The sequence below is a fragment of the Mytilus galloprovincialis genome, chromosome 6 (assembly GCF_965363235.1).
Source record: "Mytilus galloprovincialis chromosome 6, xbMytGall1.hap1.1, whole genome shotgun sequence".
In the NCBI taxonomy this organism is placed as follows: Eukaryota; Metazoa; Mollusca; class Bivalvia; order Mytilida; family Mytilidae; genus Mytilus; species Mytilus galloprovincialis.
In genome coordinates, this window is record NC_134843.1 from 75,578,136 (window position 1) to 75,645,826 (window position 67,691).

A 67,691-nucleotide genomic window follows, 5' to 3' on the forward strand; every position below is an offset into this window, starting at 1 on the left:
AACCGAAACTATACCGACTACGTCGGAAAAAAACTGTTTATTATAGTTCAGGATAAACATTGAAATACAGTACAAGATAGAAACAATTTGAATTTTAAAAGGCCTGTTAGCTAATGCCCACTCATTACACATTTTTTTCTTGTTACCACTATTTTACTAACAAAAGTATACTTCAAACATTAAAAAAAATACACTTCAAATTGAATTTGATTGAAATCAAACAAGTCAAATGGTTGAGCTCTATGATTTATGATCAAATGATGGAATTCAATAAAGTTTTATGGCTACAATAAAGATGGTTTATGGAAACAAAAAAGATAGAATAAGATCTTTCATGGTTGCCCCAACGATGGTTCGAGGAAAATCAATATAAATCAAAACAATTTTCTGGTTGCTTCAACGGTGTTCTAAGGAAAACGAATCGACAATAAACAAGATCTATTGTTGCTGTAACTATGGTGTAAGGAAAACAATTGTAATCAGACAAATATGGTGGCTACAGCTTTCATAAAAATTTAGGAATAGATCATTTTAGCTGTATAAGAAATAACCTTTCGGAATAGCAGTTCATCGATGCTCTTCAATTTCGTTTTTTTTTGGGGGGGGGGGGGGGCGTTTTTAACTTTTTTTATTCTGAGACAACATATGGTTTCAATGACAAACGAAACATGTATTTTATATTCTAGCTCGGTTAATGTCAACTCTTCTTCTCAAAATGGACGCAATTATGGTCATCCAATCTCTATGATGTTTCTATTAATGACCTGCAATTTTTCAAAAGCCGTTCGGTATTCATTACATTCGCACGAATCATTATTCACTACCCTTTCCACAAACTTCATTCTCCGTACAACTTATGTTTGGAAACCACTATTAGAAACTCTTATTCAGACCAAAAAAAACTAACAGCTATCATTTCTAACATTGCAGTCACGTTTCACTCCAATTCACATTTGTAAAGGAAAAATAGGTCCTTCATTAATCTTTCCTTTGTCAACAAAGGTCTCACATCATCTAGGGCAAATGTTCTTCTATAACAATCGATTTACTCGAAAAATACATTTCTATTTTTAAGATCAGTCTGTATCATTTCATATAACTTTATCAAACCAATAGCAACTACAATTTTCAATTAAAAAAAATGTTGCTCGATCTCAATATTGACAATCTCAAATTGAAAACTACTTGAACGCACTTGTGCTAGTTTCACATTTATATATAATCAGACTAGTCATGTTTTACTGGTGACCTTAACGTTATCGATAACATCAGCGAAATGTGCTATACATGAAGGTCCAAAATATTGTGATCCTCAATTCATCAATTGATACAAAACATCCAAATACTGATGGATTCAGTTGATGATTATACCAAGCAATTGTTTAAAAGCTAGAAATAAGACACGAAAACTCCTTCCGGGTGGATTAAGCATATGAGGTCGTTAAAACAAAATAAGAATCAAAAATTAAACTAGGCTAAGTATGTCACATATCTATCCTTACATGCAAGATTGCCAATGAGACCCGGTTGATAATATAAGGGGTGATTTCAGCTTCCAAATTGATAACTTTCCACTTTTATGTAGCAACATTTCAAGAACGCCTGTATACTGAGTATATATCATCAGTTGAGTCGATATGTCAGGGCTTGGTTTTAACAACAAGACTTTTAATCCAAGATTCCGAAGTGGTTAATTAAAAATCAACCTTTCAAAAATTGACCGCACGCCATCACGAGTCGTTTACTCAGTAACCGTAACGAAATATCTGTTTCCATATGACGACGGATATATCCAAATCGTTGTCACCACAATCCCGTCTTCCTTTTTCCCCGAATGTGACAAACTAAATTAGACTTATTAACGAGTTTGTACTAACATGATCATAACGATAATTGTCACATGCAGATCAAGGTATGCGTACCATTACAGAGCACATGAGATCATTCTCGATTATTGGTGAGTTTCGCGTTGCTCAATAATTAGTTTTTACGTGAGTTTTGTATACTTTTGTTGTTGTTTGTCTTTATGCCTTTTTCTTTTTGCCATGGCATTGTCAGATTATTTTTCGACTTTGGATATCCTTCTGATATTTCACATTTATCGTACGGAATGTATCTCCATATGGTTAAGCGGTCATTTCTTGTCAGGATTTTGCTTTACTTCTGGTCCTTTTTGATTTTTATCAGTTGTACAATGTCTGTATATTGTTTTTGAACATTTTTGAAACGATCATAACTAAAGAGGCTTTAATAATTAAAATGCGAATTGGATGCAATAAAAATAGTTATTAACCAACTAAGTACATTATTGCCAAAAATGACTGGTTATTAAAAATAACATATTTTCTGTAATGGCCCTGTTTTTCTGTAATGACCCTGTTTTTTTCTGTAATGGCCCTGTTTTTCTGTAATGGCCTTGTTTTTCTGTAATGGCCCTGTTTTTTTCTGTAATGGCCCTGTTTTTCTGTAATGGCCCTGTATTAATGCCCGGTTTGTCTGTATAAAGCACAGTTAGGGTTTTTAATAAAGTTAACAAAATTAAGTTGTAAAGAGTATAATACTTTTTTGTATTTTATTCAATTTAGTAACCAGCAACTAACATTAAAGAACCATATATAGGGTTCACTGTTCCTCCTGTTTTTCAACACATAACTTCTGTCAACTTAATATCTTGGATATTTGGTATATTAACACATACACTTTTATTCAGTTGGTTAATAAATGTATTAAGAAATGGGTGTTTTTATAATGTTTCTGTTATATGTCCTCGGTCAGTAATAATGGCCTCGGATGTCTGTAATGACCCTCGGCGTCGCCTCGGGCCATTACAGACTTCCTCGACCATTATAACAGACCTTGGACATATAACAGGGCCATTATAAAAACACCCATTCATTAATACTATACTATCTTTAATATTATAACTATCATTCACAGGTCTCAAAATATCTGTTATCGTCATTCTGCCAGTTTTACGAATTCATGTGAGTAATTAAAATGACCTTGCTTACTAAGAAGTTAGTCTCAGTGATTTTAAGAGTAATGTGTCCCTTAACTGAGATCTTCTGCTTTAAAAGACTACGATCGCATTCGGATTTTTTTATTATTTTTTTGGTTTTTCCGGTTATATCTGTAATAAGTTATTGACATCGGTATGCTACTTTTGTATTTTGAATTTTTCTCGGAATTTGGTACTTCTTTTTTTACGGATTTTTTGCGTAATTTGTAGCAATGTGAAGTAGATATGCATGAAGTATGACTTGTTTATTTAAGAAGTTTTGAAGCACTTTCCAAGTTGGATAAGTGTTAAATTCATTTGGTGTATTTTGTTTTGCCTTTTTATGATCGAACTTTGAGATGAATGTTCACTCGATTTAACAAGTGTTTGTAAATATTTGATTGTTCTATCATATTCTTAACTATTTTGGATGCTGCAAATGAGTGTATGGTTTTCATCCACCCACATGTATTTATATAGACTTTCTTTCTGTTTTTGTTTTATTAACTCTTTATTTTTTTAAAAATAATCATTCTATGTCTTATTCAGCCTATTAAAGTTGTATTTTATCGTTAATCATATTTGTGATACCCGATGTAAGCCTATCAATAAAGAAAGTAAACATAAAACGTGATTTTTTTTTCATAAATCGAAATAAATGTAATCCAATCAGCACAATTTTCATATATTGTGTAAAGGTTCTCCAATTTTTGAAATTGCTAAGAATAACTTATACTACTGTTACCTATAGTTGTGACAAATGCAGTGTATTACTAGTATATCTTACTCCAGACGTTCTAGAGTGGAAAATGAAAATGTGGCTTCAAACAGATTATCCATTCAAATTTTTTTCACACTTAATTCATTCAATTATACTGAAACGTTTTCACCATGGACATTTTTCTCTCCAACAAAGTAAACTAAACCGTTTGTGTTTCCAACTATCTGGGATTGTGTTCACCCACAACGTTCAGCAATTAACCCCCGTCTTAGACTAATTCTATCAATTACATCTTTATTTATTCATCCAATACGTGCAAATTATGTAATCATTTTCTATACACGAAAATTAGAAACACTAATTACACAAAGGTAAGAAAAGAGAGCATTTACATTTCCGCTTACAACAAAATACATACTATCTTGTATTATAACTGTCAAAATATTTTAAAAGCAAAAATCTATCACATTATACAAAATACATAAAATCATCCGAAGGCAACACCACTACTTGATCCACATGTGTTGGAGGAAAACTGACAAGTTCCGGTTATGGAATCAAACATTAAATTGTTCGGACATGATCTAATGTACACTAACGTATCTGAGCAAGTAGCGAAATAACGACAATCACCACATGTGTTATAGTCTCCATTACCAAATATGTTACAGTCCGATTGTGAGCTCACGCACTTTCCTGAAATAAGCAATTATAGTGTAATAATTACTCTTACAGTAAAGAAAAGTTGTGGCATAAACTTGCAATTGCCTACTTCTATGTCCGTTGGTCTCTGTTTGAGATTTGTCTAATGATCAATCATACCATATCTTCTTTTCTTTATACCAATTTAAGTGTAATACATACTTTAAATATTTTTTTAAGACAAATACGATTAGTCTCAAGCATTGAGAAGACAATAAATAGTGTTACTTTAGTACTTTAGCAACAAGACCCATTATAAATCATGGTTCTAGTTACTTCATGGGATCCTTACTAAATGCGTTTCCGAATCCATTGAGGCTTTTTATGTGTTCTTTTGTTTCGCTGCACACAGTCAAAAAGGAAGGCTTGCTTCAAAAGTCTTGTAAAAATGTATAATTCTACAATGGTTCGACGATGACCCTGAAAAGCCATACAATGCATGCAATAGTAATTAAATGTCATAAACATAAATCAGTTATACTTACTATTGTTAGAAGGCTTTGCTGTTACAAGTTGGTTACGGGCTGCTGTAAATAAAAACAAATTAAAAGTATACATTAGTCTGTGTTTTGATCATTGTTGACGACTGTACAGTGACACATGTTACTAACTTCTGTATCATTTTGTCTCTTGTTCCATTGGCAATCATACCACATCTTCTTATTTTTTATATTATAAGTCAGTCAAAAGTAGGGAAAGTATATAACCAATTCCATTATGAAGCACTCAATTTAAAAATATAATGTTAATCTTAATTTAAAATCAAGTGCCAATTATCGCTCTTCATAGCAATTGGACAAAAATTGCTGTATTTTCACCTTAATAAACTACTCTGAGTAAACAGAATAACAAATGTAGTTGGAAAGGTTCTGATGTTTTGCATTCACTAGTACATAAAAGTTAAATGTATTTTGTGTTTCAGAAACATAAAATCTATTTTTGATTTTGATAGAATTTGTTTCGTTCCTGTTGTTGATATAAGAATAAACAAGCACCTGAATTGCATTTGATACTGTCCACTCAGCTACACCCTTAAACTCACCTATAGGTGTGTAGATATCTTGTTTCTGTCTATTGTCAATGGGAATCAAGAAAAATCCATACAATACATTACAGTTGTTACCTGATCAGGAGCATTCCAAAGATGTATCCAAATTTAGTTTTTTTACACCTTCTGCAGAAACGAAAAAAATGCCCCTCAAAAATAAAAAAAAATAAAAAAATCTAAAACACAAAATACAATTCACTTTTTTTATAGTTGGTGGATGCTACTCCTAAACCATTTCCAACTAGACATGTTAGTCTGTACTCAGATTAGTGTTTGAGGTGTAAATTCAGCCATGTTTGTCCATTTGGTATGATGACCACTAAAAGCTACTCTACAAGCATGTTGTAGGTGTGTTTGATTTGTCCATTTAATTTCAATCAATTACCTCTGTTCATTCGACAGGTTCCATGAGACATCAGGGTAGTGGGATGACGATGTATATATACTGTTGTTACTTTAAGACTGTAGGGGTATGTGAAAGAATACCTTTCATTAGGATCTCGTTTAACAAAACTATTGCAGATAAATTGGTACTGTTTATTTTAATAAGGTAAGATGGTGTTTGATACTTTTATGCATTACACTTGTTTAAATTATGTATCGCAAACATTTTGTTATAGACGGTTTATATTTACATGTTTACATGTGGACCTCATGTATCATAAGTTCTTTGTACTTTTATATATAGTCAAGTACTTTCAAGTGTTTACGTATAAACACTTGATGGAAAGGAAATTCTGTCCCTCTGGTATCATTCGTCCCTCTTTGATGAAAAGGAAATCCTAAACATGCAGACACATCCACGGTTTTTCCGAATGATTAAGATTATAAATGAAGCTTGAAACAAACAAAAGTTTGTTTGTCTGATATTTATCATACGTGTGATCATCTGACTTCTTATCTCATTTATAGGTAAGTACAGGTATACATTTAAGATTTCTGAGTTGACATCCGTATTGTAAGTAGTTCGAGTCGGTTAACTTATATTGCTTTTCCTTGATAACTGACATATTACGTTAGCACCAACATTTCATAAATAAAATTCTTTCGAACGAAGTGTAGTTTTAGGTTTGGCTGTTCCTGGTAATTTCTTTTTATTTAAAGACGGGGCATCACGTCTTCTTTTTTTTTCTATAATGCTTAAAGCGTCATAACATGCACAAATTAGTAAACTATCCAAAAGTTGTATTTCATTTTTACAGAATGCAACATCTATGACTTGGACAGCTCTCCGTGACTATAACAGTACATGATTCAAACAAATTCTAGCGTGTGTCACTAGCTATTAAAGGGTTTATTTTTTTTTCTTGATAAGTAAGGTTATGGAGATGTTTACAAAGCAAAAGGAAACCATCGGTTTACAAAATTGATTTTAATTTAAATAATTTTATGATATCTGCAATAATGACCATACCAATGAATGAAAAATAACAAGGTACCAACTAAAAATTTTTTGCATATTTTTATTTGATTTCCTGTATTTTCAGGTAAAGATGGCATCTCATGCTGAAAGGAACGCACCTTTTATATTTTGGTGCGTTAAGAAAATTTGGGGAGATCAATCCAGTTATCAAGTAAATACACCAGATGATATCAATAAAACCCCAAATAACAAGAGCGGAATGTACATATTTTACCTAGACTCGGGTGTAACTCAATATCCTATTTATGTCGGTATAACTGGTCGTAACTTCCGACAACGATTTAAGGAACACCACGATAACCAAACAGGTGTTATTTACAAATGTAACAACGGAGAGTTCCCGAGGAATCAACCTCCAGTGACATTACCATTGATAGCACTTGTAGTTCCAATTCCCTATCCAATGCAGTCAAAACTGATGGAATCTGTTTTCTTAGAAGCATTCGACTTTTGTTTAAATACTGAAGAAAATGGCAATATCCGACTAATCGTTGATACAGACCAACAGTTCAAGCCACAAGATTCAAAGCATAACTTTGATATTACGTTTGGGAATGTAATGAAAGAGATTCAGGCCGTGTACAATCAATACGATAAAAGATCATAGAAAATGTAACAGAATCTGTATTTTAATCCTCTAATATTTAATGCGTTTCCCTCAGTTTTAGTTTGTCCATAGATTTATGAGTTTTGAACAGCGATATACTACTGTTGCCTTTATTTTTACAATAAAGTCGTAAAAACAAAAAAATAAGCACGTGTACAAGATAGGTATTTTTGTATGTATTTGGGCATGCATATGTGGTAACATGGAAGCTTGCTCGCACTGCATTGGTTAGGTGTGCCATATACAAGACTTTTAATTTGCATTTTCTTATCCCCACCCACGTACCATGAAAGGAGTAAGTGCAGTTTAGACTTGTTGGCTCGGAATAAAATTATCAAGTTCGAGTACGGTGACAAGCCTTCTTCAGAATGTTGAATTAAAATATGCCTTGACATGTTGGTCTACCACAAACCAAGGTATATTCATATCTAATTTAAAAAATATAGTTATCATCCTGAATATGAATGTAAAATATGTTTCTTGACATAAAGCAAACTTAATTTTAAAATGATTTGGCAAATATAAACAAAATATATGTACGAAAATAGTTCCCCTTCTTGACTGTTTGTGTTGTATAATTAAAAGCAACTATTTATAATAGCAATATCACAAAATGAATATGAAAATATAATACGAAATTAAATTAGCACCAGGTAACTTAAAATCTCCTTCCATGTCCCCTCATCATAAGGTAAGCGTGTCTCTTCAAGGTCATGTCGTGCTAATTTCGCAGTATTCATTGGTCTTATTACATTGTTAACTTCCAAATGGTTGAAACTAAATAATTTTTCACATTTGGTTTACATGTGAATTGTATTTAAAAAGTGGGTATTGCCTTATTTACTAACAAAATCGAGTGTTTATATGAACCCTCAAAGTACTTACGTATACATGCAGGGAAGTTTTTCCCATTACTCCACGTTCCTGTTCGTAATTGACATGTCAGCCGTATAAGTGATTGAGTTGTAGTAAACTGAAAACCATCATTACATATTGCTGTACAAGACCTAAACAGGTTATGAATTTGAAAGAAAAACATGTTTCGTTATCAATCATACTGGTATATATGTTGTTGTATAACTGTAAAATATATAAACACGTGGAGATGGGTATTGTTGTCAATATCCACCAGATAAAAAAAAAGAAGTGGTAGTGAGCAATACCTATTCATGCACACATTCATGATTTTTTATGACTAAGTTATACTAGTTGAACTGTAGTCAATTGGCGAAAACGAGGACATCAAATAATCGGGTTTTATTGTGACGTTATAACATAAAAATTGTAACTGAGGAAAAGGGGAAAGTGCACGAAATTCTGAAGTCGTCTTTTCGGGAATATTGCTATTGATGTTGTTATGAGATTCGGTTAGTGTAATTTTGATGATAGATCTTGAATTAATTCTCAATTTAAAAAAAAACTTACAAACTCAAAATAAATATGGTATAGACACCTTTGAATTGTGGAATACTGTATGTTGCCCTCTACATGTCTTTTAGATTTTTTTGTCGTTGGGATTATCTATCTATTAGATATATAATCTAACTATATCTTATTGTATAACAATACGTAGAGGTTTTAATTTTAGAAGATTTCATATCAACAAATTGCAGATTAGAAAAAATAACATATGTGAACAAAGTAAAATGCATAAATCGTATTGTGTAAAAATTTCAAACGGTTCTCCTGTACATACAAATAAATTGCTTATGTGTCGTTTAAAACCATTAAAAAGTTATGTAACGTAGTAGAAGATATATTTTACATACAGTTCCGCTGTAGTCTTTTGACAGTTTACAACACCATTTGGTGGAGGTAGAACGGGGGAACATTGCTGTTGAGGTAGAGTTGTCTTTCCTGTAGCACCTGTGTAAAGGTAAAAATTACGTCAGACAACATTTCCAAAGTATAATTATAATAACATATTTATGTATCATGTATATGCAGTATATAGAACAAAAATGGGATTTGAGGGTGCTGATTTTATCTTTATATGGTCATGCTCTGATTTATTGACTGTTAGACTGGTTCTAAAAGATGACTGGATTGACGGGCTGCAAATTTGGACTGCCGTTGAAAATAGAACACTGGGGTAGGAAGCAGAAATTTTGGCCTTGCAACACTATACATTCGAGCACCTCAAAGAGTTGCAGTAATGTTTCAAACATACAGTGAGAATAGCACACTTCCTTCACGAGACATCAGTTTTAGTTTCTACATTTCAACCAGACTTGCATTGACTGCGGATTTATATTTTCCGAACATCAAAACGGACTCACCCCCCCCCCTTAAACAAGGGTTTTAACTTGTAGAACAGGATACGTCTAGGGATAACCATATGTTCATATCCCAATCAAACCAAGGTTCACATATTCACAAGTTTTCAAATACAGTAGAGACTTCAAAGAAATAAGTTCAATTACAAGGCAAGACATTTACCCTAGCTGGATTTGGCAAAACTTTTAGGAATTTTGGTCCTCATTGCTCTTCAGCTTCGTACTTTATTTGGCCTTTTTAACTTTTTTGGATTCGAGCGTCACTGATGAGTCTTTTGTAGACGATATGCGCGTCTGGCGTATATACAAAATTTAGTCCTGGTATCTATGATGAGTTTATTTACTTTTACCTGAGGTTATAGTATTACCTGTGGCTGGCTGAGGAGTACTTTGAGTGGATATTGTTGTCACACGTTGTGGTTGTGTTTGTGGTTGTAGGGTTGTCTTTGGTAATGCTTAAATTGTCAAAATAAGTTAATAATAATTTAAAACATAGATGAAATGATAAGTGGTCACTTGTATACCTCTGAAAATGCATTTTACTTCAAATTATACATCATAATAGTCACCAGTCAAGCATTGCAAAAATTATCTGATTCTATAATGCAACTTTTGTTTATTCTTGTAGATGGTAGTAAAACTGATTATTTTTTAATGAAGCTGAGTATAAGATTCGATGCAGAGAATGGTAAATATTTCAAATCTTCTCGGTATATTTTAAAGCAAAATATGTGCGTAACAAGTTTATTGATGGGATAAAAAAAGTTTATATAAATTGTCCTGATATAATGTATGCTCCTCTGTCTTACCGTTTATATTTATCATTCAATACTCGTTCATTACGTATTATCGATTTAAGTTCTTTTCATCTATTATTTGAATTACAATTAAAACGTCAACTTCTGTACATGCATGTATTTTAATAAATTGAATATTCTTACAATCGATGTCACATCCAAGTAGGTCAAATCTTAATCCAATCCCATCATGCCATTCTAAAGGATTTATTCGGATGTACTGGGCTTCGAAAGGACAGCTAAATACCTGCATTTTTGGTGAATATCCATCTGTGTTTCCAGAAAAGAACTGTAATAAAGAACAACATTACAAAACAGCCGCTGTTTTGTTTTTTTTCTCATATAAAACAAATTTTACCAATTATGATGTGCCACATGTACATTTTGACACATAATTAGGAGTCAGTGGCAATTTTTTTTAGTAATCCTAAACACACGATGAGTTCAAATTGTTAATCATAAGAAAGGGAGGTTACAGCATCTTACCTTGTCTGTGACATTTGCGTCACTATAGGGGGTGAATATTTTTCCATCCATACTGTGTAAAATCCGAAACCGTGTGACGTAAAGTTCAGATGGTCCCACCGAGAGACCTTTGGTTGTAATTCCAAGTAAACGTCCTGCTCTTTGTAAGTTAATCTGTAAAGATGTAGTATCATGTATTGGAGGTCTAAGATGAAAATATAAAAAAAATTCACAAAATTGCTTTAAAAGCATAACAAAGTTTCTTGTTTCATAGAACGGAATATCTTATACATATTATGTATGAGGTTTACAGCGGATTCCATTGAGTGTGTAGCGAAAGGTTATATCTTTGGTGAGTTTGCTTGTTAGCTGAACCGTGAAGTCATTATTAAGTCAGGTATACTACCCTCCTTTCGGAGTAGCATAGTCCAACAGACATATCGATTGGTTTTCTGTCGGACTAGTCTATTCTTAAAATAGGGTAGTTTATCTTACTTAACAATGACTTCACGGTTCAGCTAACAAGCAAAGTTAACCAAAGATATTACTTTGGCTACACACTTAATGGAATCCGCTGTAAAAACAACACTCTATAAATTTTGTTTACAATATTCAGATTTATAAGTTTTATGTTTTAAGTTAACAGAGAAAGAGAATCGGAATTTACAATGTATTTAGACTGGCACTAAAAGTCTTCAGCGAGTGTGATTAAAAAATATTTTATATGTTTCATGTACAACATATCATTGATAGATTATTGCTTGGGATTTTCAATGCCAAAACCGCCCGCTTAGCTGTAAAAGTGTCGAAAAAAATCGATAAATCAGTTGGACGAAACTATACAGATAAAAAATAAATCAAAGTTATATAACAATTGACAAAACTAATCAGTCATAAAATGGAATTACTTCACCTAAAAGAGACAAACGACTAAGCTGGGTTTTAATGCAAAGCAAAGCCTTCTTTAAGAACGATTTTCACTTTTGGTTTGAAACATTTATACCTTTCGTTATTATATCATTGTGTTTATTTTAGTTTATGGGAAATTAAGCATTGGAAAATTGGTTCATTGGTTCTTACAAACAAAGGATGACCATGATTTGCTTTTATACATAATAATTGCATCAAAACCAATTATTGTGCTCTAATATGTTATATTTCGAATTACCTTTTAGACCATAGATTATACTATAATGTATTACGGAAGCGTATTAGGGACATAGAAAAAATAAAATTGGCAGTGAACTTTTTTTTCAAAATAAAAATTTTGACTTTCAAAAATCTTGAAATTTCGACTTTTTTTTTTAATTCGAAAATTGACTTTATGAAAAGTCGAAATTTCGACTTTAAACTAAAAATTTTGACTTTTTTAAAACTCGAAATTTCAACTTTTTCTAAACTTAAAATTTCGAATTCTTTTAAACTCAAAATTTCCACCTTTTAAAACTGAAAATTTCGACTTTTCCTCAGTATTTATACTGCGTTTTGCGTTTATCACATTCACAATCATTTATATAAGCAAGCGGAGAGCCATATATACACCATAAGCTTGATAAGCATATTTTAATAAACTAAACCATTTAAAAGAGGTTGTTTTAGATAGAAAATCTTGTTTTTACCGAAAAATAAATAAAATATGTTTCACGTTCAAATACCTATTTCAAGTCTGGACTTCAGATATGTGTATCAAGACAACCCCGTTATTCCGACACACATATATTACGACATACTTTTATTCAACAGTCTAATATATAAAGACAAGGGTTAATAGTTGTGTCATAAGAATGTCAACTTGTAGAGTTAAATCAATGTTCCAGAAAAAAGAACCATTATTTCAAAATTCCAAAACTAGAAAACCGAGCAGCTCATTTGTCGTCCTAAATATGCATGGCATTTTTGGCTACTTGATTTACCATTGTTTAAACAAGAAAAAGTCTGTGACTTGCTATTGGGAAACCAAACAGGCCTTTGAAACTGCGATGCTAATGTTCTCAGATCTGACGATCCTATGACAGTGTCGTGGGAACAAAAACATGGAATATGGGAAAACATTTTTTTTTCTGTCAACATGCATGTTCTTTCCGAATGAAACTCTTCAATAGTAAATGCTTATCCATATCTTAATTTAAGAACAAAACCAATTTCTGAATATAAATGGCCAAAATGTGTGGATGACGCTTTTAAATTTGCGTCCATGTCTACTCCTTCTAAAATTGTAATAACTGTGTTTGAATACTAACATCAAAGTTTTAAAAGTACTTAGAAAAAGTCAAAATTTCGAAATTTAAACAGTCGAAATTTTGAGATCGAAGTCGAAATTTCGATACTAAAAAAAAATCGAAATTTTGAGTTTAAAATAAGTTGAAATTTCGAGTTTAAAATAAGTCGAAATTTCGAGTTTTAAAAAAGTTGAAATTTTGAGTTTAAAATAAGTTGAAATTTCGAGTTTTAAATAAGTCGAAATTTTGAGTTTTAAAAAATTCGAAATTTCGAGTTAAAAGTGGAAATTTCGACTTTTTACAAGTCGAAATTTCCAGTTTCAAAAAAAGACAAAATTTCGACTTTTCAAAAAGTCGAAATTTTAAAATTTTAGAAAGTTAAAATTTCAAGTTTAAGTCAAAATTTCAAGTTAAAGTCAAAATTTCGAGATTTAAAAAGTCAAAATTTCGACTTTGAAAAAAAGTCAACTGCCAATTTTATTTTTTCTATGTCCCTAATACGCCCCCGATGCATATATATTTTCACGGGTGAAGATGAAACCTTCCGAAACGCCGGAACACCATGTCTTACCTGTACGAACTGGTTTAGATCTGATCGTGATGGCCTCCATCCACATTCGTTAACACAAAATAGGTCCGATTTTCTTGGCGAATATGTTTTCTGGTTCTCAGAGAGGATAGAAGACGTTGTGAAGTCAGAATCAGTTATATTTGTATTTCCTGATATCAGATACTGAGTACTACAACTAGCTAAATGAAAAAAAAATATTTACAAAAATTCATAAACAAACAACATTAAATATATCCCCAGTTACAAGTTCTTTTACGAAAAATTAAATTAATGTTCGACATTGCTTATTTTCTATTTCTTTTTCAAGAATGCTGTTCAAGTGGCGGGAGATTGAGACAAGAGAATTTTCAATACTGTCAAAGATGGATGAAACCTATTTTCAATCACATTGAAAAAGTTGTGCAAATAAAAGCAAGGGTCACGACTTTTTCATAATTAGCTTCCTTTGAAAACAAATTTTCAGCCACCGTGGTCTTCATTTGTCAGAAGACTACGTAGGATTTTCTCTGAATGTTTCTTGGTATTTAAAGCTTTTCTCCTTAAGATCCTTAACAGAGTGGATTAAAACAAGTGGGAAAAAATGGGGTTTTTTATGTTAGGGTGAAGGTTGGTGCCTGTTTAAACGCTTTAAATGCATGTGTTTGCATCTATCCTAAGATGGGAACAAATTTAATGGTACAAGTTTGTGGATGTGGTTCATACGTGTGTCTCATTTCTGTTAACACTAGTCTTTTAAGAGCCTTGTATACCTTGCTGTTCGGTCTGAGCCAGTGCTCTGTGTTGAAGGTCGTACTTTGACCTATGATTGTTTACTTTTTACACATTGTGACTTGAATGTAGTGCTGTCTCATTGACGCTATCATGATACCACATTTTTTTATTTCTATTCTGTTCTTATAATGAGCTTCATCTGCATGTGTTATGACCCGTCGAACAAACCCAGTGACAGAGGTGAAAAAAAATGATGACAATGATTTGAATTCGTAAGTTCAATATAGAATAATAAACTATATAAGTGGTGGACATAATCTGTCATCCTATATTTCTAGATATTTAGTAACGTGTATATTGTAAATTTTCGGCTAATTTTGGGCGCGATGATTGGCAAAGACAATATTTGTGGTAGGTGTTGTTGAATGTTTGCCAACAAATAGAAATAATTTCGGAAACTCATTTCTTGTCCGATTACGAGCAATTTCTATTTTAAAAAATCCGGGGCATAAATCAACTTTACTAGTCACGAAAAATACAGTTGTGTCTTTGTTTATTTTTACCTTTGCAGTCAGGTATCTGGTCGGTGGATTGCCAGCCGACAGATGCATTGCAAACTCTCTTAAGTGCTGCTTGTCCTGTAGGAAATACATGTTGTCTGTCACACTCAGCTATACATACCCTAATGATAAGAATTTGATTCGTTATTTGATGTCTTGATAAATAATATATTCTATTTTGCAGATTTATTTTCAAATTATTAACGCAGTGCAGGTTATCGTATAAGTACGGTTTAATATATATAAGTATATGGTAATAATTCATAACAAAAAATTTGTAGACAATTTGCAAATGGTATAACATGTCGATTAAACGATTTTGTTTATCCTTTTTAATCTTACAGTACTTTTATGAATAAAATTTGTCAGCAATCACGTTTTATTAAGTGACGTAAAATAAGATTTTAGCCACATAAATGTCTAACGGTTTGATATGTTGAAACATTTATTTCCTTTATCGTAATCGCATTTTTCTATAATCTTTACATTTTATAAATATTTACGTGACTTGCAGTTGACACAGTTATTACAATACAATGTGTAACTCTCGGTTTCGTTTTCATTAAACTTTATTTTAACAATGTCTGGTTTTGCTTAACAGAATCATGATTTACTTTTAAATCTTATTTGCCCCTTTGGATTTTTATCTCATTAACAGGGCTTATATTAAAAAACAATTGCATGAACAACCATGGGGTTAAAATAACATATTCATTCGTGACTTTTAAAATTATATTTGCCGTTATAGTACAAGAATTTGTAAAAGATGTTACATATTATATACTATAATTGATCTTTATATTTCAATCAAATTATTTATCTTTTACTCTTTTATTGAAATAAATTTATACGTGCTTTACTTTTCGTTGAAATAAATTACAAAGTAAAAACCCGAAGTCTTAATCGGAGAGGAAATAAATGTCATTTTTTTTTCAAGAAAGGGTATGCCAATGCAAATTTACATCTTCAAACTTCCTCATATGCACAATTTTTTCCCATTTACTGCTGTTACAACCTGAAACAAACTTAATTTCTTTCCTTTTTCCGTTTTTGTACTGCTTACTATTAATGGTGTTCTGCAGATTGGTTTACTTATATAGAGGCGTAGAAAATTTATTTATTGTAAATTGTATTTTATTTCAATTTTTTTATTTTATTATGTCTGTGCATTTTAATAGTATCTTATAATTCTGTATAGAATGGCTCTTATTTTATTTAGCGTTATTTTACAATGTATAAAGCTGAGGGGCCTGATGGGTTATTTTCGTTCTTCGCGATCGGCTCATTGTCGCTATCGTGATCCGTTTTTCTACAGATTTATTTTTAGTGATTCGTGATCAAAAGCATTGTTCCTGAATTGTTTTCATTGGAGTTTCATGTTCGTTCTTCGTGACTGAGACACATATTTCGTTCTCGTGATTTTTTTTTTTTTTTTTTTTTCATAGACCGACAACTAAATGGACCAGATGGAACCACATCATCGAAAACTTTGAAGTCTGTAGACATGATCCATAGTGAACTGGGGCATTTGCAATGTCAGATAACGTTAGTTAACTCAACAATTCCCATAAACATGTTGTCATATCTCACCGTATGCATTGAAAAATTGCATGCTTTTGGAAACTTCAAATGCCAATTACCAACAATGTTAGAACATGCCCGAAACTTAAGCAATACGGTGTATGAGGGGAATAAAAAGGAGTGTACTGTGGGCTGACTACTACTTTACGCATCCCTCTTCTTATTACCCTATTCCTGGAAATGACATGTCATTGTCATCCCCGTGTGCTATGGAGCACTTGAAACAAAAAGCCCTGCTGTCAAAAGACTAGGAAAGAGAAATGCGTGAGTGAGTCCAGGACTTTGGAAAGTGTGTTCGACAAAGATCAGTACGACAGCAAACGACAATGTACAACACTGGCACATTACCACTTAATATGGACAAAAATACAACTTACATTGCCACAAGTGAACAAATCACATTTCCTTCAATATCTGAAGAAGGTAAAAAGGACTACGATCAAGTCTGAATATGATTCAGAATCAGATGTGGACGACACTGAAGAAACGGACAATGATATTGACACCCCAGAATGAATTAGTTTTCTTCAAGGGACAACCAGCAGGAGTAGGAGAACAGGCTCAGCAGTAAATTTTATTGACAAAATAAATATATATACTATTTAGTCTCTGAGTTTAGTCTCAAGATAAAACACAAAGGTAGTTCCGTGGTATTTTACGCCAGTAAAACACTTCTATGAAATATTATATGATACAATACAAGAAGTCAGAATGTGACTGTCTTTAACGATTTAATTTAGAACCTGGGAGAATTCAACACGTACACAAGTAATGAACCAGTAATGTATTTGATTGTAGCTTAATTGAACCAAACTACAACACAAACAACCAGCTTCTGAATCTCTATTATCGAGATTGATAAGGGATACTCTTTTTATATTTTCGTGATCCGTGATCATGGAAATTTATTTTCTGTGAATCGTGATTGACCAAAAAATCAACTCGTGAATCGTGATGAGACCCCCTCCCCCCCCCCCCCCCAAATCAGGCCCCTCAAAGATTGATTGTACTTGTTGAGAGATGAGACTTTAAAGCATGAACTGAATTATAAAGTGTAAAAAAGAGTAAGTAATTTTCGAAGAAATTCTTTTGTTCGAAGTTGTCGAACCTATATTTATTTATAAAATAAAATAAAGTCGGTTTGGGAATAGTCCATTATGAAACAAGAAAATTACATATCATAGTGAAAAAAGAACGGAAAATTTCTTTATATTTCTATTTTTACATACAGCTGAGTGTTGACTGACTCGCATCTAACAACTCCATTCTTTGGTGGCGACAATGACCGACATCTTGAACCAGAATCTGTCAAATTACAAAGACATAATATATGATCTATAAATCAATTAAGCTCATGTAAAATTAAAATATTTTTACACTGTAATGAAAGAAAGGTTAAAGATACCAAAAATCATTCAAAATCAAACTCTGAGCACAATTTAACGAAACATTTTATGAAATAGATTATAACTTATTAGTGACATCACTTGAATTAAAAAATCAAACTCAAAAAGGTGCCACTGATATATATTTAGATGTCATTCACGTTTTTGTACTTCCTTCCATGAGTATCATCAGTATATATAGTGTATTTAACCTTGTTTTGTCACTGGGTCGATGTCCCCCGTTCAGTATGGTCAATGGCTCGGCATAGGCGAGAGGTTTACATGTTTATAAAAATTAGGTGATGTGGTATGATTACCAATGAGACAAATACCCATCAAAGTGCAAATAAAATGGATGTAATCAATATTATGCACTAGTTGTTATATTTTTCGTTCAGTCTGAGTGACGGAAACAAATATGTAAAAAGGATATAAATCTTTAATTTAAACAATTGGTTGTTCTGTGTTCATACATTTATATTATGATATTTTGAAATATTTTGTACTGGTCAAAGTTCAGGGTCCGAAAATTGACATCTTTGATAACTGTATCATACCTCAATCATTAACAATTGTATTAAAATTTATATAAATAATTGTATGTTTCATTAACATACCTATACAATCAGGGAAGGTATTTCCACTAGGCCAGGACCCATCTACCTGATTACAGGTACGAAACTCTACCGACGTAGTCTGAAAGGTGAATCCGCCATTACATGTTGCATAACATTTCCTGGTGATAAAAAGGAAAAGAATATGTCACACAAATATGATTCATGGTAATCCAATCACAAGCACAATAACTCAAAGACAATTACCGCCAACTCTGTGCTTCCCTGAGAAACTTTCTCAACCATACACAAGCTATACTTTCGAATTCACATGGTCAACATCAATTCTTAAAATTTTAAACAATAATTTTAATATGTTTAAAATAATTATTTTGATTTCTAAATTCGTGATGAACAAAAAGCAGGTTAAACCTGCCTTACTGTCTTGAAATATTAAGCGTGATTATTTTACTCAAACTCGCAAATTAACCAATTCAAATACTGGATTTTGTTTTTCAAACTAATTAAAGTTTTATGAACAATGGTCATTTTTATTATGCGTGTACGGGTTCATGTTAATGTTCTCAATCTTGTTTTTTTCTGTATAGTATTTTCATGGACCTGTATCTTTTTGTCAAGATGCTTAGTTATCATTTGTTATTAACTATGTTCCAATGTACCCATGATGTCTGCTTTCTTGTTACCATAAACTTCAGTGTAGTGTTAAACCTCAGTGTAAATAGGGTTTTTGTTATGTTTTGAAGAATTATAGTTCTGCAAAATAATCCTTCTAGTCTGAATAAGTCAATCCGAAATTGGAACATGAAAGTTTGCCAAAATAGGCATACAGAAACTATGATAATAAATTCAATTTGATTTAGTAAAATAGAAAAACAAAAACCAACATTGATAATTTAATCATAGATGCATGATTTTTTTATTAGTTGTTATTGTCTTTGAACAAGCTGTCAGTAACGATCTGTACTTTTGTTGTTGGGGTGTACAAGTACCCGTCCACGTCCACTCTGTGAATTTGTTATGTGTATTTGTTTTGGATCTATGCGATGAGTTGAGCCTTTACAAGTGATTCTTATAGTTCGTTCTTTTGTTGTACTGTTACACAACTGTCCCAGGTTATGGGAGGGTTAAGATCGCGCTTATATGTTTAAACCAGCCATAATATGTATGCATGTGTCAGGAGTCTGTTATTCAAAGATTGTCGGTTGTTGCTGTGTTACACATTTGTATTTCATTATTTATTTTTTTGGTACATTAGTTTGGTCGTTTATTTTCTCGTTTGACTTGTTTTATATTTGTGATTTCGGAGCCTTTTGTAGCTGACTATGTGATATGAGTTTTGCTTATTGTTGAAGGCCGTACGGTGACTTATAGCTGTTAATGACTTTATGTGAAAGTCATTTGGTCTCTTGTGGAGAGTTGTCACATTGGCAATCATATCACATTTTCTTTTTCTAATATTTGAAATAATGGATAACATAAGTGAATTGGGAGTGTGTCCAACTATTCAAAAAACAAATACTAATTTACACCCTTCAAACATCATGCGATCATCAATCGATATATTTGAAATCATATTTATGACCGACTGTTTTTTTATATATTAAATGTTCAAATAGGGAATAAAGCGTTAAATACTGGCAGGAAGCAAGCTTCAAAAATATGATATCGAGTTACTCCGCTTTGTCAACCTGCATCAAGCTGATTTGTTTAAAAGAAAGTTTTTTTTTACTCATATGAATCAAACTAGATGTGGATTAAACACAGAAGAAAGCAAACAAACAGCCCTTCTTCAGCAAAATTTCCAAGACCTTGGCGGTTGGACAGCTAAAATCGTTCAAAAAAATGTATGGTAAGCAATGTAAGTACGAGGGGAATTAAAAAAAAGTATAAAGCATAGTTTGGTGCCTAAACAACTCGATCAACTAGGAGTAGGAGACGACAAACAAAATGGCTTACTCTAATAGATTCGGTCAAAATAAAGACAATTCAGTCAAACAGTAAAACCATCAACTATTATGTTGCAAGGTACAGCCTGTAACAGAGTAGTGATCGAATTCGCGTTTCTTTACCGTCCGAATAAGTTACGTTATCGACAAACTTATTTCAGAAGTGACATAATTTAATTTTCTTCATCGACAAAATATTTCATGTCCAACGTGTAAGTTTTCATTGTTTAAGTCGGAAGTTTTTTTAACACAGTAAAACATTTTTTATAATCAACCTCTGTCATTGGCATTTTCATTTTAACGGTAAAGGATCAAATACGGGATCCCCGAAATTTCTATCATTTGTTACGAGGAAATCATTATTCAATCGAACATATGTCTTTGTTCATGACACATATTATGAAATACTTTCGAACTGACGGAAACAAAAATACATAATACAGAATGTGTGTTCTGTCATAAACAATTTCTTCGTCGTGCGAATCGACGAGATCATGATACATGTAACTGATCTTAGCTGTAGAAACAGTTGGTGCGACCTCGATAAAATCTTTATCAATTTAATATAAGCGATAAATGTTCATGACTACAATGATAATGAATTTATTGGAGTCACATCCACTGTTTCTACTGTAAACATGAACTCTTCGGTTAGTGCAATGAAGACACTTTTAAAGATTGAGATTGTTGGTTTATTCTTTACACCTTCGAGGTATTAAAATTATTTCAGTGTTTATTTAAAGTTAAATTTATTTTCAAATCTCTTCTGTTTAAAATTGTCGAAACTTCCGTTTAAGATTTCTGTGGTAAGCTATCTATTCTATAGTTAGGACCATTTTATAATAAATACCCTTTTGTACAAGAAGTATGGAACGCCATCACTGCCTTATAAGAAGAAACTACTATGACCTGATGCAAATGTTGCTTACATGATGTGAATTCTCCTTTATATGATGTGAATTCTTCATTACATGATGTGCATTCTTCTTTACATGATGTGAACTCTTCTTTACATGATGTGAACTCTTCATTACATGATGTGAATTCTTCTTTACATGATGTGAATTCTTCTTTACATGATGTGAATTCTTCATTAAATGATGTGAATTCTTCATTACATGATGTGAATTCTTCTTTACATGATGTGAACTCTTCATTACATGATGTGAATTCTTCATTACATGATGTGAACTCTTCATTACATGATGTGAAAACTTCATTTCATTACATGATGTGAAAACTTCATTACATTATGTGAAAATTCATTATATGATGTGAAAACGTCTTTACGTGATGTGGTTGTTTCATTACATGATGCGAAACTTTCTTTATATGCTGTTAAAATAAAAACCCTTGTACATGATGCGAATACTTTAGTGTATGATGTGAATATTGCAGTACGTGATGCTAGAACTGCATTACCTGATGTGAACGTCACCTTATAATTATACTTCATGTAAAATGTTTAAAGAGACCATTTAAGGGTTCAAAACTTGATAGAAGCATGCTTTGTGTTTTTTTATTATTAGGTTTGGCCGTTTTCGGTATTCTGGTGCTCCATAACTCCTTAACTCAAATCTGTGCCCTATATTCACTATAAACGTGTTGTTGCACAGTCCATAGGCTTGTTAAGATATAAAGGATTTAATTGAATTTAGGCCATTCAAGGGTTTAAAACTTTATAGAAACGTTCTTGGTGGTGTATTTTTATGGTAGTGCTATTGTAACGGAGGGGATCGGTGACGACACCTCCCGGGACGTGTAGTTGCCAGTATTGTGTCCCTATTCGACCTTAGGTACACCTGATATCAGATTATGGCTGAACATCAGACAATTAATCAAATGAAACTATGTTTATTCACAAATGTACAATAATTGCGGACAAACGAGAGTCAAAAATCTTTCTTAATTGAAGTTCAAAAATAGAGTAATTTCAAATGTAAAATGAAAAATAAAGTGTTCCCAGAGTTAGTCTTTAGTAAAGTAAATTGGCTTCGCGTTGTGTTTTAGGTAGTATAATTGCACCAAGAAGAGGTGACTAACTCTAGCGAACTGCACCGAAGTGGTGACTTACTCTAAAATCAAGTGGACTGATACAGTCCGGCGAGTACTTGGAGGACTGTACAAGGCCGACTCCGACTGAAAAACATTTAAAATCCTTATATTTTCATTAAACCGGATAACTTTAACAGAAAGAACTGAAGACAAATTGAATAAACTAATATTCATAAAACATTACAGAAACATCAAAAGTTATATACTAAAACAGTTAAATTAACAATCCTTACTTTTATCTCACTATGGAGTTTAAATCAAATTAAACTTAAAATAAACATTTAATCAACAAATAATTAATATATCCAAAATTAAGGGGAATTAACTAGGCACATCTATTACACTATTATAGGGTTTATATTTTAGGAAACCTCAGTATTATATACTTACCTTTTATGAGTCCCTTACCAACGAAGTTGAAGGGGACTTTAGGTTTGCACTTTGTCCGTCTGTCAGAATGTCCGTCCGGAAAATTAGCCTACCGCATTTTTTACTTTTAAACATATTTATGTATAGTGGATTGGGAAACAAGTTTTGCAACTTATATAAACCCCTTTCCACTTTGCGAATGCGAGTGCTGCCTTGTAGCGGCATTAGCCTACTCGTATTCTAAACCTACAAGGATGTCTTTTACGTGCAAGATATATGGCACTGTTGTTGGCCATGCTTGAAGATATTGATTTGATATTTAGTATATAGTATAACCATGACAAGTTACAGATCAAGTTCTAATTTTGTTCTGGTTTGATGATTTTTTGCAGAGTTATGGCCCTTGGACTTAAAAAATTCACTCAGATAATTGGTTTCCACATTTTAATTTTTAATGATATTGACTTAAAAATTGGCATATAGTAAAACCATGACAAGTTACAGATCAAGTGCGAATTGTGTTCCGGTTTGATGATTTTTTGCAGAGTTATGGCCCTTGGACTTAGTAAATCCACTCAGATAATTGGTTTCCACATTTTAATTTTTAATGATATTGACTTAAAAATTGGCATATAGTAAAACCATGACAAGTTACAGATCAGTATGTGTTCCGGTTTGATGATTGTTTGCAAAGTTATGGTCCTCGAACTTAGAAAAATCATACAAGCAATAAATTTTCCACTATTTTTATGTCATTAACTTACAGATTTAGATTTGAAATTTGGTTTATAGTTTTACCATTACAAGTTACAGATCAAGTTTAAATTTAGTTTTGATTTGATGATATATTGCAAATTTATATGATCCTTAGACCAAGAAAAATCACACAATTAATCAATGTTCTGCTGTCTGCACATGTTTTAGTCACGGTCATGCTTGTCTAACTACCGTTATATTGATTTGATATTTGGTTTCTATACTTTTAACATTACAATTTACACATCAATTTCAAATTTTCTGTTTGAGAATAATAAATTTTAACTAGTAGGGGACTATGTATTGCCATGCAATACTCTCAGAATGCTGGATACTACCCATGCTAGTCTTTGTCCACACTTTTTACGTTTGTGTATCACTTCTTAGCAATTTTTTATAAATTTATTTTTTTAAGTTTAGATAAATTAATAGATTAATTAATTTGAAAGTGAGATATGTGACAAAGTAACGTAAGTGAGTCAATTGTTTATTTTTGAGATATTTCAGTTTTAAAGAATGGCGGGAAAAGGCTGACTTGGACTTTTACCTTACATTTGCATTGGTATTAATTGGATCTCAAAATTAGCTATTGAAGTTTTTTATGAAAATAAAAATCGGTGTTGTGGGGCAAAATATTTTACCCTATAGCTTTGGAAAAAATCCAAGGAGTGAAAATCTGACACATATTTCCAAAACCTCACCGAAGTACTTCCTTAAATACCACAATAAGCCATTAATATATGATTTCTAATAGCATATTTAATAAAATATGTAGAACATACCATTACCTTAAATCAATATTCATCAAGCCACAATGACTTTTTATATAGAATTTCATAAAAAAAAAAGAAGGGTCATTTGATTTCTATATAAAATCTAGCAAAATTATGACCTATATTTTAAGCTCATCACATTCATCGTATACCCATTTAAAGGAATTTAAGTTATAAACGCCATGCGTAATAACGTCCAAGAGGTCCCGTGTTCTTAATTAGATATTTTGACATAATGAAGTGTTCACATAACGCCATATGTAGTTCTTACCTCGTAATACCCATTTGACAGTACGATGTATATATTTTGGCATAATGTAATAGAAAAACGACATAAAGATTTTTTAACATAACGTAAAGAAATTCTCGCATCATGTAATAAAATTTTCAGATTAGGTAATGAAACAACCACATCATGTAATGAAGTTTTCACATCATGTAAAGCGGAAACCACATCATGTAATGAAGTTTTCACATCATGTAAAGAAGATTTTACATCATGTAAAGAAGAATTCACATCATGTAATGAAAAATTCACATCATGTAAAGTAGAATTCACATCATGTAAAGAAAAATTCACATCATGTAATGAAGAATTCACATCATATAAAGGAGAATTCACATCATGTAAGCAACATTTGCATCATGTCATAGTAGTTTCTTTTTATAAGGCAGTGATGGCGTTCCATAAAGAATACTTTCTTTATAGAAGTATAGATCTACTGGCATGACTGGTTATAGATTTTTTTTATAACTTTCATTATTGTGACGACGCGCTATGAAATTCAGATTAATTTATAAATGAAGTTGTATATAAATTTTTGGTCATAGACACAAATCTTTTAAACAGTTCGACGAGTGCGTCAATGTTACAGTAGTCTGTTTACTGTAAGTTACTAAGCTTGGCCCGATTCATCTGTCATTTATGGAAACTAATTCACCCCTTTCTGTGACATTCATTTTTATTTCACCATCAGACATGGAGCTACATGCATTTGTAACTAAAGGAAAACTCTCATATTAAAGAAATTTGACATGATATACTGAAACTTTCTTATAATCAATTAAACGACTGCTTTTCTTAGATATGTGATTTTTCATGGTCAATCTTTTTCATTGTAAACAGACATTTTGAGATTTTTTATTGCAAAAAAAATTGTGTTTTTTAAAGAAATCAACATTCAAAATTTAGAACTTCATGAACATGTACAGGAAGCTGAATTATTGCACATCTATGTACTACTTAAAATTGTACTTCGATCTGTTGCGTCCTTAAAATGTTCTGACCGTCCTAAGATTTAATGACACACAAAAAGAGCAACCAGAATCTCTTGATGACCAAACGTATGTACACGTTGGAGCGATTTAGAGCTTTTCAGAAGGAGTGAGATTCCACCCTTGTTGAAAGCCTTGTGGAGACCTCTAGATTTTTAAATTCCCTCCGTTTTTCTCATGGATGGAGTGTGGTCTCTCTGTAAATTACCCTATATCTTTTCATTTTCCTATTTACCGAAGGTTCCATGTGAAAATTTTCATTGGATCATATCTGTTAAACTAAATGTACAAAAAAGGCTCAAAAAAAGGCGAAATTTCTTTTTCAAACCCGAACTAGAAATCCATTTTTTTCTAATAGAGCACCTTACATTATCGTCAATGAGTTCAGGCATGTGAAAAATTATATAATCATACACAAGAAAGAAACTCTGAACAGGCTTTCAGTAATAATTTTTACCTATTTAATATTAAGTAAATATTAACATGTACATGTATTTGATAAAGTACAGATATAACAAAGAAACTGTCCGGTATCCGACGTAAGAGTATACTTTTTACTGCACGCGTAGTCGGGTGCGTTCACTACTATCAAACACCTTTTTAATTGTTTACCAGTATATTTCTTTTAGTTTTGGGTAACATTGTAAAGGAAATAAAGCTATCAAGACGTCCTTCCATATATCTTTTTTTTCTGTTCTGACTTCGAAGAAATGACTACTTTTCGCCCAATCGAAATGGTGCATGGACATATTTTGTTTCATATTATTAGAATTATTTTCAACATTATCGGTATTAAACTTGATTATCGACACATGAAAGTTTGTCAGCATTGTCAATCTTTTTAACGTTAAAGTACCAATAGTTCGGTCACTACTCAATTAAGTTTGTCGATAACGTAGCTAATTTTGACGGTAAAGAAGCATCAATTCGATCACTTCTCTGTTACGGGCTGTATATTTTCCAAAGATTGCAACTACTACACCCTTAAAAACATCAATTCCAAGATAGAATAAAGTTGCATATAAAGCCGACATACGTGCAGAGGAGAATGACAGAATTGAAATGATAAAATCCCCGAAAAATTATACATGTATATGATAGAATGCGATCATAACTTTTGCAAAAAAAAAAATCGGAGATGATTTCGTTGGATTTCTATACATCCAAGAAGGCATACATGTAAATATGCATTCAAATTTATCTTGTACTTCTAACTTACAATATTCCACTATCGTTGACACAGAACACTTGCCCATTAATAGGTTGATTTGGTTTTTTGCAGAGACTGGATTGACACTCATTTCCAGTCGTAAAATATCCTGAAATCGTCGCAATGAATAATTTAGTCAATTATGATTAAGGCAAAATGTATGTTCTGTTGCAAAATAAATAAATTATTTTTTATATAGCATAGTGATTTCGTGATACGTTGTTTAGTGTAACTAAGATTTCATAAATCTCGCGTGTTCATTAATGTTTGATCAGGTTATAATTGTTTATATGCATGCGTAATGTCTGAACAATAATATACAGTGGATGTTCGATAGTCTAAACATATCTTATTGTCTAAGTAAACAATAGAATTTGATACAAGTTATACAAATGTAACAACTTAACATAATCCTCTCCAGATAAATACACTTTACAAAAATTTAAGATAACAGCAATTGTATCATTTAGTACAAAATGGAATATATATATTCTTATGTTTAAACAATAGCAGCTGAATACGAGTACATGTTTCTGAAAAGTATTGTGTTTTGTTCAAAACTAACTTAGTCTGTTCCAAATAAAATATGTTCTATGAAAATAACAACTATAAAGTATTGAATATTTATAACAAGATAATAAATAAAATGTATGTACAGTGGACATATAAGAAAAAAATGAATCGCATCTTCCCAATGGACAACCACAAGCACATTTTGGTCATTTACTGAATTAACTCTGTATGAATCAGCTTTGAGGGGACTAAATATGTGTCGTAATTTTGTGTGCAGTATGTTTTACCTCCTATTTCCAGTAAAACAATAATGAGGTAAAAAAAAACTGGAATTTCATTTCTCCGGATAGTATTTTTGAAATATGGTGATGATTAAATAGATCAAACGGCAATAAATACATGCACTAATCGGAATCAGGCACAATTATTTAAAAAGAAAAGATGTCCAATCGACATCCCGGCTGTTTTCAATGTTTATTTTTTATAATTTTGTTGTAATAAATATTATCGTCGTTATATGTATTGTCATCATTTTAATCAGATACTTTGTTGAAGTGTTATATTCCAATAAAAACACAGTATCATATAACTCAAGCTTCATTGGAACCTTTTTTTTTTTCTCACATTTCACAACATTTTTTCTATCAAGAATTGTTTGGTTGATAGCATATTATTCTTTCCTAAGTGAGAAAAAAAACCAGATGAATCTGAAAATGTTAACGGGATTTCCGTTTAATGAATAACTTTCTTTCAACTGTATCCACCAAGGTTCCTATAACCTTAGGCACAGTTGACCTTAAAAGGACTTTGCATTTATTCAGGGTTAGAAAAGCGAAGCTTTGGGCGCATATTAAAATTTATGAATTTTCATTTATTTTTTCCAATATCTGTTTGGTTTCTTTTATAATTTTTCTCGCTTGTTTATTTATCGTTGCTACAGTTGTTCGAAAGTTTTATCTTGCTCTCACTTGTATTTAACCTAAAATTATCAACAAGCGGGCAGACGTGAGGCGGTTTCCCATAATCATGTATGTATAAGTGATAAATTGTCAAAACTTTATTTCAAGTTGCAAACCTTAAATGTTAACAGTCTTTGATGATGAAAACTTACCTAAAATAAGTAAAGAAATAATCAGGGCGGTGTCCATTTTGATTCTGAAAACATATCCATTAACCAAGGCGTTCCTATATATCGACCATGGAATCCGCAGATAGATTTTTATTGTTTATTTTATCTATTTATTAACACGTATCAGACAAGCATAGTTTTGATTTGAATACATTAAATGCCATAATTTATTTACAGTAGTTGACAGTGTTTCAGTAAGGTAACGGTAAGTTTACACAAAAACGTGGAGACTAAGAAATGTCAATATTGGATCAAAATACTACTAAATATTACTATAAGATACGGAAGATCTTTGTCATAAAGTAAATCTGCATATTTGAAAGCGAGACAGTTGTCACGTGTCAGAAAGATACGGAAGTAGATAGGAGCGTTTGGATGGAATTAAAAATTACAGAATGGGAAATGATAGGGAAAAAGTACAGAATAAGTCATAGAAACAAAAATAAAAAAGAAACACAGGATACAAGGAAAGAATAGGGGATAGGTTGAAAAAATAGAAAAATCAGCAAAATAATTAAAGAATGCAGAAATGAAGCACCCCTCCATTCACACCTATTAATGGAATGTGCTGTATCATCTCATTATCTTTATATAGGAATTACTAGTAAATACTAAACAATTACATTACTAGTATATTCTAAACAAATAACGTTTTTTTTTAGTATCGTGTATTTGGTCAACGTCAACTTTCAAATGATAGAAAATAGTAAAAATAATAGTAATATATGTTTAAGCAATGTTGGATTATTTCAAAGAATGCTATATGGTTTCCCACTTGGTTCACAAATTTTAAAAAATAAGTACAATAAGTTTATATCGTAATACTTTGAGTTTTAATTGTTTTATTTTTTTCAGGATTTTAACTTGAAATATATGTTGATTAAATTATATTTTATATACAAAGAGACAAGTATAAACATTATATTATTATTTTTACTTGCAAGACAATGGTTGCCACATGTGCAGTAGGAACTACTTTCCCTTCCGAGGCACAAGAGTTCAACCCTGTCTGTCTGTGATGAGGTTCGTGTTGCTCGGTCTTTAGTTTTATATTCTGATGTTTTGTTACACTTGTTTGTTCAATTGTCTTTGTAATTTTGGTCATGGTATTGAATGTGTTTACTGGAGTTTAATAATATCATTATCTGGTTCAAACAAATAAACAAATGATCTTAACAACAGTCACAGTGAAATATCTAAACCGGTGATTATTGGGATATCTGTATCCTTGCTTGTTAAGTAGGTGATATACCAATGGGTCAAAACAATCATGTCTCTGATAAAACATCGCATTCATAAGTTGAAAAACTATGCGAATGGTCCGTTTTAGAGACTGTGAAATGTCTTCATTTCTTCATGATATGTATGTTGTTGTTCTTGCGGACAAAGCTTCAAATAATATCGTCTTCGTATTTAAATCGTACCGCTATGCGTGTCTTGTAAAAGAATTAAGATTAAATGAGCACTAAGGTAATCCCACATATAAAAACATATATCATTTGACAAAGATTTTGGCGAATCCCAAGTCCTTCATGACTTCAATGAACATTGCATTCAAAAACAAATTAGAGGACTTAACTTGTTTGTTTCGGATACATAAGCTTCACAAAATTCCATACAAACAACGGTACATTACCGGCTCATCAGCATGTTTGACTAAACTATTGTCTTTTTGTTTAGATTGACAAAAATTCTGTCCGCAGTGAAAGAAGGTCTTCAGAAATACTGTGAAACTGTTTTCTCACGTAGTGGTATTAACCTTATTTGGATTATAAAAACACTGTAAAGAACTTCTGGATAATTTTAAATCTCGATCTTTTTCTGATTAATAAATTAGCCCTATCAAACCTTCTGATTGTTTAACCCTGTATACTTCCTTTCCCCATGTGAAATTGAAAAATCGTCTTAAAGAAATAATCCACGTTGCTTCTCAACATAAAAATTGTAACATACGCTAAATATTTATTACTTTGAGTTACCATACAGCATATATTGTCAATAGTGAACAAAAAGGTAAAACATACTACACAGAGGAACAAGTGATCAGTTTCATAGAGTTTCTTATTGACAAAATATATGTTGAATTTAAAGGTAGACTTTTTAAACAAATTGTCGGCATTCCTTTGGGAATGAACTGTGTGTCTCTTCTTGCTGACCTCTTCTTATTTTATACGAATCGGAGTTCCTAGACACGTAAAAACAAGATCACCAAAGAAGACAGATATTAATGATGATCTCTCCATTCCACCTAACCTTTTCTGATTGGATTCCATTAATATATCCCCCAGAACTAGAAGTTAAAGAAACAACAGACACGGCTTCCTGCGCCTCATGTTGAGACTGATACCTCAAATTTGACATACACGGTCAACTCAGTACCATATTTTATGACAAACGAGACAATTTCAATTTCCCCCCACATTTATAGCAATATACCAACTTTACCTGCATATGGGATATACATTCATAGCTTATTCATTTAAAGAGCTTGCAGCTGTTACTTGGACTTTGAAAAACGTCACCGGTTTATTAGCAGAAAGTTGAAGAACCACGGTTGTGTCAAAGAAAATCTAGTCTTTTTTCTAAAAAAAAAAGTCATCGGGAGGTATCAAGATCTAGTTGATAAATACACCGTATCAACTTCACAAAAAATACACGATAGTCTTAAAGTATAGATTCTGGGTACTGACGTTGTTTATCACCTTGAGAACGTGTTATAGTATTCTTTTATTTGTCTTTATGAATTTGGACTTTTACTTTTTATTCTGTTTTTGCTGATATCCATTTGACGTGACTCTGTATTTCTATACATCACGTCATTGCGATATTGTTATATGATAGTTTTTGTATTCTTGTCTTTCATTTTTGCTTATAAGCTTTGTATATATGCCTTTTGTGTTCCTATGATATGGCTCTGTGCTTATACATCCCGTCATTGTGTTATTGTGCCGTCGTAAAATGTATGTGGCTCTGTACTTATACATCCCGTCATTGTGTTATTGTTCTTTTATTATTTTTGTATTCTTGTCTGTCATTTATCCTTATGTGTTTTGTCTATATACCGTAGCTCTGTAGTTAAACATCCTGTCATTGTGTTATTGCTTTATGGTATATTTTTTTTTTCTTGACTTTAATTTACTCTAATGAGCTTTGTCTATATGTCTTTTTGTGCTTCTTTGTAACATTATATTTGTTTTTATAGTAACAAAGATGTTATTACAATGTTGACTGATGTTCACTGCTGTACCCCTATTTAGATATTTTTACCTATCATATCTGTATGTTTTGTTCACACATCGTTGTCGATGTAATGTGACTGTCGTACAAGTGAGAGGTTTAAGTTGATCCATCATTTTCTACACAAGAAAATGCATGTACCAAGTCAGGAATATAACAGCTGTTATCTATTCGTTTGGTGTATTTCAGCGTGTGGTGTTGCCATTTGATTAGGGACTCTTCGTTTTGGATTTCTTAATCAAATTGCAAAATCAAAAGCTCAAACACATCAAACGAATGGATAACAACTGTCATATTCCTGACTTAGTACAGGCTTACTCTTATGTAGAAAATGGTGAATTAAACCTGGTTTTAAAGCTAGCTAAACCTCTCACCTTTATGACAGTCGCATCAAATTCCAGCAAAAAGCAAATATATAGTGCTTCGATACTCTTCGTACTCTGTTTGTCTTGGTAATCTCACAAAGGAAGTATTTTAGTGCTTTCATACTGCTGATGGACTAGTCGTTTTAATATCATTCTCTAAGTACATGTTGTTAGTGCTTAGACACTGTTGATTATTTGTCCCGAACACATTACACAGGAAGTAGTAAGTGCTTCATAACAGCTGATAGAGTGTTATTCTCGAGAATTTGATCCCGGATATGATCATTGAGAAATATTGGAGTAAGTGCTCCAATTCTTATAATGCACGTCTAGTCTGATGGATATCATTATGAAAGTAGACGTAACCGCTTCGTTGCTTTTGAGAAAATACTTGACACGATGAGATGGATCAAGTGCTTCGATAATACTATTTCCACCAAGTATTTAGTTTAGTGCTTATACATTTATTTTGTTTTACCGCATTTCAAGTTGATATTTATTTTATTTTTAACATTTTACCTAAGCATTGGTCCGGTTTCTTTTTCTCCCTTTAAATTGAGTCATTGGTTTCATTCACTTTTACCGAGCCTTAACACTGCTGATAAACTGTTAGTCTTATGACTAATTTCCACATATTTCAACTATTCATTCTGTTATGAACATATGCAAAGTCTAAGTTGTGACATGTATGCTAGAACATTTACGTTTAAGAAATCAATGTTAGGGTATATTGTACCTTCGACGTTATTTTGAAGCACTGAACGTATACACTTTATATAGGGGTATACTAAAGTAGTTATTTTAGAGTGTTGATATCTCTTAAATTAAAATAAGACTATGTATGATAAGAAAACTCTCCACCAGAAACAAAATGACAAATATTCAACAATGAGCATAACCACACTGCATAGTAAACTATTAAGAGACCTGAAATGGCAAACGTTAAACTACTAAAACGAGAAAAACTAACGACCTTATTGATGTACAGAACGTTCAACGTAAAACAAATATGATAAACAGCAACAAACGACAACCATTGAATAACGAGATCCTGACTGGTCTCATTGTCAATCATACCACAGCTTCTTGTTTCTACGTAAAGGATTTTTACCTATTTGTCCTCTTTGTTCACCTTGGCGATGGTGGATCTATATCAGAGTCAAAGTACCCATAGACAGTTGAGAAGCCGAGACACTGATAGAACAACATACCAATTCATGATGTTGAAAGTAGAACTTTTGAAGAAATACAGTCAGCCGTTTTTTTCTTCCAAGCTAGCTTATTGATGCATCTGTTCTAATTTCTGACTCATCAGAGTATACGACTTTCAGTGAAATATTTAAAAGATGACTTTTTTTATCTTCATCTTTAATAAAGAAAATAATAGAGAAACATCCTATGAAAAACAAAAACTAATAATCGTTTTATGATTTTATGATCCATTTAAAAATGTTTTGCATCTATATAAGACGTGACTACAAATTATCACTAGATGAGCGATACACACTACTCTAAACGAATTTCTATGATGATATCAGTCCTTAATAATAGTTCATCGTTTATGAACATGTGCTCGATACCATAGAACATTGCTTCTTGTTATCGTCCCAAACTGTAGGTGGTGGGCATGTTGTAAGGAAAATACCATCTGGTGCGCATGTCACAAATTGATTACAAGCGGTACATGCTGTAAAGTCACCTTCAGCTGGACAAGCTGATAGTTGATCAATACATTTTCCTACAAAACAAAAACAAATAGTTTGATTATTTTCATAAGAAGATGTAAAAAAAAATGATAATAATGTGAATGATTTATTTTAAGAAATCCCAAAGTTTTGAGGTCAGAACAATAACTAGATTAAGGTAAGCAAATGTATAAAAGGATGAACAAGGCAAATATCACACAAATTAGTAGAGTTCAATTATAATTCGTGGTATATATATTAGCAGAACGATATTATGTGCAAATACATCAGCAGATGCACAACATAAGATACATTAAAAGCAAAAGTAGTTTACCAGTGATTAAATTTCAAATGATATATTTATAATATACACACTAAGATGAAGTCGAATGTAACAAAAACAAACATTATTAGATATAGAACTCATTTTTATGTTCACGACCAGCACAATATTATAATGACCAACTCAATAATAATTGCACAAGGTCGTGCTTTTATTGGACTGTTTATGACGTCCTAACACTAAATCCGTGAAAGTTGGATGTGTACAGATTGATTATTTAGTCTAAGATGCATGATTTTTTTTTTGTTTATTTGCAATTGGCTTTGAACTAGCTGTCAATAACTGCAAGTACTCTCATATCTGTACTTAGTGTCTTTTTGTTGTGAGGATGTATAAGTATCAGGTCACGTCCACTCTGTTTGTTGTAAGATATATTTCAATTATTATCCATCTGATAAGTTAAGTCTTTTTCAACTGATTTTTATAGTTTGTTATTGTGTTGTACTGTAACACCACTGTCCCATGTCAAGGGACGGTTGGGACCCCTAACATATTTAACCACGCCACATTTTATATGTTTGTGCCTGTCCCAAGTCAAAACCCTGTAATTCAGTGGTTGTCGATTTTTGCTGTGTTACATATTTGTATTTCGTCCTTTTTTGTTTACATTAAATAGGCGGTTAGTTTTCTCGTTGTAATTGTTTTAACTTTGTGATTTCGGGGCCGTTTATAGCAGACTATAAGGTATGGGTTTTGTTCATTGTTGAAACCTTACGCTGAATTATAGCTGTTAATGTCAATGCCATTTGGTCTTTGTGAAGAGTTGTCTCATTGGCAATCCTACCACATGTTCTTTTTTATGTATTGCATATTATCCTCATTTAACATTACCTGTGAATATTGGTGGTCTTGGACTCACATGAGTTTCGGTACCAGTTTGTCCATCTCCAGCTGTAATTTTGAGAGAAGAGACATTTGTATACATATGATGAAATAGCAAGAATTACCAACTACATTATATTTGATGTTTTTTATGGATGTCAAGGTAAAATATATCAATTATCTTGAACCACAGTTATGAACTTATATTCCGAGACACTAGCAGAGAAGTTTAATAAGACATCCAAATGCATTTATTATTCAGTGAGAACGTGATGCCTTTAAACGTATTAGACACATTCTATATAGTTCTTTCTAATTGTGTTTCAAACCATCGCCATTATTTAGTAGTATTTTATTTTCTATGTACAAAATGTTATAATTGATTAATAAACATATTCTTATGTATATAAAGTGAGCCAATACTTTTTTTTATCTTGTTTACAAGGAAGCTATTAAACCAAGAGTTCCAAGTGAAAATAAACTCATGATAGATATCAGGATTGCAATGTTTTATTTGCACTAGATGCGCGTTTCGTTTACCAAAGACTCATCAGTGATGCTCGAATCAGAAAAGGTTACAAATGCCAAATAAAGTACGAAGTTGGAGAGCATTAGAGGGACGAAAGATACCAGAGGTGTCACGGAATAGAAGTTCCTTCATAATAAAATTTCCAAAAGGAAAAAATATTCTGGAATATTATTTCCACAGGAACAAATATTACAGTATATGTTCCAAACGGAATTAATGGTATAGTTATCAAAGGTATAGAATATTTGTTCCAACAGGAATAAATATTATGACAATGTTTATAACAAAGTTTCCATTGGAACTTCTGTTGGGCGGAACAAATGTACGTTGACAGAGGGACAGTCAAAAATCGAAAATAAACTGACAACGCCATGGCTAAAAATGAAAGAGACAAACAAGAAAACAATAGTACACATGACAAAACATATAAAACTAAGAATAAGCAACACGAACTCCACCAAACACTGGGGGATATATCAGGTGCTCCGGAAGGGTAAGCAGATCCTGATCCACATGTGGCACCCGTCGTGTTGCTCATGTTATAACAAATCCGGTAAGTCTAATTTGGACCGTCAAATTCATAAAAGGGAAGGGGATTGTAGTAACGACGTAAGGAACATATCCGATATCATCTGTGAAACGGTCATTCCATAACAGTCAACCAACTCGTGATGGTGTCCGTAAAATTTAAGAAGGGATTATTTCAACTTCACCATTTTGATAACTTCCTTGTGAGCAGCATGCCTCTATCAAGAAAATCATGATAGGAAATACAAGCACGGGAATATCGTATTTGTCATAACTACAATTTCGTCATCTTTCTCCATATGTGACCTACCGAAATAGACATATCACATGGTTTGTACTCATATGAGCAACACAACAGGTGCCACATGTGAAACAGGAAGACATTAACCTTCCGGAGCACCTAAGATCTTTCTCAGTTTTTGATGGAGTTCGTGTTACTTAGTCCTTTATTCTCGATGTAGTTTTTTTTTTGTTCTGATGTTTGTTTGTTTTTTTCTATTTCTTTTTTATCCATGGCGTTGTCAGTTCATTTTCGACACATACGTTTGAATTTTAATTTGTTATCCTTGATATCTCATTAAACAGTATAGATACGTGAACATTTGAATAATGAATATTTTAAGGTATTTTTACCATTTCACATATGTGTTGTTGATATCATTTATTGATATATTAAAATTGATTTTGCTATTTTGTTAGGTTCTATTTGGTGATAAATCTCTCGCAAGTTTCGATATTTACTCTTATACATCTTTAGCTTTCAAATACGCGTTTCTGTTAAGGTTCATCATAACAAACGGACAATATGGCTGTATGTACATGCCAAAATTACTCTCAGTATAGACTTACCTGTGAAGTTGGAAAAGTTTTAATGCCTGGCATCCGCTATATATAATAAAGTTAAATGCATTTTGTGTTTCAGAAAGATAAAATCTCTTTTGGATTTTGATGGGCATTTTTTTCCTTCATGCAGAAGGTGTGAAAATAAACTAAGTTGTGATACAACTATGAGATGCTCCCTCAGGTCAAAAACCGGTTTGTATTGTTTTGATTGTCCTTAATTGACATGGACAACAGGTATCTTCACAACTATAGGTGAGTTAAAGAGTTTATTTGAGTCAGTGAGTGGACAGTATCAAAGTAATTCAGGTGTTTGTTTATTTTTACACCTTCCGCAGAAAGGAAAGAAATGCCCATCAAAAACCAAGAAAGATTTTATCTTTCTTTAACACAAAAATGCATTTAACTTTTATATACCTAGTGGATGCTAGGCATTAAAACTTTCCAAACAGCACAGGAAAGTCTGTACACAGATTAGATTTTAAGGTGAAAATACGGCCATATTTGTCCATTTGTTATGATGAACCTTAACGATCCTAGTGAAGATATATCCAGAAAAGTGAATGCCACTGGTTTCTACAGTTTACATAAGATTGTCATTAAAAATGAAAAATACCACCTTACCCACGCAGTCTTGAAACCTATCACCATCAGACCATGTATTTGTTGTTGTGCATTTTAAAGAAAGTTGGCTATTAGCTGGTAAACCTAGAAAACTGTAGCCAGTGTTGCATGTTGCTGTACAAGTCCTGTAAAATATAGTAAATATATCTTACATTTAAAACTTGCAATACTTTATATATAGATATAAGATTAAATAAAGTAATTTATAAAGGAAGTAGAGCATATATAAAAAAAATATATATAAACATATATACTATACATTTAATATGCAGCATAAATATGTTGTCAACAATATTTTCTTTGGCCTATTTTTTTTTCTCCTCAAGTCTTTGGTTATCTTTTGAATAGTTTTACTATGACATTGTGTCATTCATGTGTTTTTTATAGCTAATTATATTGTATTGGATATGCTCAATATAGAAGATCGTGTGATGACCTTTTGTTTTTTCCATCCTTTTTATTTGGTACCATTGGCAATTATGCTATGTATCTGTTCTAAAATTAGATGCAACAATCTGATAGATTCAATTTGCACTTGACATTTTAAAATAACTGTCTGGTCAACGCCTTTTGATTTCTAATTACAACAGTAATCAGGTTTGTTTAATCATGGGCAAATGTAGATTTGATTGTAGTCTTAATGAGGGTATACTATTATTAACACCGCACTTACAAATCTGTAGCACTATACGCACATGTCACGGTTCCGTGAGCAGGAGCGGCTGTTGTCTTGCAATTTTTCATAAGCAAAGCATCTGTAAAAGTTTTAAAATAGTAGTGTATTTTAAATTTGAGAATACAATGCCTAGTATTCATCTAGTACGTTCTTGTCAAATTGTCTTTGATTAACACTATATATCTACATGTTGAATCATTTGGAACTCGACTATATGTTGCACTTTGTAAATACAGCTGTTTCTCAAAACACGCCTCTTTTGGGGAGATCTTGAATATTCATATTTCCCAGTTATGCTCTCTGTGTTCCATCTCACAGAGACATAACTTGGGAATGTTACCAGTAAATAAACATGTGCATATTGTTTACATTGAAATCTGTGGTAACCTTTCATTCGAGGTAGGGGTAGTTAAGAAAATAAGTGTTAGTTTAAACTCTGAGAAGTTTAGGGCATATAAACAGTGAAAATATGCCGCACAGCCCTATATTTTGACGTTTGAAAAAAATTGTGGTGCATATGAACCTACTATTCTAGGATAAGATTTTTTTCAAATTTTCATAATAAAAGTGGTACAGTTTTAGCCGTAAAAGGAGTTCCTATGGGAAATTGCATTGTCAATATTTCCAGAAATGCAACCGATAGAGTTATCTGTCGTTTATATAATACAAAAATACTAAATAATTCATACAGTATCCCGGTTTTGGAGATCAATTTAAACGAAAATTAACAGAACAATGGAATTCTAAAGACTACAAGAATGGCGACTTGACGAATGTCAACTATCATGTACCACCATTTCTAGAGATAAAAGAGGGTCTTGTTGGTTTTGAGGGGGAGGTTCCTTAATTTCTAATTCTATATATGTTTGGAATTTTAAGGACATTTGTCTTTCTTTTTTAAAAAAAATATGCATTTTATAAATTGTTAACAAGCTTGGTTGTATAATTGTATTTTTCTTTAATTATTCCATACATCATTCATTTCTTTAATTAATATAGCATTACCTAGTAATGTATTTTTACACAGTTAATACATGGAATAGGTTAACAAAAATGGTTCATAGTGTGTTAAAATATGGATCGCTACCTGAAATATACTACACAGTTCAAATGTACAAAAAAAAAATTGACGATTGTAGGATTTATTAAAAAGTATCCATTTTCAACTTGCTCTTCAACTTTGTACTTGTTTGGCGTTTTAACCATGTTAACTATTTTGGTCTCAGCGTCACTGACGAGACTTATGAAGACGAAACGCGCGTCTGGCGTATTAAATTATAATCCTGGTACCTTTCATAACTATTCAAGCCCTCTTCACTCCCTTTTGTTTGGAAAAAAACCCAACTTATTGACAATTAAGGCGTAATAGATCATTAAACAACTCTGTATATACATTTTCGTTCTAAACTATGAAATCTCAATCCTTAGAACATTTAATCATGTTAATGATAGTATGTGTACAATTTAAATGTTAAATCAATATTTCAAAGTCAAACAAGATAGCAAAGAATGAAACTTCTTAAACTTTTCAGTTAGCTGAAACTGATTTGTATTAATTTTGTTCAAACTTTAAGGTCAAATAATGTGGCTTGTTTCATACCCCAATCATTAATAAGTGATTAAAATTCCTATGAATAAGTATTGATGTCATTAACACACCTATACAATCAGGAAATATATTTCCAGTTTGCCAGGATTCATCTATCTGATTACAGGTACGAAACTCTACTGACGTAGTTTGAAAGGTAAATCCACGGTAACATGTAGCGTAACATTTCCTGAAAATAAATTAAGAATGAATCTCTCACATTAACTAGATAGTTATGGTGTTATATGGTGATTCGATAAAAAAAATTGAAAACAACACGTTTAATCATTTAAATGCGTCCGAAGCGCTTCTCTAGACTTACCTTCACAAGCAACGCTCAAAGCCAAACATTTGAAATCCGAGGATGAATAAGTACCGAAACCGTTGAAGCGCTATATGACAAAGATACCTAAAATTGATAGCCAAATTTATCTAAAGTCAACTTTGCATGAGGGAGTTAAAACCTTAGTTTCTTAATAATTTCAAAATTTATAAACGGACAATTTTAGAAAAAAAAATTGTTAAATCATGTCAGTACCGAAGTACTGACTACTGAGCTGATGATACCCTCGGGGACTGATAATCCACCAGCAGAGGTATTGACCCAGTGATGTAAAAAAAATGAAAACAACATGTTTAAAAATTTCAATCAAAACGCACAAATAGCCTCAGGTGCGTCGCATTTGCCACCAACAATATACTTCTTTGAGAGAGTTACTCAACCGTTATAAATATATACGTCAGTGACAATATAACGTTAAGTTTGGTTTCGAAAAAAGCCCAATCAACCAGGAAACGATACACAAAATTGCTAAAGATAGTGAATTAAACAAAAATCAAGACACAAAATTCAACTCGTGAGTATCAAGGTAGATCATCCAACGATTGCAAGAACAACAAAATTAAGAGCATGTATTCCAAGATAGAGAAAAAGAACGAGAAAATGTCTATATAATGCTGAAAATTATATATATGTTGTGTACATTTTACTATTTTGTACAGGTTATTACTTGTACAAAAACTTTGTACGAGTTATTACTTGTATGATGCCATCATACAAGTTATTACTTGTACAAATATTATTGTATCATTAATTCCTTGTACAATTTTTTTACAGTAAAAGATAATGACTTGTACAACACATTATCTTTAAGTTACAGTGAAGATCACTTCTAACTTATCATTAGAACTGTCAGAATAATCTGGCATAAGCTAGAACTGTTCACAGAAAAACTCTCAGAATCAGTTCAAGGTAGAACTGTCTAAAACTGTTCTAGGTAGAACTTCTAAATCAGTTCTAATCGTAGAACTGTCAACAGAACTAGCTAAATCAGTTCTACCCCTAGAACTGTCAGCAGAACTGTCTGAAACTGTTCTAGCCGCAGAACTGACCAAACATATCAGGATTGTAGAACAATTATAAATGACGTCCAATTGGAATGTGCTGTTCAAATCAAGTTCATCAACGGTAAAATACTAAATGAATAACGTCCACTTTGCCATTGAGTTTTTTTTTTTTCAATTTCTGCTTCATTCAAAACACCATACTGCCGTAAGAAATATTTCGAAGTGCTTAATTTGGCTTCCTTTACATTAATAAAAGAGGGGAGAAATATCAGAGGAACAGTCAAACTCATAAATCGAAAAATCTGAAAACGCCAGGGCTTAGAATGAAAAAGACAAACAGACAAATGATAGTACACAAGAACCCAAATAGAAAACAAACTAGAGGCTCTAAAGAGCCTGTGTCGCTCACCTGTATTAACTGATTCTTTGGAAAAAAAGTAAAATAAGGTTAAAATCATTATTATAATAATATCTAAGATGATAGCAAAAAACTGCAAAATTACCATAAAATTACTAACTGAGGACAGCAACCCAACAACTGGTTGTCGGATTTGTCTGAAAATTTCAGGGCAGATATATCTTAATCTGATAAACATTTTTGCCACCAGTCAAATTTGCTCTAAAAGAGGGATGAAAGATAACAAAGGGACAGTCAAACTCATAAATAGAAAAATAAACTGACAACGCCATGGCTGAAAATGAAAAAGACAAACAGACAAACAGTAGTACACATGACACAACATAGAAAACAAAAGAACAAGCAGCACGAACCCCAATGCTCTCAATGCTTCATTTTCAGAGATATAAACCAAAAACTGCATTTTACCCTATGTACTATTTTTAGCCATGTCTGCCATCTTGGTTTGCAGGCAGGGTCATGGGACACTTTTTTTTAAACTAGATACTCTTATGAATATTGTAGACAAGTTTGGGTACATTTTGTCTTAGTAGTTTCAGAGGAGAAGATTTTTGTAAAAGATTTCAAAAATTTACGGAAAATTGTTAAAAACTGACTATAAAGGGCAATAAATCCTTAAGGGGTCAATTGACCATTTTGATCATGTTGACTTATTTGTAGATCTTAATTTGCTGAACATTATTGCCGTCACAGTTTACCTCTATCTATAATAATATTCAAGATAATAACCAAAACTGGCAAAATTTCCTTAAAATTACCAATTTAGGGGTAGGAACCCACCAAAGAGTTCTCCGATTCATCTGAAAATTTCAGAGCAGATAGATCTTAACCTGATAAACAATAATCCAAAATCTACATTTTACTCCCTATGTTCGGTTTTTAGCCATGGCGGCCATCTTGGTTGGTTGGCCGGGTCACCAAAAGGGCCAAGTGAGCTTTTCCCGTCACTTGGCGTCCGTCGTCGTCCGTCGTCCATGAGTCAACATGATCAAAATGTTCAAGTGACCCTTTAAGTAGTTATTGCCCTTTATAGTCAATTTTCAACTATTTTCTTAAATTTTTGTAATCTTTTAAAAAATCTTCTTCGGGCCAGGTGAGCTTAAAATGAGCAACACGAACCCTACCAAAAAATGGAGATGATTTCAGGTGCCCCGAAAGGGTAAGCAGATCCTGCTCCACATGTGGCACCCGTCGTTTTGATAATATTATTACAAACCCGGTAAATAGTCGAATTCGGTAGGGTACATTCATACTTAAAAATTGAAAACAACACGTTTAATAATTCTATGCGTCCGGAGCGCTTTTCTGGGTTTACCTTCATCAGGAACGCTCAAAGCCAAACATTTGAAATCCGAAGATGTATGAGTACTGAAACCGTTGAAGAGCTATATGACAAAAATAACTAAAACAAATAGTCAAATTCATCTAAAGTCAACTTTGCCTGAGGAAGTTGAAACCATAGTTTCTTAATAATTTTCTCTCTGTATCTAACGAATGTGAACACCGAATTGCTAGAAGATCAAGTTAATTATTTCATCATGATGTATTTTTTTTTTCTAAACTGTTTTGCTTCTTTACAAATTAGTTTTGACTTTTTTAGTAATTGGTCATATATTTGTTATACAAAAAGTACACAAATGTTAAAAGTTTATACCTTTAGGTCTTAGTCATAAATTATTTGTATTATATTTGTTTAAAAAGAAACGATTTGTTGAGAACATCAAATAGTCCAATGTAGGATAATGATTTGTACAAGTTATTATCTTTTTCTCAGTCAAAATTGTACTAGTAATTACTTGTACAATTGAATTTGTACAGGTATAGTCCGTTTGACTTCTTTCAATCTTCAGAAAATAATTCTTAAAAATTCATTCTTAAAGATAAATATTTTTTTTCTTCATGTGCGTTAATGTATGATATATACGAACTCTGACTATGAATATCATAATTTTGAACCAATAATCAAAAAAGTTACTCATTAGGTCTCTATGTTATTTCTATTTTTTCTAATATTAATAACTCATTGGAGTATGTATGAATATTGTAACAGCCTTCCATTCAAAACAAAAACATTAGACATGTGCTTTAAACCTGTTTTATTGTACCATGTGATTTTACTCATTTAAATAACTCCGGTCATGTGATTACTGAGTTTTCTGTTTGCATGCTTTTATTTCTCATTGCATACAAAAAGCTCAGTAATGACATGACCGGAGGTATTCAAATGAGTAAAGTCACATGGTACAATAAAACAGGTTTAAAGCACATGTCTTATGTTTTTGTTTTGAATGGAAGGATATTACACTACTCATACGTACTCCATTGAGTATTTTATATTAAAAAAATAGAAGTAACATAGAGAGCCAATGAGTAACTTTTTTGATTATTAGTTCAAAATTATGATACTCATAGTCAGAGTTCGTATATATCATACATTTACACACATGAAGAAAAAAATATGTATTAGTGACAATGAATTTTTAAGAATTAGTTTCTGAAGATTTATAGAAATCAAACGGACTATAATAACTTGTATAATAGCCTTATACAAGTAATTACTTGTATGAAATGTTTATACAGGTAATAACCTGTACAAAATAATAACATGTTCACGACATATACAATTGTATTTACATTTATCATGTATGTTTTACTTACAAATTTCCTTTCCCATCTTCGACACAGTTTACTTTTCCATTTCTAGGACTATTTGTTTTATTGCACATACTAGTTTGGCACTCATGTTCAATCGTAAAATATCCTGAAATCGAAGCAACTGACTAAAGTAAATTGTAATTGTAACAGAACTAAAATTAATTTTTTCATTGATTATTTTAGTGACGTTGTTTAAGTATGTATGCATCTGTTTCGTGTTTTCATTGTCGATTGATCATGTTTAAATTGTTTAATTTTGAAATATCTGATTGATAATGTGCAGTGGCTCTTATGTGTTTATTTGTTATTATGTTATTGTTATTTTTATCATTATCATAGTATTATAATAGAATTTTGCCATCTTTTTTACTCGGGTATTTTATTGAAGTGAAGTATTCCGAGATAAAACTAATCGTCTTATATAGGTTTCCTTGGACCATTAGTGTTAAGCCCATCTGGCCCATAGAGCCAAATGAGCTATGCTGATAACTTTGCGTGCGTCGTCCATCGACGTCGTCGTTCGTTAACTTTTACAAAAATCGTCTCGTCTGAAACTATTGAATCAATTTTAGCTAAGCTTTATCATAATCAGCATTGGCATATCTATGTTTAAGAAAGTGTTTGATGACCCCGCTGGCCAACCGAGATGGCCAAAAATAAAACACAGCGGTAGAAAACAAGTTGCGTCTAGTATTTTGAAAACTTTTAAGAATAGATACAATCTGATAGGACAAAAATGATAAAAAAGATCAATTTTACGAATAGTTTATTGTCTTGAAAGCTTTCAGGCGACTAGTAATAGGAGTTATTGACCATAAATGACAAATTTTATACTTTTTTTTTCTTTATTTTTAGCCCTCATTTTTTTTTAATGACTGTTCAATCTTCAGGCGACTCCTTATTAGAGTTACTGCCCTTTGGTGATTATTTTAGCCAATTTTTGCTTTTTTTTTTTTGTTTTTAATAATATCTTAAAAAATTAAAAGATAAATGAAAACTAGAATAAGCAAAAATGACCAGAAAGACACGATCTTTCATTTGAGATGATATAGGTGAAATTTGCCGGCGATTCTTTTTTGGATTTGTTGCCCTTCTATGGAAATTTGTACAATTCTTTTGTGTTTAGCCTAAGATGAATAGAAACTTTTAATAACAAAATATTTTACATTTCTCAACGTTTTTATCAAGAATTGGTTGTTTAATTTCATACTATTCTGTTCTAATTTGACAAACCATCTTATGAGTGATTTTAAATTGGTTACGTTTAATGTGCCAAATTTGGCGATATAATATGCTGCTTTTTGTGAGCAAAACAAAGACAACAAAAATAACGTCAACACTTGAGTGAGAAAACATCGACGAACACAAATTGTTTTCATTATATGTTGAATGACTTTTCTTATATCCCTTAAATAGCTGTTACGTTTTTTACAGTTTATTTATGTACTCGTTGCTACGGTCGTTCTAAAGGCTTATTTACTCTCACTTGTTTTTATCCAATAATTATCAACACGCAGTCAGATTCGAGGCGGTTACCTATCATAGTGTATGTATAATTCATAAATTGTTCAAACTTAATTTTAAATTGCAAACAGTTCTTGATACTGAAAACTTACCTAAAATTAGTACAGAAATAATCAGGGCTGTTTCCATGCTGATTCTGAAAACATATGCATTAACCCAGGCGTGCCTATATATCGACCACGGAATCAGGAAAATAGATTTTTTGTTTATTTATCTATTTATTATTATACGTACTATACATGCATAGTTTTTATTTGAATACTTAAATGCCATAGTTTATTTGAAGTAGTTGACAGTGTTTCAGTAAGGTAACGATTAGTTTACACAAAAACTTGGACACTAAGAAATGTCAATATTTTATATCAAAATACCACTGAATATTACTATGACATACGGAAGATCTTTGTCATTAAGTTTATTCGCATATTTGAAAGCAAGACAGTTGTCACCTGTCAGAACTGTACGAAATGTGTTGCATTTTGTTTTCTATTTTTATTCCAGAATTGTTGTATGTTAGAAAACAAATTATAGATTTTAGCATCGTCATTTTACCTCTTCAACGTTTTAAAATATTCAAACTGATACTTGTAATATGTATTGTTGTTGCATTGTTGGGATCATGAGATCAACCCAGTTTTTGATGGGGTTCATGTTGATCAGTTTTTAGTTTTTTATGTTGTTCTTTTTTTCCCATGGCGTTGCCAGTTTATTTTCGACTATTAATAAGTTTGAATGTTTGTTTGGTATCTTTCGTCCTCTTATACTTAAATTTAAATCAATTACCTATTGCCCTGATTCGTAGCCGCGGTCAATATTTGTATCTGAGGGGTTATTATACTTATTATTCCACGAATGTCCAGTCAGTAAGTGTTTTATTACACCGAAAGTGACCAAAGACAATAAATGTTAGTGCTTAATCAACTATGGTAATATAAAAAGCAGAAACCCAACCATCCTGTTTAACGTTTACTTCATATATATTCTATTTGATAAGGTTATGTCCTGCACAAACAACAATCAAACAACAATCCTGCCAACACTGAATTACAGGCTCTTGACACGGGACAGGCACATACATACAGAATGTGGCGGGGTTAAATATATGAAGCATGTTGTAAATTTGTTTCATCTAGGGCAAAAAGTTGGAACTATTGACCGGTCCAATATTTCAACGCTTCCAATTTGAAAATATTGAAAATATTGGGTACTTATTTTATATAAAAAATGATAACTGAACTTTAATAAATATAATTATAGACTACTATATAAAAGGAAATATATAACCTTAAGGTGGTTCCAAACATCTTCACTAAAATTAATTTGCTTTGTTTAATATTCATAAAATTTTGACAAAATGTTTACTTTGACTATATGACAAAGATATAAAATTTCAAAAAACTTGAACTACACACTTTATCTGAAAATTTTCGTTGGACAAAAAGCAGTTTGATTAACACCAATTTTGATCATTGAGAACCTTTAAAATATTTCTTCAACAATAGAAAGTAATTAAAACGTTTACCCAATTTTTAGAGAATTATCTCCCTGTAGTGTTATGTACCACCTTAATACCGGATTGGTACTTATTTGAGCAAGATATTGGGTATCACATGTGGAGTAGGAAGTGCTCACATTTCCGCGTCACATGAGTTCACCATCGGTTTTGGTGAGGTTCGTGTTGTTGAGTAATTGGTTTTTAATGTTATGTACATGTTGTTAATGCGTCGATACTGCTGTTGGGCTGTTTGTCCTAATGATACCATCAGTTGTTCGATGCTACTGACGAAACAATTGTCACAAGGATATCTTCCTGGAAGAAGTAAGTGGATCGATGCTGCTGATGGCTGACTTGTTTCAATAATATTAGCATGAAAGTAGGAATAGCTGATGTGCTGTTAGGGGACTATTAGACATAATGATATACAATCGTCGTAAAAGCAAGTTCTTCGTTACGGAAACGTTTCACACGTAGTTTTCAACGCATAGCCTTATAATTTTGTTTAATCGCATTCCAAGTTGGTATTTGTTTATTTGTAAAAGCACTAAGCATATTTCTTTATATGTATGTATAGAAAAGTAATGTATATTTTATATTTTTGCCCTCGCCTATTTTTAAAAGTGGATGTTTAGATTGCATAAAATTCCTTGAACAGCTGTAATCATTTGGAATACATATGTTCATAGCCTTCATAATTTTTGGTCCTAGATGGCTTAGTGGTCTAAAGCAGTTCAACTTCTGTATCATTAGGATACGAACTATGATGTTGTTAGTTGGAACCCCACAAGTGACATGTGCGTTCGACTACTTTCTTAACTTGGTAAATATTGTCTTTTTTCTACCGAAGGTACATTGTAGGGGGTTCTCTTATGGTACTCCAGCTTCCTTAACAAATAAAAATAGACCACAACGTAAAAGTCAATAGTACTTAAAATAGCATTATTATTATCAAGAAATCTGTCCATAATTCGATTAATTGGGGAATCATCTAATGAGATATGTCTTATCTAAATTGCAAATACTATGTAGATAACACTTTAGAAATTGCAGGTTACCTTTGTTGATATTCAAATTGTATGAATAAAATATATAAGGTGCCATTTTATTAGGGAGTTTCCTTTTTTGTATTTTCCTCGGAGTTCAGTATTTTTGTGATTTAACTTTTTTCATATATGCATCCCGCGAACAATAATCACATCCAGCAGTATGTTTTCAGAAAAGGCATGTAACGATTAACCGAACAATGATGCCTTCAGTTCAACTTTTGATGAGATAATATCTAACGCTAGAAGAGGACCTTCTTACCTTTTAATACATTCTCGTTTTGCAAAGATTTCAACATAACTAACTAGATTGATATAAAAACTACTAGAAATTTTTTTTATGATTTTATGATTCATTTAAGTGTTTCGTGTTTTTGCGTACCACGTGACTACAAAGTATACCTAAATGCACAGTATACTCTGACTAAAACTTTTTTCTATGATGATACTTGTTCATGATAATAGTTCATTGTTTATGAGCAGGTTTTTGATACCATAGAACATTTCTTCTCATTATCATCCCAAACTGTAGGTGGTGGACATGTAGTGATGAAAATACCATCTGGTGCGCATGTCACAAATTGATTGCAAGCGGTGCAGGCTGTAAAGTCACCTTCACCTGGACAAGCTGATAATTGATCAACACATGTTCCTACAAAGCAAAACAAATCGTTGAATATTGTATCCGGATATTAGATTAAATTGCTAAACAAATAATCATTAATGTCGATGCTACATTTTAAGTATCCAAAAATGTTTGAGTTCCGACTCGTCTGAGATTTAAATCAGCCAAAAACATAAAGGTGAAAAACTAAATACCACACCAGGTAAGGAAATTCAATCATTCTCTGTATTGTATCCTAACAGGCAAGGAATTATATGGAAATAGTCGGCATATGCACAACATGAGATACATAAAAGGCAACAGTAGTTTACAAGAGTATACACCTCGTTACTATATTAAGAGTAAACAAATAGTTATCAAAGGTACCAGGATTATAATGTAGTACGCCAGACGCGCGTTTCGTCTTCACAAGACTCTTCAGTGACGCTCATATCTAAATATTTATAAAGCCAAATAAGTACAAAGTTGAAGAGCATTGAGGATCCAACATTCCAAAAAGTTGTGCCAAATACGACTAAGGTAATCTATGCCTGGGATAAGAAAATCCTTAGTTTTGTAAACAGGAAATTTATAAAGACCACATTATTGATATTCATATTAACACCGAAATGTTGAATACTTGACTGGACAAATCAAGATATTAAAAGTCGTATGAAACAGAAAAACATTAATAGATACATCATTTAAACGTAAATATCGTTGGTGCTTGAACATTTAAAAAACACATTCAAACACAATATCATAGCTCAAGTTTAAAATAGTATGCCTATTTTCAGTTACCTGTGAATACTGGTGGTCTTGGGCTCACATTGGTCCCAGTTCCAGTGTGTCCGTCACCAGCTGTAATTTGGAGAGAAAAGACATAAGTATAATATGTTTGTGTGGTTGAACCCAAGAATTAGTTTTTGATAATTTTATTAGTGGGTTTTTTTTTTGTCACATATAGCCCTTAAGCATTTTGCTCTTATCAGTAAGTCCTTTCTGGTCATATAGCTCTTCACGTTAATCAAGTTTGCATTTAAACATTGTGCTTTATTCATGAACGTACATCCAAACAACCGCTATGAAGGCATAAAGTTGACGTTGACGTATTTAGACATTAATATAGATTCAATGGAACATGTATATAAGGAAATAACCCCCACCCGTTTTTTATACGGAAGTTTTGAATTGACTAGTGATAATAATTCAACGTATCTTTAAACAGAAATATTAAGCAGTGCGCTTTTAAATTTGCCACTTTTAGATGTTATTGTGTTGTCTATATCGTGTGGATTACAATTGACTATTGTATTCTTCTCTGCTTTTTTAGCAACAGTTCATAAAGAAAGATTGTGTACACTAGCTTGAGTATGAATTTTTTCTATTGTAGTAAATACATAAAATAATTAACTTCGTCCAGTGTTCGTTAAATGGTAATAGTATTTTTGTACAGTACACATTAGGAAAAAGTAAAATCCCCAAAATTCTGAACAACGAGGAAAATTCAAAACGGAAAGTCACTAATCGACTGTGATTGACAAAGAGAAACACCAACTTACCCACGCAGTCTTGGAATCTATCACCATCAGCCCAAATGCTTGTTGTTGTGCATTTTAAAGAAAGTTTGCTATTTGCTGGTAAACCTTGGAAACTGAAGCCAGTGTCGCATGTTGCCGTACAAGTCCTTTAAAGATAATATGTCAAACATGTTATACTCCATCATTCGTTTAAATACAAAATGCCATTGTGACTTAAAAGTAAGTAAACCATTTATAAAATAAAAGTAATAAACCATAACTATGATGTCTATATATTTGGGTTTTTTTTTCGATTATTATTTTTTTTCCCTCAGGTCGTTGTTTTTCTCTTTTGCATTATTTTTTTTTCATTTTGTCATGTCTAGAACTTATATATGTTACTTCATTTTGGTATGTTCTAAAATACAACTGTTAAAATAAAAAAAATTGGGAATCTATAAATTTGATAGAATCTTTTATTTAGCATTACATATGAAGTTAATGTTATTTACATCGCACTTACAAATCTGTAGTGCTATATGCACAAGACACGGTTCCGTGAGCCGGAGCGGCGACTGGCCTGCAGTTCTTTACAAGAAAAGCATCTGAAAAGTACAAAAAATTATCCCAACATAATGCAATTAGGCATTTTTCAATTAGATATCAATTTGGGGCTCGATTATAGAGTTTCTTTAAATGTCTGTCGTCTAGATAAAATAATTAAATTGATACTTGATATTTCATATAATCTCCGGATATCGAAGATTAATTTAAACGGTATATAACCGGACAATAGAATCAAACGACAACATGAATAACCGGATTCCGCAAAACAAATTTCCGAATAGGAACAAACCCTTTCCACAGATGAAATAAATATATAACGTATTGTTCTTGTGCAATATTTCGTCATTAATAACAAAGTTGTATTATGCCATGTGTTGTCCTGATTTTTTGTTCCAAACGACCTTATCCTTCAAAAAAAATCCGACAAACAATAATGAACGAATCATGTGTTTTGTTTAATAATATTTCACAGTGGTATCTAACTTTAAATTTGTTTAAACCTGTTTATTAACATTTGACTTTAATTATTTATCCCTTATAAATTTTACTAACTATGATTTTGCATTCAGGTATCGGAGATCAAATTTATTTGTTCATTGTGTTTTAATTTGCGTTTTTTGATTGAGTTAAGCCTTCCAATTAATATTTTATAGTGTGTTTTTCTGTTTTGTGATGTTATACTATTGTTTAAGAAAAGGGAGAAGGTTTGGTACCATTAAAACGTTTAATCCCGCTGCAAATGTTTGCACCTGTCCTAAGTCAGGAATCTGATACAGTAAAGTAGTTGTCGTCTGTTTATGTAGTTCGTACGTGTTTCTCGTTTCTCGTTTTTGTATAGATTAGACCGTTGTTTGAATGTTTTACAGGACTTATTTTTAGGGCCCTTTATAGCTTGCTGTTTGGTGTGAGTCAAGGCTCCGTGTTGAAGGCCGTACATTTACGTATAATGGTTTACTTTTATAAATTGTTATTTGAATAGAGAGTTGTCTCATTGTCACTCATACCACATCTTCCTAGTATATCTTTTTGCTTAATTTTTGTACTTACCTAAATTGTTAAGTCCGCCAGTTACATCAAATAATAAGGCATTGGTACTAGCAATCAAAATACAAATAACTGAAAGTACAAACGTATCGATATCATTAATCTATTATTATTATTAAATTCGAATATGACGTCGTATCTATGGTTAATTTATTTGCACAACCCTCATGATGAGGAAGGAGTCTTGTTTAATTCGTGTTCATAACAACAAATTCGAACCCTCATAAACTTCTCGAGGGACATACACATATAGTTTGATGGTTTTTTGCATTATCATAAAAAGCGAAAAGTGTTTTTGCAAAAGCTCAAACCGGTATATGTGTTTTGATTATTAGCAAATCATGATATAAACATACAATTTAAATAAATTTGTTTTTTGTTCAAAAGTTGCAGTGACATAAATTAAAAAAGTACAAGGGGATTCAATGTAACTACAAAGCAGACACAGCTATGATAAAAGATGAAATATTTAGTTAGTGAATGTTTTGAAGTGTGAACAATTGCTCCGCTTAAGATTTACATTTCTGTAAATATTGAAAACGCATTTTCCCATAGGAACTCCCTTTAAGGTTAAAAATGTACCACTTTTGTTATGAAGTTTTGAAAAATATCATATCCTAGAATAGAAAGTTCATATGCACTACTATTTTTTTCAAAGGTCAAAATACAGGGCTGTGCGGCATATTTTCAACGTTTATATGCCCCGAACTTCCTAAACCAACACTAATTTTCTTAACTACCCCTACCTTGAATGAAGGGTTACCACAGATTACAATGTAAACAATATGCACATATATATTTACTGGTAAAATTCCCAAGTTATGTCTCTATGATATGCAACCTACAGATCGGAACTGGGAACCAGTATGTAAACAACATTAAATATCTATGAATATTCTATTTCTCCCCAAAAGAGGCGTGGTTTGAGAAACAGCTGTATTTACAAAGTGTAACCTTTACTAGTTTATTGACTGATGGATTGATTGATTGAATGAATGGTTTAAAACGCAACTTTCATCACCAGCCTGCTATTTCGTGGCTGTTAATAATTGTTGGAAGCGAATGCCGCAATGCTTTGGTGAGAACCACTCACCACGGTTGGAACACTGACAAGGATTGACAAGAAAGGCCTTTAGTGAAACCCAAATATCATTTATTATAAAAATGAGTAGATTTTGATTTGATTACCAATGCAACATTCATCCACTAGAGACAAAAGGAAGGGGGTGTTCACAGATATAGGTGATCTTTCAGTAAGTCAATTAATAACTTACAGGTCAAACAATCATACGCCTTTCTGTCCTTATCTCTATCAGAGACACCGTATCATGACCTGTCCGTTTTAACTTATATATGGGTCAATCCCACGTTAAAGAATGCCATAGTATGATAAGGGGTCATTATTTTAATTGGAAATTATCAATGTAAACGTTAAAAATGGACCTTTACCCATTTACACATATAGAATACTAGTATATAGACATTCAATGGTCAATGAATATTTGCAAATTCGACATTTGACAAATATGTAGATATCTAAATCTACCATGATAAAGACTCAGGACTATAAAGTCATATTTACTAATACGCTTTTATATGATTCCTTGCACTTTATAATTATGTTGTAAGAGTAGTTACTAACGAAGCAACCATTTAGGGGAATGGATTTTTGTCTGAGTCGTTTAAACATTATAAGGTAAGGGGTAAATCTGGATTCAGAATAATGTTTTTGTCATCTGCTTGACCACATTTTTTTTTTTATCAAATTGGGAATCAGAGTAGAAGAACACCATGCCATCCATTTGAATAGTTCTTTCCTAATGATTAATGTTAATGCACGAAGATATAAAATTCTTGTGAAAAAAATAGTTTAATATACAGTGGGTTTCTTTTTATTATTCATTTATTAATTATAGTGTACTCTTTCGAATATTGATAAGGAATGATATAGCAAAAGTAAATACGAAGCACAGTACCAGTATTTTTTGCACTTTTGATAATATACACAATCACGTAATTCATTCAACAAAAAAATAAGTAAATATGATTGAACTCTCTTCTCAAAAGTTTATACCGCTATAAAACAAAACGTTTTATAACTCTACCCAAAAAGTTTTTTTTAATATATATTGCGTTTTTGTATACGTTAACACCTATAGATTATTTTTAAATCAAATACATCAATGACTATGAAATATTTGCTATTTTCAATAGAAGAAACAATTTCAAGTTGCATGCAAAGTTTCAGAAAAATAGTTCAGAGAAAGTAATTTTAACAGCATAATTCTTAAAGAATAATTAACAGAATTTGACCTATGATCACAAGTGAAAACAATTTTTGAATATTTATTATACTTTTGCGGTAAACTTACTTGGAACTGCAAGAGTGTTCATGGTGTCGCTCTGGTCAGGATACAGTCGTCTGGTTAGTGAAGTTATCTCGACACGTTTCTTATCACTAGGTCATGTAGTATAAGCTATAGAGTACATGATAAGATACAAGTATTATGTAATATTGTCCATTTATTTTCTGATCAAATTAATTCTCTATTACCGGGATTAGAAGGCTAAATATTTATACTTAGGTTTCGATGTATAGATAAGAACGGTGTCATTTTGGATCATTATGGACGATTTTAGTTTGATATAGGTCAGTAGATGAATCAAAGAGCCTCCTTAGTAATTAGATAAATGCAATTTAAAATAGATATCATCTTTTCGTGTTTTCTCATACTATAGCCATCCTAAAAAGTCCTCAAACTCGGTCAGAAATTTCATGAGTTCTATTTAGCCAATGTGTTAGACGGAAAAATTATAATTGAGTAATGGTTCCTTATAGACAAAAAGTTATACATTCCACAAAAGAAGAAGATACCATGATGTGTTCACATTACAACTTGTTTTGTTTTGTTTTTGGTTGGAAGGTTAATTTAAACAATACTCAATGGTAAACTAATGTTGTGTTTTAGATCTTAGTAATGTCTCTTATATTTATAATTTTCCGCGTTTCGAAGTATAGAGGAAAATTATTGTACTAACGGTTCTTTCAATATATATATGGACACGTGATATTAATTGTAGTATCACGTGAATGGTCTTTTTTTCGCGGGTTAATTTCCCTATCAGTCCATTCTCTCGAACTAGTCAAGTTCAGATTTAATGTTGGTTCATTATTGTTTGACTTTTTTCTTGTTTTTGTACTATATATTGGTATTTTTGTTTGATATTACACATTTTGATGATATTTTGTTTATGTAAACATAAGCTAACTTTAAGTATTGTCCAAGTACAACTCTCGAGACGATCTTCCGAGCATTAGGGTTTGAACACACGTTTCCATATCGACTAAGGTAACTTGGTTGTTGGTTTTTCCTGGCCGGCGGGTTCGTTTATGACGGAGTCAATATCTTCATTTCGTATTGAAAGTATTGTTCATATGTATATAGATATTATTTGCATAAATGTTTGTTATGATAGATTATAATAAAATCCGGTGTCTTTCTAGTCTTGTAGGTGATCGGCAATTATAAATTGTGTTTGATATATTTATTTTTAATATATAAGTATAGTGTGTACTTAGATTTTTCTCCACCTATCAATCTGAAAGCCTATTAAAATTAGAACACAAACGGGTTTTACAGTACATCAATTTCTTGTTCACAACATTTTATTAATTTACATAAAAATGCGAAATTGTTTGTGCAACGACAACGGTCAATGACGTCAAGAATAACAGATATGAAAAATCCTGGAAAATGAAAAAAAAAAATGCAAACAAATTATCGTGCGATAAAAGTAACATCAAGAAAAAAATAGTTTGAAAGGTCCAGGAAGTTACTCAAATAAAAATTATAAAGTCCAATAACGGGCAACATCATCTACAAAGATGTAACAATACAAAACAAAACAAAAACCAGCAATAACACAACACAACATCCAAAATTAAAGATGTGCAGTTTCACAAACCATACACAATAACATGTTTTTTTGTTTTGTGATAACTCAAGTGCCCCGGAAGGTTAATATGCAGTAGTTACTCCTCTTCCAACTCCACATTTCGTGGTAGTCATTTACAGTAAATAAATAAGGCGATAGTCGCGTTTGGCAATGTTTCTTTCGAGTAAAACGATGATGGGATTGTTATTTCAGCTGACATCTGTGACACGGACACTACACCACAATAGTCCGCAAAGTCTTGATGTCGTGTCATGTTTTCATATGTTTAACACTCTATCAAATAACCATAAAATGAACTATATAAGATAGTGAATTATTTTAAAATAGAAAAACATACTGTTGATTGTATCATTGTGTTGAATTTGAGAATTTTTGCGTCATTTTTAAAGAATCGTTAATGACCATGATCGCACCTCGGATAGATTATTGCATTATGATTTGTTTCACACCGTCGCGTTTTGACCCCTATGGACCAGTAGGAGGTTTGTAGAGTTCATACGGGACAAATGACGACACGTTTACTATTAATGGTGATGTTATTGATTAATGTTCTAATGTATTTTATGCTTATTGTTACACAGAACTTAGCAAGAGAAGTCCCGTGTGCAACAAGTTCGTTACATGGTCCACTTCTGACCTCCTACGAACCCGTAGATGGTCAGTAAAATATATGGCCCCGAATGGAGTCAGTAGAAAACCATATAACTATTAATATGTCAATCATATTTTGGACAATAGCTTGGTAATTTTAAATGTTACGTTCGATAACAGTTTTGATTGGTTGCATTTCTTTCTAATCGACGTTTGTGTGCATTTTGTATGTTGAGATCAGGGATGGGGTCGATTACTTTAAAATGTAATCGATTAAATTACAATTTCTTTGCTAATACAATGTAATCGATTACATTACAATTACACCCTATTTCATATGTAATTGATTACATTAGATTACTTTTCTTTGAAGTAATCATGATTACTTTAGATAACTTATGATTACATTGTATATTGCAATATCAAAGTTTTTTTTATAACTTTATATCCTCACAAAAAAGCTACTTTTGGTGATTTTTTGAAAAGCCTTAATTTATTCATCTTATTTAAAAGAATTTATAGACAAGTACAGTGTAACATGTGTAATTTGATAAAATAGCTAAAGACAAGTGTCCTTTCTCCATGTAAAAGATATAACTTTATTTTATTCTACAAATTTTAACCAACAGTCTAATTAACAAAAAACCTGAAGAAATAAGGAAAAATTAATTAAGTATAGTTTTATTGTCTGTTGGGACATAATTGACCCCTATGGACCAGTAGGAGGTTTGTAGAGTTCATACGGGACAAATGACGACACGTTTACTATTAATGGTGATGTTATTGATTAATGTTCTAATGTATTTTATGCTTATTGTTACACAGAACTTAGCAAGAGAAGTCCCGTGTGCAACAAGTTCGTTACATGGTCCACTTCTGACCTCCTACGAACCCGTAGATGGTCAGTAAAATATATGGCCCCGAATGGAGTCAGTAGAAAACCATATAACTATTAATATGTCAATCATATTTTGGACAATAGCTTGGTAATTTTAAATGTTACGTTCGATAACAGTTTTGATTGGTTGCATTTCTTTCTAATCGACGTTTGTGTGCATTTTGTATGTTGAGATCAGGGATGGGGTCGATTACTTTAAAATGTAATCGATTAAATTACAATTTCTTTGCTAATACAATGTAATCGATTACATTACAATTACACCCTATTTCATATGTAATTGATTACATTAGATTACTTTTCTTTGAAGTAATCATGATTACTTTAGATAACTTATGATTACATTGTATATTGCAATATCAAAGTTTTTTTTATAACTTTATATCCTCACAAAAAAGCTACTTTTGGTGATTTTTTGAAAAGCCTTAATTTATTCATCTTATTTAAAAGAATTTATAGACAAGTACAGTGTAACATGTGTAATTTGATAAAATAGCTAAAGACAAGTGTCCTTTCTCCATGTAAAAGATATAACTTTATTTTATTCTACAAATTTTAACCAACAGTCTAATTAACAAAAAACCTGAAGAAATAAGGAAAAATTAATTAAGTATAGTTTTATTGTCTGTTGGGACATAATTGACACATCCATCAATGTTTTTACAGGTGTTAATCCCTTCTTCCATTTATTTTTAACAAACAATAGGTGAGCTTGGGTATTAAAATTTTATTGTCTTAATAATAATATCAATAAAGTTAAAAGTGTTTTATTGTCATTATTTGTTTTTTAAATTTTTTAATATTGATCTAATTAATAATAACTAGAATTATTGTCAGTTGAAAGCACAAAACAGCGTTGTAACTTAGGAAAGTATATACATTTCTTTTTAAATTAAGAAACAGTTTATTGTAATAAAAGGTATTTTGTATTCATGAAACTTCTGACGTCACCTTTTGTTTGTAATATTATGCCATATGTATATACTGTACATGTACTTGTCTATACTGATGAGCCATAAGGCTCAAAGTTAATAAAGAATATAATTCTAGAAAGCGCATACTATACACGAATTTATGGAAAACAAAATTTTTTCAATTTGTCAATAAATGAAATCTGGTTTTAACTTCCATTTTGATTAAAGTGGGCTCAAATACATGTATTTATGTCGACCATCAAAGTCAAATTGGAACTAAATGTTTTCTGCATTTGAATTTCAATGTAGCTATGTGAAATTAATGGATAAACTTATATGAAATTGGAGTAAATATCAGAAGTTTTCAAACAAGGATACAAATGCTTTCAAGGCATATTCTTGTATCATAATTTAGAGCTCAATCTCACAACAAAATATTGGAGAGGCAATTTTCTTTAGTTAACTGTTAGCAAGGTAAAGATTTGATTATAAATTTTTTATATATAAAAAAGAAGATGTGAGATGATTGCCAATAAGACAACTGACCACAAGAGACCAAAATGACACAGACATTAACAATATATACTTAGATGATACAATTTTACATTTCACATTAAACAAGGTCCCATCGTTGTGAATACTAGTTTTATGATTTTCATTCAAGCTTTACATTTTCTTATTTTCATCTTGTCTATCAAAAACTATTTTCATATATATACAAGATTTGTAATCAGAAAGTAATCATATGAATGTAATCTTAAAGTAATCTTAAAGTAATCTAAAAGTAATCATGATTACACCTGTTTTTGCAATGTAATCGATTACATTACGATTACTTGTAATCAGAAACTGATTACGATTACCCCATGCCTGGTTGAGATATTTTGGAATATCTGCAATCTACGTTGTATTACCATTTCTGCATATTTCATTTTCCATAACTCTTCTTTATGTATCAGTAAATAAGCCAAAAATTGTCAGAATTAATATTACAAAAATTCCAAGCTCCAAGGAAAATTTCAAACAGAAAATCCGTCAACAAAGAAGAGTATAAGATCATATAGACAAAGCACATTAGCAAAAACACAAGAATACACAAATTTACAATTACCACAAAAACACAATGACAAGATGTATAAGTACAGAGCCGGGTTTTCTTTCTTTGAGGTTGAATGCATGTATGTTTAACCTCCAGCAAGCAATATTCAAATCTTATTCATGATGATAAAATGTTAGAATTACATAAAAGAGGGATGAATGATACCAGCGGGACAGTCAAAATCATAAATTAAAAATAAACTGCCAACGCCATGGCAAACAATGCAAGAAGACAAACAGACAAACAATAGGACACATGACATAGCATAGAACACTAAAATAAAAACTTAGCAACACGAACCCCACCAACAACTGGGGCGGGGGTGGAAACTTAGATGCTCATACACTTCTATGCACTGTACTTGCATAATGACGGAATCTAAGGTGTGATCTCACAACGGTACATTTTGTTGGAGTTTCTTCTCTAGAAAATGTTTACTCTCATTTCTTAATGCAGAATACAATTTCATTTTGTCTTTGATCCAACGAAACTTAATTCACAACCTCTCCGAAGATAAGCGAGAACCATACCACAAAATCAAAATTTTACGCGAGGTGTTTTAATCAGGGGGAATTTTTTTTTTTTTTTATCATTTGTGTAAAATAACAAAAATACCGAACTCCCAGGAAATTTAAAAAAAAAAAGAAAAGTACCTAGTCAAACGACAAAAACAAAAGCTCAAATGCATCAACCGAATGGATGACAACTGTCATTTTCCTGACTTGGTACAAGCCTTTTCTTAGGACGAATTTGTTCTAATAATCGTTCATTTATTTTATGATACCAAGAACATAAATTGTTACAATAATAGCATAGGTTAAGAAAGACGTAACAAAATAACTGCAATACGACAATCCATGTCAGAATTTGAAAAAGAGAAAAATACTCTTACAAATGGAATTCTCTAAAAATGTTGTTGAAGATATATAAAATATAAAGATACATTTTCTTTTATTCAATAATCGTAAATAAAGCAAATCAATAATTCGAACAGAACAATGACAATAAATTAGTATACAATGAGTATCTGTAATATATAAAGTATAGTCATGCGAATAAACATCATCGAATCTGCTCAAGGTCCACTACAAGTTGACGAAATACCAACACAAGCCTTTAAATTATCATCATATTGCAGTTTTAAAGGACATGGTCTGGTAAACACGCCATTTGGGGCGCAAGTAACGTAATAATGGCACCCCTTACAAGATGTGTGGTCCCCTAATCCTTTCTTCATGCACGTTTCATGTTCACATCCCTCTGAAAGACATCAAAGTAGTAGAATGGGACAATCATAAATAACATAAAAAAAGTTAAAAATTGTTATCGATTAAAACTGCTTTTTAATTGATGATCAATTACAAATACAGCATTTTTACCACTTCATAGCTAAACGTTTAAAATCAAAACATCTGTGACAAAATTGTCCTCTTCTGAAAGAAAACAAAGCAGTCATGCAAAACCTATGAATGTGATCATATAAACACTGTAAAAACTTTGATATAATTGTAGGGATTTGCGTTCTAGTGTCAAATTTTGTAAATACAAAAAAAAACACATCTTCTTTTTATATACATGTATGAATTTAAAAAAAACTTACACTTAGTTCTTAAATTTTGAGAATATCTTGATTAATGGAGAACAGAGAAAAAATCCAATATTTTGATGGAGAGAACATTCTAACTTATGAAAATGAATAAAACATATTAGTTAAGAGAATGGCACAATTGTTCCCCATTGGAATGCTAACAAATGTGTCCGCCACAATTGAATAACTACATTTGCGATAGGAAAAATAACAAGAACATAGATTGATATCTTTGGTCATAAAATAACAAAGTCGTCGCAGGTCACCGCCAGTTTTTGGTGGGGTTCGTGTTACTTAGTCTAGTTTTCTATGTTGTGTCTTCTGTACTTTTATTTGTCTGTCTGTTTATTTTTTGTCATGGCTTTGTCATTTTGTTTTCAATCTATGAGTTTGACTGTCCCTCTGGTATCTTTTGTCCCTCGTTTGGTCATCCCTGTTTTGATAATGAATCACTAAGTTGCATACTTGTATCACCTACCGAAATGTGTTGGTCCACCAGTAACATCTAATAATAATGCATGGGTGCTTACAATCAAAATACAAAGAACTGAAATTGCACAAAATATAAGTCAATAAACTGCACATAACTCCGGGTTATGAAGTATTCGTGTTTTAAGTTACATCTACATTAACATATTCAAACGCATATTAACTTGTTAGAAAACATAAACAGTTGTGTGTATAGTTATCATTGTTAAGAAGGTTGACCCGGTAGATTAAATCCAAACAAAGATTTTTTAATGGATATGACATGCTATCTAACTATGCACGCTACATCATGGAGTAGGTTCTGATTTCAAATAATGTGTTAGAAGTGGCTTCATGTATCATTTTTCCCATGGAGTGTTGTCTCGTGAACTACAGCATACACCAAATCCGATATACATTTAAATATTGCTGATTGACGTTTGCAAACATTTATTTATCTTTTCTGATTTTTCAAATGTTTTCATAAACTTTTGATTAGGTTAACATAACATATGCAGTATACATCGAAATTCTTTATTGCATTAAAATATAACCTGAACAATGTTATTCATGACAGCGAAAAGTTCAAATCGGTATCTGTGTATCTAGGCATAATCATAATAACCGGAAGTGTATACATTGAATTAATAGTTTTGTTTTATGTTCAAATGCTGCAGTGACAAAGTTCAGAATAAACTCAACATAGATACCAGGATTAAAATTTTATATTTACGTCAGACACGCGTTTCGTCTCCAAAAGACTCATCAGTGACGCTCGAATCAACAAATGTTTATAGGGCCAAATAAAGTACGAAATTTAAGAGCATTGAGGATCAAAAATTCCTAAAAGTTTTGCCAATACAGCTAAGGTAATCTATTCCTGAGGTAGAGAGACCTTAATTTTTGAAAATTTTAAAGTTTTGTTAACAGTCAATTTATAATTATGAAAATATCAATGATAACTCAAGTCAACACAGAAGTGCTGACTACTGGGCTGGTGATACCCTTGGGGAAATAAATCTCCACCAGCAGTGGCATCGACCCAGTGGTTGCAAATTAACTCATCATAGATACCAGGATTAAAGTTTTATATTTACGCCAGACGCACGTTTCGTCTCCAAAAGACTTATCAGTGACGCTCGAATCAACAAATGTTTATAGGGCCAAATAAAGTACGAAGTTGAAGAGCATTGAGAACCAAAAATTTCTAAAGGTTTTGCCAAATACAGCTAAGGTAATCTATTCTTGAGGTAGATAAACTTTAGTTTTTTTCAAAATTTAAAAGTTTTTCAAATCGTTCAATCAATGTCATTCTCCAAAGGTCCAGATCACGTGGGTTATTTTCTCACTTCACTATAAGCATATGCCAGTATATTCATATTATATTAAAAGATGTTTTGAAACCATGAACAAATGTTCGGTTTAAGTATAAAGGGACAATCAAATATCAATAAACATAACAAAAGTAGATGTTACTGCATAACTTATAAAACACCATTTAAACAGAGACGAAAAGCCGAAGATGTGAACAAATATAGGTGACCGTACTGGAGGTCAACAAATAACTTATAGGTCAAATAATTAGACTACTTTCAATCCTTATCTTTAACAGAGACAAAGTATCATGACCTGTCCGTTCTAATATATAAATGGGTCAATTGTAGGTAAGCAATATCTTAATCAGATAAGGGTTCATTATTTCTATAGAATATCATCAATGAGAAAAGGTTGAAGCGAGGGTTGACTCGCCGCAAAACCAGGTTCAACCCACCATTTTTTTTTCTCAAAATGTCCTATAACAAGTCAGAAATATGGCAATTGTCATCTACATGTAATAGTTTCCGTGTATGTTGCTTTGTCGTTTGTTTCTTTGTTTTCCTCTTATAGTTGATGTGTTTCCTTCGGTGTTAGTTTGTTACCTCTGTTTGGTTTCGGTATACTGCTGTTGCTTTTATTGAAGATGTACATTTACTCGTTTACAGACACATGAATACGAGGTCATTCGTATTGAGGCAGCAGTTATAGAGGTTTTTTTAATGCAGTAGTTACGAAATTTTCTCCTTTCATCTTATTGTATTATTATTATATATGTTAACGTATAGTGTGTCAAAAAAGGAACAATAGGATATAAGAAAGCCAAATGACTTGATACTATCATGCAGAGAAAATCCTGTTACACGATTTATATACAGTACAGATCAATCAATTTATGTATACCAAAAAAATTTCGGACCCCAATTCCCTCCACGAATGTGTTCTGTCGCTATTTTTGAATCAAATACATGTACGGCTTTTGAAATGAGTTATCTATGTTGAAATCTATTGTTCGTAATTGAGATTCAGCTAGTTTTGTGTTTCAGGCAAATCTTAATTCAACATCATTTTGATCACCCAATTATCCAAGCATTTGCTACAGACCTAGAGCGGCATTTGTTTTTGTGTTGGTTTTTAGCTAAATATGATCATAAAATAAATATTTAAAGTCGAATTATCATATAATGTTACAACAAAAGCTTTTGGTCGTATTTTTTTTTTATCAACAAGTGTTTAAAACCACCGTTTGCGTATATATCTAATTTAAAAATCAACTCAACAATGTTTTTTTTTCAGCTGGAAAATAAACGGGAATAAAAATACATGAACAAAAGCTTACAATATTTTCTTAAATATTGAATACTTTTTTGCGGTATACTTACATGTACTTAGAACTACAAGAGTATTCATAGTCTCACTGGATACAGTCGCCTGGTGTGTGAAGTTATCTTGGCACTTGTCTTATCACTAGTATCTTTCCGATCACATCAAATCTATAAGTACCATGATTATAAACCTTAATATTTGTAATTCGGCTTCCATGTCATAATGGACTACATGTAAATTAGAACGACATTTGACAAGAAGTTATACAGAGAGGAATAAACAACAGTAAAATGTACTTTAAAAAAATTACAATTTTCGTATCATCTCATACTCTCATAAAAAGTTTTAAAAAAATCATTACGTTCTGAGCTTGGTCAGAAATTGTCATGCATTCGATATTCCATTAAGCCCAAGTCCCATTTGACCACGATCGTACCACGCTCACCACGATCTAAAATAAATGCAGATCGTGGTGAGGTCGCGGTATAAGCGGCATAAAAATGTATATTTTCGTTGCCTCTACGATGCTACTACGTCCTCAGTACGTTTCTACAACGACCCCGCTACGATTGTACCACGTTCTCACCGCGCTTATTCTGCGACCTCACTACGCTTATCAAGATCTTTCTACGCGCATCACGTTTTCACTACGACCATACCACGAGCTATCCGATTGCAACACGATCTTACCACACTTCTACTGCGATTATAGCACATTCTTTCCACGATTATACTACGCTCATACCGCAAGCTTACTACCTTCACAGCAATAGCGTCAACATCGTGTTCCATATCAATACGATTCCATTCTTTCTATTTCTGATTAATACGTAGATTTCTCGGAAACGACATGTCTTGCCACCAAAACATAAAAGAACACTTAAGAGTGGTGGTAGGGTGATACAGACAGAGGGAGCTTTGATAGTAATGACTCCTGATTCACCAGAGATGTCGGACCGACCAATCCAACCTGAATCGCAAACCTATTGCTAGTCCATCATGATCAAATGACGATGTGTAAGTGAACGATATCAGGGATGACACAGATGTGTCAATATAAAAAAAGAAGATGTTGTATGATTGACACTGAGACAACTACCCACAAGAGACAAAAATGACACAGAATTTAACAACTATAGGTCACCGTATGGCCTTCAACAATGAGCATAGCCCATACCGCATAGTTAGCAATAAAAGGCCCCGAAATGACAATGTAAAACTATTCAAACGAGAAATAACTAACGGCCTTAGGTCGAGCCGTTAGGGAAAAAGGACAGGAGGTTCAAATTACATACAGACAAACAAAACCTAGAGAGCTTTTAAATATCTTATATGACAATGATTAAGAGCATGATGGTCGTAGTATGAACGTAGTCAGGTCGTAAGAAGAGCGTGACGAGGACGGCATGGGCGTGCTAGAATCGTACTGTGATCTTGAACAGCGTGGTGTAAACGTGGTATAGTCGTAGTAAAAGAGTAGTTGGGTCGCAGTGAGAACGTGATGGTCGTAGTGAGGTTGTAATAACATCGCTGTGAGATCGTAGCGCAGTCTCTCCGAATAGAATCACGCTTTCACTACGCTCTCGCTACGATGGTACAGCGACCTTTGTGATCTTAGCACGACCTTAGTGTGCTCTCAATACGCTTCTACGACCTGATTTCGCCACGACCGCACCCAATTGTTTTGAACATGTTCAAAGTTTTCCACGCCAATCACGATCTTGAAGACCTCACCATGACCGTGATACGACCTTAATGCGATCTACACGATCGCACTACGATCGTCAAAATTTACATTTTTTTCACAGATCGTAGTGCGATCGTGGCCTAGTGGGACTGCGGTATATATATTAATAATGTAGCATTTATTGTTAGTCACTGTAATAAGTAGACAAACAAAATATGCTAGTTTTTAATGATTTGAATTGAGTTCATGAAAGGAGAAGGTAAGATGAGGTCATTCACTATTTAATAGACATGCAATAAAGTTTTCTCTTACATGCCTGCTTTAGTATTTTATGCATGTTTCATTTATAATGCAGATGAGTCCTTTTGTATGTGTTTTGCTTTCATAAGTATACATCTACAGACATAAGATATAGTCATACCAAAGATATGATTTAAAACAATCTACGTTTCTCATAAAAAAGAAGTTGATGTGAGCATCAATTTACTTGATAAAACATATTCATTCAAATATGTATAACAAATAGTCACTTAATAAATACATTTGATAATAACGAGATTCATATCAAATTATAAAGACTGTTCCATGCATATACGTTTTCACAGTAAGACATATGATTATAAATGGGACAAAGTTTCGATATTGTTTTAATATTAATCGGAAGAACTTTAGATTATGTTTTTTATATATGATAATGATATGATGATTACGCAAAAACATATCTATTTGGCTTTTGCAACTAATCATGTGCACACAAACACTTTATACCATATTGGAATTATTCCTCCGAACATTGTTTTCTTGATATCGATTATTTTTGAAAAATTTAAAAGATAATGTTTAACTTTTTCCCCGAGATAATAGATATTTTCGTATGATATTCTATGCAATTTGTATCGTGAATCAGATGTGGATACTTAAATATTCCAAAGATCTTTTAGAGTACATACAATCTAACTCTCTTTCATCTTGTAACAGTATTAAAACATTTGACTTTTCTACTCTTTACACTAATATTCCACAGTCCAAACTAAGAGACAAATTGAAAGAGTTGGTATTGCTTTGCTTTATAAAAAAGAATGGCCAACGTAGATACAAGTATCTTTTCTTAGGGAGGGATAAATCCTACTTTGTAAAGGACCACTCTGATTCAAACAAAAAATTCTCTGAAACTGTAATTGTCAAGATGCTTGATTTCTGTTTGACAACATGTTTGTTACGTTCGGAAGACGTGTTTTTCAACAGACTGTCGGCATTCCAATGGGAACAAACTGTGCCCCTCTACTTGCCGACTTGTTTCTTTATTATTATGAGACTGACTTCATGCAGGAACTTCTGAGGAAGAAAAATAAGAAGTTAGCAATATCCTTTAACTCTACTTTCCGCTATATAGATGATGTTCTTTCACTAAATAATTCAAAATTTGGTGACTATTTGGAACGCATCTATCCCATCGAGCTAGGGATAAAGGATACCACAGATACAGTTAAGTCGGCCTCATATCTTGACTTAAATCTAGAAATTGACAATGAGGGTCGGTTGAAAACAAAACTTTACGACGAAAGAGATGATTTCAGCTTTCCAATTGTGAAGTTTCCATTTCTAAGTAGCAACATTCCAGCAACACCTGCATACGGATTATCTATATATATCTCCCAATTGATACGATATTCCAGTGCTTGCATTTCCTATCATGATTTTCTTGATAGAGGGTTGCTGCTCACAAG

The 67,691-nt window shown here is 32.1% G+C and overlaps 3 protein-coding genes and 2 long non-coding RNA genes across 6 annotated transcripts; 1 reads left to right on the plus strand and 4 right to left on the minus strand.

The window, feature by feature from the left end:
• Positions 1-3,996: 3,996 nt before the first annotated feature.
• On the minus strand, positions 3,997-28,801 carry LOC143080331 (lactadherin-like). 2 transcript variants are annotated; one of them, XM_076256130.1, is made up of 13 exons: positions 28,648-28,801; positions 27,033-27,132; positions 18,682-18,800; positions 17,909-17,984; positions 15,102-15,220; positions 13,828-14,006; positions 11,059-11,211; positions 10,717-10,861; positions 10,144-10,230; positions 9,269-9,365; positions 8,385-8,506; positions 4,907-4,945; positions 3,997-4,415 (listed from the first exon to the last, which is right to left on the minus strand). In XM_076256130.1, exons 1-13 carry the CDS (start codon positions 28,682-28,684, stop codon positions 4,207-4,209), a joined length of 1,482 nt encoding a protein of 493 aa, XP_076112245.1. In that variant the 5' UTR covers positions 28,685-28,801; the 3' UTR covers positions 3,997-4,206. The 2 variants fall into 2 exon arrangements, with proteins under 2 accessions (XP_076112245.1, XP_076112244.1); XM_076256129.1 differs by having other exon boundaries at positions 4,907-4,948.
• On the plus strand, positions 6,218-7,643 carry LOC143080332 (uncharacterized). Its single transcript, XR_012979699.1, has 2 exons — positions 6,218-6,381; positions 6,957-7,643. It is a non-coding gene; the product is annotated as an uncharacterized LOC143080332 (long non-coding RNA).
• Positions 28,802-33,685: 4,884 nt separating the features above from the next.
• LOC143080333 (uncharacterized) lies at positions 33,686-46,099 on the minus strand. Its single transcript, XM_076256131.1, has 7 exons — positions 45,939-46,099; positions 44,326-44,428; positions 39,974-40,092; positions 38,312-38,393; positions 37,639-37,763; positions 35,127-35,186; positions 33,686-34,005 (listed from the first exon to the last, which is right to left on the minus strand). The coding sequence occupies exons 1-7, from the start codon at positions 45,973-45,975 to the stop codon at positions 33,827-33,829; spliced, it is 705 nt and encodes a 234-aa protein (XP_076112246.1). The 5' UTR covers positions 45,976-46,099; the 3' UTR covers positions 33,686-33,826.
• Positions 46,100-48,635: 2,536 nt separating this feature from the next.
• On the minus strand, positions 48,636-54,642 carry LOC143080334 (uncharacterized). Its single transcript, XM_076256132.1, has 6 exons — positions 54,495-54,642; positions 52,126-52,194; positions 51,035-51,116; positions 50,554-50,678; positions 49,793-49,852; positions 48,636-49,039 (listed from the first exon to the last, which is right to left on the minus strand). Exons 1-6 carry the CDS (start codon positions 54,514-54,516, stop codon positions 48,861-48,863), a joined length of 537 nt encoding a protein of 178 aa, XP_076112247.1. The 5' UTR covers positions 54,517-54,642; the 3' UTR covers positions 48,636-48,860.
• Positions 54,643-60,515: 5,873 nt separating this feature from the next.
• Positions 60,516-64,433, minus strand: LOC143078320 (uncharacterized). The gene is made up of 3 exons (XR_012979172.1): positions 64,334-64,433; positions 61,648-61,716; positions 60,516-60,841 (listed from the first exon to the last, which is right to left on the minus strand). It is a non-coding gene; the product is annotated as an uncharacterized LOC143078320 (long non-coding RNA).
• Between the last annotated feature and the right edge of the window lie 3,258 nt (positions 64,434-67,691).

Coding starts and splice junctions, on each gene's coding strand:
- LOC143080331 (XM_076256129.1), bottom strand. CDS start 28,684: ATGGACACCGCCCTGATTATTTCTTTACTTATTTTAG. Junction 9,366..10,143: donor TACTCCTCAGCCAGCCACAG/GTAATACTATAA, acceptor ACCTTTACACAG/GTGCTACAGGAAAGACAACT. Junction 4,416..4,906: donor AGCAAAGCCTTCTAACAATA/GTAAGTATAACT, acceptor TGCTTATTTCAG/GAAAGTGCGTGAGCTCACAA.
- LOC143080333 (XM_076256131.1), bottom strand. CDS start 45,975: ATGGAAACAGCCCTGATTATTTCTGTACTAATTTTAG. Junction 44,429..45,938: donor TATTTCTGTACTAATTTTAG/GTAAGTTTTCAG, acceptor CTTCGATTTCAG/GATATTTTACGATTGAACAT. Junction 40,093..44,325: donor GAAGATGGGAAAGGAAATTT/GTAAGTAAAACA, acceptor ATTTATTTTCAG/GAAATGTTACGCTACATGTT.
- LOC143080334 (XM_076256132.1), bottom strand. CDS start 54,516: ATGAACACTCTTGCAGTTCCAA. Junction 52,195..54,494: donor GAACACTCTTGCAGTTCCAA/GTAAGTTTACCG, acceptor TTGTACTTTCAG/TTATTTGTATTTTGATTGCT. Junction 49,853..50,553: donor TAGATTCCAAGACTGCGTGG/GTAAGTTGGTGT, acceptor TCCAAATTACAG/CTGGTGACGGACACACTGGA.